Genomic DNA, 72,089 nt, shown 5'->3' with positions numbered 1-72,089 from the left:
TCTAAGAAGTAACCCATAGTTTCCCAATATATAGCTGAGACTGAGTATATTGTAGTGAATGTAGCAACATGTCAAGTGGTTTGGCTGAAAAGAATCTTAGCTGATTTTAAGGAAGAATAAGTGGAAGAAACCACCATATTTTTTGATAATATTTCTTCAATTTTTTTAACAAAAATTCTAGTGTTTCTTGGTAGAAGTAAATATATAGAAATTAAATGTCATTTTATTTGTGAATAGGTTGAAAACGATAAAATACATATGGATTTTTGTACCTCAAAGTAGCAACTACCAGACATCTTCACCAAGCCTTTAAGGATTGGAAATTTTCAGCAATTAAGAAAGGCTTTAGGCATTGTTTTTTTGGATCAGCATGATCTAGTTTAATTTTATGGCTCAAGACAAAGATGGAGGGTTAGAATTATTGATTCTACAAATCAGATTTTCCCCAGATCTATCTTATCTTTTTGAAGCAGCTCATTGACTATTCAAGAGCTTCCGAAAGATTGAGCAACTTAAGAAGTTGAAGCTTATCAGTAGGCCAATATGTATTCTTGCTTAGAAATATAATCTCTTTATCCTTTTAATGATTTAGTGGTGAAGTTTCCAAGCAAGACACTAGTTACTTAGCAGTTAAGTTTACTGATTCATAAAGGATTTTTTAAAGTTTTCAAGTGACGTGTATGTAATCTAAGTCAGAGCTTAGAGAAAATATTTTTATAGGGCATATGAAAAAATTAGGTTTGTAGAAATAAATAGCCCTTATTTTCTATACTTTTTTTTATAAAAGATTTTGGTATTGAGCTTAGTTGAATGTATTTCACTGAAGAGTACTAATTTCTACATGATGTAAGGACAAGTATTTCTCTCCAACCCTACTTTCTCCTAGGGTCTTTTCTATGCCTCTTCTCTAGCCTATTATTGTTCTTCCACTAACCCTTACCCCTAAGGGATTCTATTTCCACTCATTATCTTCAAATTTCCCACACCAATGATGCAATCAACTCAACTGCTAGCATGCTTCATGGATTCCTTCTTGGCTTATTGACACCAAATGATCAAAGATGATAAAAAATTAGTAAAAATGGAGAGATAGGTTTTTCCCTAGGCCATTGGGTCTAGTCCAATGATAATCCACAAAAAATTCATAGAAATCTCTATCAATTTCATGAAATTACTCCAAACTAGGCTTAATAGGGCTATAAGGAAATAAGCCTCCAAACTCACCTTTTGGCCCACAACTTGGAAACATGATTAACAAGGTTGCAAATAAACTTCATATCCTAGTACCCTTTTTGAAGACCTTTGAGATTCACTTGGTCTAACTTCTCCAACCCATCTATACAATGAAATTCTATTTTAAAGCCTAAAATTAAGGGTTTTACCAATATGCTAACAACACTCACAAGGGTTTTATCAAAACCCTAAGAAAAAAATATTATTAGGACCTATCCTTGGGCAAAGGACTTCTTCACCTTCATGTCCTTCTCTCCATCTACTTGTATTGAAGCAATCAATGCATTCAACCCCATCAACTATTATTTCAAGTGTTGTGATCCCTAACCATGCTCACTTGGCTTTCTTACAACATCACTATAAAAGGCCAAACAATCTTTCTAGGTCCCAAGATCTTGAATGCCTTTAGTACAAGTAGTCACCCTCACACATTCCAAGGTACTATACAGATTCCATGGTTGAAAGGTGAGTTATTACTCTATCTTCCAAAACTATTCGGTTCAGACTAACAACAAGGCAAAAACCAAAATATTTACAAAAGTGAAATGAATTTGAATCAAAAACCTATCTAATCACACATAGAATTAAGTGACTACATATACTAACTTAAAAACAAGCTACAACATGGAGTTCAATCCATTATGTGTCCTAATGAAGAAAACAACTATGACTATGGTAAAACAATATAGAAATATGCTTGTTCATTAACCAAACTTTCATCAAAATACTAATTAACTTATGTTATAGGTCAAGGGAGGCCTTAAATAGGACCAAAACACATTTTCCAACCACTTTGATGTGGTTATTCCACATAATTCTCAAAGCTTCACTTTTTGCAACAAAAGTTGTCATGACAATTTTTGCAATTTTCGCAAAGTTGTCATGACAACTTTTGCAATTTTCAAAAAGTTGTCATGACAAGTTTTGCATAACTATTGTCAACTTGGTAAAAGCCTCATGAAACTATAACAAATACCTAAATATGATCCTTAAGACATGAAATCATCATTCCACCGCTCCTTTGTCCAATTTAGCCCTCTAGATGCACAAATCTCACCTTTAACAATGATGACAACAATTACACAAGACCTAGAAACATTGGACAAAGCCATAATATTGAATACTTCTAAGGACCTACTTAGACCTCCTAATGACTAAATCATCCTTTATGAATCACTAGCCCCTTTTGTTACACTAGTGTCTTGGCTAAGGCAACAACAAGCAAAAATTTGACTAGGAACACTAGGTCACCATGTAGCCTTATATAGGTGCTCTTGCACCATGATCCCAAAAAAATTAAATCATGCAACTCCTATAGGAAAGATGTCATCAGAAATTCTCAAATTTATGAAGTTTATAGCAGCAACCCATGTTGCCTCTTCCTCTGGCTTAGCTTCCCATTTGATGAGGTGTTTGATGTACACCTTGTGTCTAGTAGTCTTCTTGACCCTTGAATCCAATACTTTCTCTACTTCTAGTTCTATCTTGGGAGATAAGACATTAGATTCAACATCTTTTCCAACCTCCTATTTCTTCACATCTATTTCAATTAAAGGCCCCATAAACTTTACCAAATTTGCCACATTTAAGATGAGTGAAATGTTCTAGTCACTAGGTAGATTTACGTAGTGCAAGGCATGAAAATCCCAAAAGGAGATGTCCTAGCCCCCAAAAATAGCCACATAATAGAAAATGCAATAATAATGCAACAAAAATGCAAGATTTGATACCAAATCACAACTCTTTATTTATAAAATAACTATTTACAGGCAATATGCCCGGCTGTAAGGCCTTCTTGGTTGGGGCCAAATACAACAAAAAATACAATAATAGTTCAGTGAGACCCCACAAGATCTAATTCAAAATACTAATCCTAGCTAGTCTAGATTTGCACTCTGGTAGAAACATCCAAGGAATATTTCAACTTGTGCTCACAATCCCACCAAGCAATCTCCTTGTTTTTCAGGCCACAACTTCTAGCTCTTCAAAGTTCACTCCTCCACTTCATCTCCTTTTCCAAATGGATGAATCTATCACAAAATACTCCACAAGACCCCTTACTTATACCCAACTAAGCCACAATTTGGTTGAGAAATTATAAATTAAATAAAACCCCTTGCATTAAATGCATATTTAAGCCACAAATTGGCTCACAAAAAACATTAAACACAAAAATGTTAACCCTCACATTAACCCAAAGTTAACACATGATAACTACACAAAAATACATTGAACAGGCCCCAAGTTTATAACCAAGATTAAATACGCATAGAAGAGATGACCAAGACCACACATAGGTCCATAGAAACTCCTAGATCAATCCATGTTATGATCACATGCTAAATACACATAGAACTCTAGTAAGCACCAACACACTATTGAGTGATAGCAAACTCCAAAGCATTGTCGAGTAACCAGTACATGCCAAGCACCAATAAATTTTTAGCACCCAATACATGATGAGTAACCAACACATGTCAAGCACAATAGTGAGTGCTAATCAATAGTATCTATTGAGCTCTTCAACAATCAATTGCCTTTATTGACTGAGCACCTTCGCTAACACTACTTTCAAAAATGACTGAGCACCACTCCTTTGGTGAACAAGTCCACAAATCCAAATCCAAATACCCCAACATGCAAGATTGCAAGAAAGCCTAGGATGCTCTTACATTAGAAACCCCAAGTTCAAAAAGATGTTCTAGAAGCTAGAAGAACATCTCTTGGGATTCAACACATAAATCCCAAATGGGTTCCTCACATACATATCCTCCAATTCTTCAACTTGCACACTCTTTCCCTTGTTCTTCTTCTTCACATTCATCATAGGTGTTCTATAAGTCTTCTTTCCATGATAATCTCCAACCTTCTTAGAATCTATCAACTCAACTTGGCTGTCAATACTCAGGTTATTCCTACCAAGCTCTTTATTCTACAAAGAAATCAGGAAAAACTTCCTGCCACCTTTCTCAACAATAAACACATTCCTGACACAATCATGCACAACCCTACAATCATACTGCCAATGTCTACCAAGAAACACATGACAACTATTCATGTCCATAATATCAAAAAATACTTGATCCTTATAGTACCCAATTTAGAAATCAATTAGGTATTGCTCCCTCACTTCCAAAGAATGCTCACCTTGCAACTAGCCAATCCTATAAGGACAAGGATGTATCACTCTCTTCAAACTAAGTTTCTGAACCATCTCCTGAACAAAAAGGTCATCAGTGCTACCACCATCCACAATCACATTGTACATTTTACCACAAGACTTACAAAAAGTCCTAAACAAACTAGTTCCCTAACAAGAATACGATGTTCTCTGACTCACCACTACTCACTGAGCCAACAAATTCTCTCCTTGCTCAGGCTAACTATCCTAGACTTCAACCTCATTCATAGTAGTAGCTATCCTACCAATCATACATTCAAAATATCTATGCCTTTTTTGCCACATTTGAAGCAATTACCTCTAAAAACACCTCTACTTGTCCTCCTTTTTGAATCAACAGTTTTTGGTTCACCTTCTGTACTCAGTTTAGCTTGTACCGAGCCATCCTATTTCTTCTTTCCTTGAGGATTACCTTGATGTTTCATCTTTAGCTTCTCTTCTACCCTAAAAGTATATTGATAAGCATCCTCCATTGAAGAAATATTCAACATACCAATCTCATCCTAAATATTGGATCTTAGACAAGTAATGTACCAAGCTACCTTCTCCTTTGACAATTCTCTATGCCCGTGCTGAATAGTCAACTTGTAGATTTCCTTGATATAATCCTTCATAGTCATATCCTTCTATTCAACTTCTACAACCTCTTAAACAACTCAAGTTCATAATCAACATGAATGACCTTAGCCTTCAGTTTAGTCACCATCAATCTCCATCTAGAGATCTTCATTTCCCCTTCCTCCTCTCTATCTCTTTGTAGTTGCTTCCGCCAAAGGGAAACATGTTCCTTAAACTTAGTTTGTGCCAACCTCACTCTTAGTGAATCCTTAATATCCTAAAGCTTAAATTAGTCTTCTAATTCACCAATTCAATCAATCAGGTCTAGGATTCAAAGTACCTAAGAAATTAGAAACCTCGATCTTATGCTTCAACTTCAATTGAGATCTAGGTTGAGAAAACCAACCAGCCCTAATTCCAATAGGTCTCTCCAAAAAATTAATTCTATCCTCGCCACTCAATCCTACAACTACAATGTCTTTGACAACTTCCTCATAACTACTTTTAGTACCCATATGCCTAGGTACACCACCTAAAGCACTCATGATTTCAACAATCATGTTACTCTTCATCAATGCAATCTCAAATTTGAAGTCTGATCTCATCTTATTTGAGTTCCATTCTTCCAAAATATCACTAAGGTCATCAATCTACTTGGGGTCCTGTTGGGACTCAAAATTGAAGCCCCGATTTTGAGTACCACTTAAAACAATCAAGCCCTATAAGCTCTTTTTGATGCATGCATACCCGACTCTCCATTTGAGGCCTAAGCGATGTTGAGTATTTCTAACACCTTGAATTCAATACATTTATGCATCCAATGAAGAAAAATTTCCATTTCGAGTCATTCTTTGAAGTTCTATTTTTAGCAATGTCCAAATCTGCATTTTTGCCTAAGTGTCAAACAACGATAGGAGGCGTAGTTTGCAATTAAATATCTCGCATCTAGTAATGCTTCATAACTCTTTGTTTTGGGAGTATTTAGTATCCCTACCAAAGAACCTATGTTTTAGAGTTTAAGTTTTATTGATATGTTTTGACTAGGTTTTGAGTCCCTCAAATTTGGTCATTAATTGTTGTCATGCTGATGCTAATTGTTCATAATTCTAGGAGGCCCTATTTGACTTGTTATAAATTTGACCTAGTTGACCAAAATGAGAGAATTACTTTTTCATTGCATTCTAGAGGTCAAAGACATGTTATGTTTCAATTTTGAGCTTATGAAGAATCTATTTGATAAGTTTTCGAATGTGATTCCAAAAGCAATTTGCAAAGTTTTACTAGTGTCAATAATTACAGATTTATCGGTACCCTTGTTCGGGATGTCATAACTCTGAATCCATGATAGGTGAGATCAAATGGATTGTACCATTTTTTTCTACTCTAAAAATTCTTTAAGTTTTCTAGTTTGCAAGTTTTGAAGAATCCATCTCCACACTTTCCTAGGTCCATTCTATTTGCAAAATACTCTTTTTTGTCATTGTTCCCAGTTCTGCAAATTTGAGTAGCCCATTTTGATCACTCGAAATTCTTGTCTTGTTATTCATCATGAGATTTAATCATAGATTTATCTTCCTCATGACAATGAACCAACACCTTATTTTTTGTCTCCCCAAGTGTCAATTTGCCTTATTTTCAAAGCTGAATTTGAATGTGTTTTATGGTTTTTTGACTTTTTTCTTCCAGGTAGTTCTAAGAAGGTAACTTCGACAGTCAATGTCTTTTGATTGAGATTTTTTCATGAGATGAGATTTGACATGGTGCAAGAATGTGGAATAGAGAATTAATATTTTTGATTTCAAAGCCTGGTCAGTTGTTTTTGTCAGTTTTTAATGCCGGTCAAAGGACGTCTTGGCATAAAGATGAAAATTTGTAAAAAGATGTAAAATGAGTTACAAATTTGTTTCAAATTAGTTTATGGTGACTAAAAAGTTAATTTGATAGTTCAAATGTTTGAATCCAAAAATACTTTTAGCTGGACCCACTTTGGGTGCCCAACTAAATTCATTAGATGAACAAGTCACCGGGGATCAAAAATTTCCAACATAGGTGATTAGGATAACCTAAAAAGTTATAATGCTCCCTAGTGGATATGTCACAATTGGAGGCCAAAAGGTGCCAAAACTGGTTTAATCAAGTCAAGCATTAAGAGCTTCACTAATAGACTGAAGGCATACTATGAAAGAAGAAGATCTCAAGAGGGAATTCTCAATCAGGTTATTTATTCTAAAATACACATGAAAAACACTTGCAAAATTAAAGTGAATGTTTGATTATGGTGACAGGTGTATAAGTGCAGGGCTTGGATTGTTATTATTTCTCACATCCTATATGACCCTCACTCCTACAAATAGTAAGCCACTCACAAATTGGGGAAATGGGTGGAGGAATTAAGATTCTCCCTTTTTATAATGAGTGAACCCATTGATGTTGGCTATAAACACATATCCATTCTAATTGCATCAATTTGAGGGCCTACATACTAAATAGGAAAGTGTATAATGTATTAAGGTCATTAAATGTCAAATTAGTAGAGGAGATGCTTGGTCAATTGTGAAGTAGTGTTGGGAAGGAAATTATCATAGAAGGGAGGCGATTGGTGAAGTAGGAGGCTCCACGATAAAGAGACATCTCTTATTTTTTGAAGAGACACATCAAATGCCTTGACAAGTGCATAGAGAACCTATAGATATTATTCTCCCAAACTAGCATGTGCTACTACTAATAGATGTTGCTCTCTGCCTTTACCTTATGAAGAAACCACAATATATATATATATATATAGAAGGCTAGATTGTTAATCATTATTTTGTAGAGTTAAGTGTGCAAGTAATTACTTTGTTATACTTGCTTACTAGAGGGGGACATGAATGAGCATTTTATTTCTCATATGAAGATGGTGCGTAAGAGGAAGAATGAAGCTAACTATAGAACACAACACAATGGGAGCAAAGACACCATGCAAAGGAGACTCTTACTCCATTCATGGTGGCATCTCTAACAAAAATTATAAATCTTGTTGCTTTTTATTTCTGGAGGCATTTTTCTTGTGTTGAGCTTCTGTCCAAGAAAAATCTACATGAGTGATATTACTCAACTCGATCAATGTCAAATCAAGCTACTCGAGAGAAGATAAAAGATGAGAGGCCATTGAGGTGAAAAATCTACTCAAAAATGTGCTCAACAAGATTGTGAATACACTAATAATGTAGAATCTCAATGAGGTCACCCAAGATGAGCTTCAATATATTACAGAGGTTGGCACAGGTGGAGCATGGTGATGTTGAATCTCCATCTGTGTTGTGTTACTGCTATGTGTGATACAAGGCTTATGGGGGCTAGGATCATAGAGAGTGATTGAACCACAATATATATCAAGTGAAGGGGTGGGTCCTATTGGTAGAATAGGAATATCCAACATAAGTTTTAAAATAGGTATATGTTGTAAGAGAAGTTAAGTCCATGACTTGGAAGTAGCCATGCAAAGCATGTGTTAGACACCATCAGAGTGGGAAGAGCAGCTAGAATGTGGATGATCATGGGAAAATCAGCAAAGAGCTAGAGCATTTTATGTTGTTGCAAAGGCTTGGTGTAGAAGAACACAAAAAAGGAAAGAAATGGGAAGTATTTTAGTCCCACATCCACTAGGTGGGGAAGCATTTTACCTTTTATATACTACAACACTCACCAATTAAAATGTCTTTAAGTGCCCGCATGGGGCCCATGGTCAATTGCAAGTTAAAGAAGAGTCAATGTAATTTTGAATGAAAATACTAAGACATGGACACATACTAACTAAAAAACATTTGACAAGTGGAAATGACATGGCAAAGGAATGAAAAATCAACACATGACAAGTTGTAGAATGTCCCAGCTTGGTGCAGACTCCAGTGCACCAACATAACACAGGGGAAGTGTGTCATGAAGGCTCATCCCCGCATGCACAGTTAGTAGCCTACTAATTGTAATGTGGTAATGTACCTATCTTCCATGTGGAAGTGGGCCCCGATCAGAGGTGACATAGTGGTCTAGTCAGTGGATGACACAATGATGATAGAGTGATACAAACAATAAGTAAGAAGTTGACACGTGGTGGTGATGTATCAACTAGTTAGAGGGTGCCATATGACACCCAGGTGGATGATGATGTGGAAAATGCCAACCAATGGCATGTTTCCATGTGACAGAGAGAGTCAAACTTAGTTAACCTAAAATGCATCAAAGGAGGGAAATTTTTGAGTTTGGAAAAAATAATATTTTATTATTTTTCTAGTTCTGACATACAATTTTTTAAATCAAAATAGTTTATAATATAAATTTATAAATTTTAGTTAATTTTAAATACTTTGAATGAAATTTAGTTATAGAGCCACAACAAGGGCATATTTTTCAAAATGGGTCTCTGGGTGTTTCTGGTGATGAAATATAGCAATATTATATATTGCCAGAACCAGGAGAGAATGAACTTTCCATTTCTATAGTTTTTTTTTGCATAGGAAGCCATGTAATGCCCGCCTGGAGATCCCTAGAACAAGGATTCAATACAAGCCAAGATTTTTTTTTTCTTACAAGTATGAATGCACATGACAACATCATACAAGGATCATAAAGATTGCAATAGAAGACTTCACCACAATCTTGACAACGAATAGATCTCCAAATGCCACTACCAAACTGACACAAACGAACAAAAGCCAACAACCACCACATACAAGATGAGGGCTCAAGAAATGACCACTCATCAACAAAACACCAAGCTAGGGTAAAATGCAAAATCCTAAAATTTGGCTAAGCCTAAAATCCTGAAGCCTTGAAAATTGGCTAAGTCTAGATTTTTGAAGCCCTGAAATTTCCTACAATCTTTATCTTATCTCTGAGAGGTCTGAAACCTATCTCAAAAGATTTTTCGCATATATTAAAATATATCTTTAGTATAAGGAATTATACTTAAATGATATATTTTAAACCCCAAAGGACTACAACAGAAACACACAAAAAGGAATTGAAAGAAAACAACCTAAATTATTTTAAACCCCAAAGGACTACAACAGAAACACGTAAAAAGGAATTGAAAGAAAACAACCTGAATCCAAAAAGCCATAACATAGGGTCGAAGAACACCGAAAAGGGTATCCAAAACAACTCTCAAAATGTTCAAATCAAATCAAAAAGTGCCTGCTACTGGCCCACATAGGTTTTTAAAAAACCTGCATGATACTTTATTACAACACTAAAAAGTATCACGCGATATTTCTAAAAAAGGAGGCCGACTCTTTTAGAGTTTGAGCGATACTTTTCTCAAGGGTGTGTGATACTTTTAGGGTATCATACAACATTTCACCAAAGGAGGTCCAATACTTTCTAGTATCGCATGACATTTCTCCAAGAGCCATGCGATACTTTTCAAAATCGTACAACACAGTTTCTATGGGCATGCAATACATTTTTATGTCACACCATGTTAATAAAATGTCACCCATAGAAACACAAAAACACTTAAGGAAAACACAAAAGGGGAAAAATAGAGAAAAATTGAGTTCAGAACCTCTACACTAGGGAGTACCGAATCCACATAGATCGAGGAGTGAACACTCGAGTGCATAATCAACAAGATGCAAAGATCAAGAAGGAGATACATCTATCCATCTAAAACTACAGCAGGAAAGAACGTACTAAAAGCAACATCTTAGTGAACATAAGCAACATTGCAATGTACAGAGATAATATCACAATTACAAAACAACCAAATTTAGTATGCAGTTCCTCCCAAACATCAATAGCATCATAAGACCATCATGGATCCTAGCCATTTCCTATGTGTAACATCCCAAGTCACTGACCAAATTGTCAGTACTATCATAATAGGGACATCACTACTAAAACATGCAACAATATAAGCATAAGGAATCTAACATGCTAGTAGAAAAGCATAAGATAATCCTACAGTAGATAACATCACCTATCACATGCTAAACATCAATAAGCAATAGATATGCTACTACAAAAATTTGCATCATCTAATCATATGCTAAACATCATAATATGGGAATGCATCAAGTAAAAAAACATCATTTAAACATGATATCCAAGCATTCCAATGAAAGAATAAATCACAGGAAAGCATACTCTGAAACTTGAAGTACCAAGTGAAAGTATCCAACATCAGTTGCACTAGGACAAAAGACCATCTTTGTACATCGAACCCTAGCAGTGGTGAAGGTAGCTATGCCTCCCAACCATATGAAACCCGTAGGTCCACACCCGCTATGTTGATGGAGATAATGATCCAACCACAACCACACATAAAGCACAACATCCAAGGCTAACACTCATCCTAGATAGTATGATGGCTGCAACCAAGAACCTTAGACAATGCAAGGGGTACAAGTCCTGGTCAGACACTCAATAGGCTACTAAGTAGGGGCTAACATCATGGAGAGTCACTTGGCATGCAAAATCCCAAGCTAGTATAGGCAGCTACTCTTCTTAACAGAAGATGCATAACCTAGGGTAGCAAGTCTTCACGACAGAAGGCGCACAAGCCACACATTTTATTATGTTGTATTTATTACCACCCAATGTTTTAATTTAATTATCACTTATATAAAAATTCCTTTACCAACCAAGGAATAGTCACTAGGTTGCAGGATAGAAGCCCCTCCATATGCTACCCTACCCTACCCAGGCTCATCCTATGACAAGTGCCCATGGGCATGCATACTCCCAACCCAACCCCAATGATCATAACTCTCAAAAAATCCATAGAAATTTTGGTCTTGCAAGTCACCCAAAAAATGTATTCGCATGTACTCATGTGTGGCACACCACCATCACGAAGATCAAAACTCAAGGACATGATGAGAACACAATGCAAAAGATAACACCCAACTAAAAGAAACAGAGGAAGGATGGATTCTACATGAATCCCAAAGCCAATAAAACCATACATCATAAAATCACTCAACCAGCCTCAATCTAAGAGTATGGATTCTATACGAATCCCAATGATGCAACAAGACCAAACATCATGAACTCACTTAACCAGCCTCAATCCGAGAGTATGAATTCTACACAAATCCTAGCACTCATGAAACAAAAGAAAAGGTCTAAAAGAAATAATAACACTGGGTATAAAATCACTCAACCGAACACAACGTCAGGAGTACGAATGCAAAATGCATCCCAATGCAACATAAAAGTGCAATAGTGGTCTGACTGATATCCAAAGGGATTAGCAAGGTCCATGACCCACATTGTGCCAAGAAAACTTGAGAAAACAAGGTGGCACACAAAATGAGGTAAAAACCCCAAATTTTGAAAAAATTGTTAAATTAAAACCCATTTGGTCTTTGGGCATAAAAACTTCAAAAATCTAAAAAAATCACATTCGGACACCATATGCAAAAATGGCCAGCATAATGGCATAAAACCCTGAACCCTCATCCTGAAAAATAGGGAAATGTTCATACCCTCCCAATCGGGTAGAACTAACATATAGAAACAGAGGGGAACACTAGTTCTCAACCTCAAAACAAATGACTACCAAAAATAGAAGCAAAAACGAAGCTGAAAGAATAGAATGGGAAAGCCCTACCTCGCAGCCAAAAGGGAAAAATGGAAATCTGAACCAAAAAATAAAATTCCTGTAGAAGTGGCCAAACATTGTGGCAATCAAAAGTTTCCCCGAGCTAGATCCAACGAGATCAACCTTGCGACGATCCCATGCCTGTGGCTCCCACAACAAACAAAATAGTAAATCCTCATGAAGAGGATTTTGAGTTTTACTCTCCAAATTTCTAATTCAAAAGTGAGAAGTGAGGAATTAAATTCCTTTTTGGATACTTATTCACTTTTCGAGTGAATAATCGATTAGGGAAAATAATTAGTCAGCCTAGTTAAACCCCAAATCGACCCAAACGAAAATAGGCTATTACAATAAATAGGAATTCATCTATGGAAAAGCTGCCAGAAATTAAAATAAATCAATTAAAAAGCCAAAAAACCCAAAAATAGATAAATTTCTTAATAACTTTCATGACAATGCGAACCTCTAAATGCACAGACACGCTTACTGGTCTAATCAACTAATGCAAATGAGTTCGGATTTAATAATCACCAAAAGTTTTAATTTAAAATTTTAATTAAGGATACATCAACCATATAAGGATGACATTGGTAAAATATGAATGGTTGAATCACTAACTCCATGTGCCATTGTTAGGGACATAAATCATGCACACTAAACAACACGATCAAGTGCAATTGCATATAATAACATAGCTGAAACAATAAATGCATTAAATCACCTAAATATCATAATAAAACACATTGTCATCTCAAAATGGCATCATCATGCAATATGATTAACTGAACAACATAGAAATCTAATATCTATGATACTAAAATCAAGGTATAACATCTAACCCTTGAGTCGTCTCAAATGTAAATCATCACAAAGTAACACATAACTCTCAGACCAAAATATCACAAGGTAAATGTCCATAGCAGATAACCAAATAATCCAACATGAATAATCCATTTCTAATTACTTAAGCATTAAATAATTATTGTTTAAAGAATAAAAAACAAGCAATGAAAACACATAAGCAAACATAGTCATAAACATGACTAATCACTGCTACAAGAACCTAGTCTAGTGTAGCATGGTAAAAAGTACATAGTGCAATCTTTGCACACATCTCAAGGTAATCACAGAACAACCTCATGATACCAAATCAATCTTGGTAACCACTGGCAAAAACCTCAATGAACCAAAAATCACATCGTAATCTCATAGATCAATCAAAAACATAATCAAAGCAATTGATATACAAACATAAATCCAAACACCTTTATGGTGTAGACCACTCAGGGTCATTATCATGATCCCATCACAACAAAATATCACCAAGGTTGCATCCATAAGGATCACTCATAGAAGTCAAATGGGAGAGGCACTACATCATCCCCCCCAAAGACTAGGCTTACTCCTGGAAGCTTGCAATCCAAGAATAGAGACCAAACACACCAAGAAAAAAATTGAAAGTGAGCAATAGGAATGACTCAACAACTCTCTACAAGTCATACCCAAATCACTCCAACATTCTCAAACCATCACGTCAACCCCCAACTAGGTTAACCAAAAGAGGATAGGTGTCACACAGACATGAGGTCCTCCAACAAGGAACCTTCTATTCACTAGGAAAATAAAAATAAAAAATCCAACTAACCATAAAGTCAACAATACAAGGTAAGGAAAAACACACTCTACCTCATCAACAGGTTCCCAACTAGGACATGCACCAACTACATGACCACAAATCATTGTCAAAACAGAACACACTTCCAACAAGAGTTGGAATCATGAGGAAAATCCATCCCAATTTTCCAAGAATACTATCATGTCACACATGATCATTCTAGAATCCATGTAACCTCACCCTTAGAACAAAGTGGATGAAATTTTACCAACAACATTACACACTCCTAAAGACTACTCATCACCAAGTGTAGGAGTACAACGCCTCTCCAAGGTACAAAAGCTCAACTACCACTGGGAACTAGGGTAACATAACCCTACTAGACAAGATAACACCCTCTCACAAGGTTTGAAGACTTTCATCAGTGGACACAATCGTGTAATGTTTGCATACCAACTGATAAGATGGTAACATGTATCCAAAAATACCATGTCCCTCTAGCACCATGCTAAGAAAACTACACCCAATCTATTGCTAAACTCAATCTCTAGCCTCAAGTCAATGGTTAATGAGAAAACTTGACTGAGACAATCCACATGAAGATATAAGCCTAGGGAGAGGGATACTATAGAGTATTAGGACTGAAAGGGAGTAACTCTCAAACTCTAAACAAAATCAGCCCAACATGCATTAGGGAACTCACAATTCCACCAACCATCAACATACTCAATAGAAAACACTAACTAAGCTAGTGGAATAACCACACTAGCCTACTCTTTCAAGAGAGAAAGAATACGAAGATGCACCAAAGACAACATCCAAAAAGGAGAATCTAGACTCATCAAAGAACTAAGTCACTCCCAAATGACAAGGCAACATCATCCTTGAGCAAGGAATGCTCACAAACCACACTTCACCTCACAAGGGTGGGTTAAAGCAATTGGAAACACACAAATCCAAGCACGAACTCCAACAAGTACCTAGTAGATTATGAAGACAAGATAACTTTTCCATTATGAATAACATGAAGAGTTAAACTTTTCCAATGGCCATAAATATGATATGTCATGATCGAATTGGCCTCTACTCAAAAAGGTACTCAAAAAATCAATCAGCAACTCCAAAAGCCATAGCTTCACATCTAGACTCGAATTGGCTCCATTCAAAAAGTGTCAAAAAGATATCGACAAGGACAACAAGAAGAAGAAGCTAAGAGAGACCTAAGACCTATGATCTGAGTCACCACTCAAAACAAAGCCACAAGGGAAAAAATAATAGTCTTGGCCACCAAGACAAGTGACAAACAAAATGTCCAAATCCACACAAGATTACACATGCCCAAACAACATAAGACATGGAATGAAACGTAGTTCACACATTGAAACCATCATTACTTATCTCCCATAATTTCATTAATTAAACATAACATAAGCACTAATACATAATGAACTGAAAGATTTTCAAGCAATGGTCCAAGAGTCACCATAAAACAAGTACATACCTTTCAAGAATTAACATTAAGTTTAATCACCATTTAAACCATTTAATTACTTTAACTTTACATTTACTACATGCACACTAGCATGTTCTTTGTGATATTATCCCTTGTACATACTACCAGAGGTTTGAGATGAACATGATAGAGTCACAACACACAATTGGGCAGTAGTAAAACACATCCAGAATAGTCATCAAAAAATAGAACAAAAATCTCAAATGGGGGAATTATCAATTCCAATAGTAAGTACCAAAAGAGCTCATTTCAAAAATAAGTCAAATGTGACAACTGTCACAAAGAGAGAGATAGATACAATTTGATGACTACTCCAAGAGAGGAAAATACTAAAAACCAATGCTAGCCCAACAACATGAGGAAATTACCTCCAGCCAAATAAAATAAGGCATCAAACAAATCACATTATAGGTGATGACTGAGTACAATCACACAAGAGAGATAAATCATCACACAATGCTAAGGAATACATCATCCTAGCATCGTTAGAGAACAAACTCACACACATCAAGCAATATCCCATTAGTAATATCATGCATATGCAGACAACAATAATTTCCATGTAATGAAACATTTAGATATCCATAAAATTAATATAGTTTTACATAAGCTTAAGAAGCAATCAGATTGTGGACTTAAGTCATTAACCCAAGTATATAATGCAAACCTATTTCTTTGCAATGATTCACCATAACACTTATTTTTAGTGAAAAGAACCATTTCATTATTATAACAACAAAATAAAGAATCAAAATAAGGTTCCTATATTATTTACAATAAGGATAAAACAAGGAACAATGCACCTAACTCCATAAGGAGAAACAAGAAGAGGCACACAAGGCCAACACATTGACAGCAATAAGTGGTTCTATCCAAAAAGAGTCACACAAGCAACCAACCAAACAAGGCACATCAATTTTTCTTACCAAACTAGGAAGACTCACTTCCTTCTCCACATACTACTATAGTCACATCTACTGGTAAAGAAAATCCATCCCAAGTAGATACTAAAGCAACAAAGATCACAAGTTCTCACAAAGACACTTGCACTCAACCAAGATAACATCAACCATATGGGCAACATAAACACAAAGATCCCAATGTTTGAACATGGGCTCTGATACCATATGTAATGCCCTGCCTAGAGATCCTTGAAAAAATGATTCAATACAAGCCAAGATATTTTTTTTTACAAGTATGAATGCACATGACAACATCATACAGGGATCACAAAGATTGCAATGGAAGACTTCACCACAATCTCAACAACCAACAGATCTCCAAACACCACTACCAAACTAACACACATGAACAAAAGCCAACAACCACCACATACAAGATGAGGGCTCAACAAATGACCACTCAACAAAAAAACACCAAGCTAGGGTAAAATATAGAATCTTGAAATTTGGCTAAGCTTGAAATCTTGAAGTCCTAAAAATTGGCTAAGTCTAGAATTCTGAAGCCCTGAAATTTCCTAGAATCTTTATCTTATCTCTGAGAGGTCTAAAACCTATCTCAAAAGATTCGTTGCATATATTAAAATATATCTTAAGTATAAGTTGATGTATATTTAATTCCACAAGTTGACATAGGTCAACTTATGGAATTAAATATACGTCAACTTATACTTAAACGATATATTTTAAACCTCAAAGGACTACAACAGAAATACGCAAAAAGGAATTGAAAGAAAACAACCCGAATCCAAAAAGCCACAACATAGAGTCAAAGTACATCGAAAATGGTATCCAAAACAACTCTCAAAAAGTTTGGATCAAATGAAAAGGTGCCCTCTGCCAACCCGTGCAAGTTTTTAAAAAACCTGTGCGATACTTTATTACAACACTAAAAAGTATCACATGACATTTCTAAAGAAGGAGGGTGACACTTTTAGAGTTTGTGCGATACTTTCAGGGTATCGTATGACATTTCTCCAAAGGAGGTGTGATACTTTCCAGTATCACACAACATTTCTCCAAGAAGCATGCGATACTTTCTAGAATCGTACAACATAGTTTCTATGGGTGTGCGATACATTTTTATGTCACACCATGTTGATAAAATGTCACCCATAGAAACAAAAAAAAACTTAAGGAAAACATAAAAGGGAAAAAATAGAGAAAATTTGAATTCAGAACCTCCACACCGAGGAGTACCAGATCCACACAGATCGAGGAGTGAACACTCAAGTGCATAATCAAGAAGATGCCAAGATCAAGAAGGAGATACATCTATCCATATAAAACTACAATAGGAAAGAATGTACTAAAAGCAACATCATAGTGAACATAAGCAACATTGCAATGTACAGAGATAATATCACAATTACAAAAAAACCAAATTAAGTACGCATTTCCTCCCAATCATCAATAGCGTCATAAGACCATCATGGATCCTAGCCATCCCCTGTGCGTAACATCCTAAGTCACCAACCAAATCATCAGTATTTTCATAATAGGGACATCGCTACTAAAACATGCAACAATATAAGCATAAGGAATCTAACATGCTAGTAGAAAAGCATAAGATAATCCTACAGTACATAACATCACCTATCACATGCTAAACATCAATAAGAAATAGATATGCTACTACAACAATTCACATCATCCAATCATATGCTAAACATCATAATATGGGAATGCGTCAAGTAAACTAACATCATCTAAACATGATATTCAATTATTCCAATTAAATCATAAATCACAAGAAAGCATACTCTAGAACTCGAAGTATCAAGTGAAAATATCTAGCAACGGTCACACTAGGACAAAAGACTGTCTTTGTACACCGGTCCCTAATAGTGGTGAAGGTAGCTACACCTTCCAACCATGTGGAACCCATAGGTCCACACCCACTGTGTTGATGGAGATAATGATCCAACGACAACCACACATAAAGCACAACATCCAAGGTTAACACTCACGCTAGATAGTATGATGGCTGGAATCAAGAACCTAAGACAATGCAAGGAGTACAGGTATTGGTCAGACACTCAATAGGCTACTAAGTAGGGGCTGATATCATGGAGAGTCATTTGGCATCCAAAAGCCCAAGTTAGTATAGGAAGCTACTCTTCTCAATAGAAGGTGCACAACCTAGGGCAACAACCCTTCACGATAGAAGGCGCAAAACCCACACATTTTATTATCTTGTATTTATTACCACCCAATGTTTTAATTTAATTATCACTTATATAAAACTTATTCTACCAACCGAGGAATAGTCACCAGGTTACAAGATAGAAGCCCCTCCATATGCTACCCTACCCTACCCAAGCTCATCCTACGAGAAGTGCCTGTGGGCATGCATACTCCCAACCCAACCCCAATGATCTTAACTCTTGGAAAATCCATGGAAGATCAGGCCTTGCAAGTCACCCAAAAAATGTACCTACATGTACTTGTGTGTGGCGCACCAACATCACGAAGAGCAAAAGTCAAGGACAAGATGAGAACACAATGTAAAAGATAAAACCCAATTGAAAGCAATAGAGGAAGGATGGATTCTACGCAAATCCCAAAGCCAATAAAACCATACATCATAAAATCACTCAACTAGCCTCAATCTGAGAGTATGGATTCTACATGAATCCCAATGATGCAACAAGACCAAACATCATGAACTCACTCAATTGGCCTCAATTTGAGAGTATGGATTCTACCATAAGGTAAAGAAAAACAACTAAATTTAATGTTGCAGAGAACAATCACTACAAATATGAAAAAGATCTAATCTTGGTACACATCTAGACACTAAAAAATCATATATTTCACCAAAATAGCCTCAAGAAGATAGAAATGGTGGATATTAATTTTTGATCTATAAAAATGGATAACCAAACAATGTGGAGTGCCCCTTTTCATTCATTAGGAATGGGATGCATCTAGAACAACTAGTAAATGATCAAGAAGATCAAATTTACCATTAAAAACTATTTGTTTCTCGCCATTAGCATGCCAAGTCAAAAAATTAGTAGTCAACTTGAGTCAATCCTTAGGCTTTGCCACATGGACCAATCATATTATAACATTTTTCTACCTATCTATTTTATGTTTGACCTTGATTTCCTATGATTACAACTTCAAACCTCTTTACCTTCATTAACTATTTACTCCTATGAAATTGCAACCAAACCACTATTACTACTTCATAACTCACCTTCAACATTTTCCCTTAACTATTGTGACTAGACAACAACATGATCCAAACTACCTTTTCTCAGTCACCACCTTAACCTAGGATTTCTCTTAAGTCATTATGATCATGTGATGAAGGCATTCACAACCTCGCAATATAAAATATTGTAAGACCTTGACTCCTTGCGACCCTATGAAGACATCATATTAACCATTGTTGCCTAGTGACATCTTAACTTTTAACTTTGATGCCCAACCCCATGACTGTGTGATTGATGAGTTTTTGTAGCTTCACTACCTTGACCATAGATTAATTATTTAACCCTACAACCTAGCAAATAAAGGTATTCACTATATCATAGCCTTAATCACTGTCAACCCTTGATCCATTGTGACTGTGTGACCAAGGAAATCCTCAAACTTGGCCCACATGGACATATGTCTAACTAGCATAATCTCACATTAACTAAACTTCATGTAACTCAAGAAAGCAGGAATACAACAACTATTGATTTGCTAAAATCTAACTATCATGATGAAACTGAGATACCTCACATGATTTTGAACCTCGATCAATCAGAAACTACCACCCATTCACCTTTGATACATTCTTCTTCTTTTGTGGCCCATACAATGAAATTGGACCCATGTCTCTACATGGAAACTTGGTATTTTCCTATATTCATTAAAGTTCATACTATACATAGTGTGAACATCTATTCATGAAACTCTAGTGTAGAATGCAAATGGACTGATGACGAAGTATACTAGACCCAAGATATCATCATCAGAATGTAATCTCTACAAGTGTCTCATGTTTCCCTAACTACAACTACTAAAATAGCTCTTAGACTAGCATCTTAGTGATAGTTCTAGAATGGGATTATGGTAAAAAAGTAGATCTACAATGAAAACATGCAAGATCTATGACTAAAATGTAGATTATAGGTGAAATAAAACTCCTAGAAATGCTCTTGAAATGATCATCCCATGAACTAATATGCAATAAATTATGCTAAAATGCTATGAACTTGCTACAATGGAAATGCTAAAAAGATTCAAGTCTAAATATGCCTATGGTGTAGATGCATAAAATCTTGGGTCCCTTGCCTCTTAGATTTCCCTCTTATTTATAGGATTTCGAAAGGGGTTGGAGTAAGAATTAGGATTTTTACCTTTGACTATGGGTGAAAGGGAAATTGAAAATATCTCATAAGAGGCCAAGAGGAAGAGTCCAACAGACTTGATTTTGAGGATAATATGAGGATTTTTCAAATTCTTCTAAATGGTAAAAGGGAGATTTTCAATCTTGTGAGGATACATGATTTTATTGATTTAATAAATGATTTATTTTCAACACTTTGTCTTTTTCTTCCTCCCTTTTTGAATTTCATGTTATGAATTTGAATTATTTTCTTCCTCTTTTAAAGTTGATTTAGGTCTTGTCAATTTGATAGGTGATTAATGACCTAATGTGATTTTTGATATGAAAGTCTATTGTGTTTCTTCTGATTCTCTTTAATTTGGAATTGATTGATCAGAATTGTGTGATTTAGGTCTTTGCCAATTTTTGGGTGTCTACACATACATCTTGGAAAATCATGAATACGCCAGCCATATATTTTCATCTATTCAATGGTCAAGATCATATCTATGAAATGCCCCCTTTTCTATCTACTAAATTCATGTTGTGACCTTGAAACAATTGAAAACTTAACCTTTATCACCCAGTCATTGCCTTAACTCTGATTGACTACCTAAAGGTATTCACAACTTTGCTTATTCAACCATGGGTTAGCCTTCACTCGTAATGACTATGCGAACAAAGGGCCTTCACAACTTTTCATTTGATATACTAACCCATGAATTAACCTTGTGAACGAGTGAACAAGCACTTTGTAATATCACATCCAAGCTATGAGTTAAGCCTATAACCTTGCAACCTAGTGAACAAAGGCTTTTGCTGTGTGACATCCCTAATCATTAGTAAAAATTAACTTCCAATGACCAGGTGATGAGGGCATAGTTGCACGGTCATGACTTAGATCTTTTGAAGGATATAACATGAAAACATGAAGGGTATGGTTAGACTTAGAGATATAGGGAATGTGCCAAAGTTTAAATATATCATTTATAATATTTGAATTATTTGAATATTTGAATTCAAATATGACGATTGGCCATGTTGATAGGAAAAACTCAAAATTTTGGTGGGAGGGCAAAAATGACTAACAATTTTGGCAACTTAGAGGGGATTCTAGCCTGTTAAGCATATGACCAATGACCTTAAGCATCCATTAGGCTACAAAATCATAAAAAACATGAAACCTGCACACTGTAAAACCATAACTGTGCCTTTGTTCCTTTTGCAACTACAAAACTGCTATCTCAAGAGAAATAACCTATACTTATGCACTTCTTGGAAAATAGAAAAAGCTGAAAAAAAACCTACTCTAATATGCACATTATTTACAAAGAAAAATAATTTAAACATCATCCTTCTACCATTAAGTGGCTAATTTCAATACCATTGTCTACTTGAATTTGATACAACAGGTGGCTCACCCTTGCACTCATGTTCTTCACCTTGATAAATAAGATCATATTTTATGTTCTTGAAGACAAAAACATCATCATCAAACCCTTGAGAGAACCATGATTTCCCTATCACACTAGCACTCATGTGCTTCATCCTTATAAATAGGATCATTCTTATGTCCTTGAAGACAAAATTATCATCATCAAATCCTTGAGAGAACCATGATCTCCCCAATTGCTATATCTATTCTTGATGTTCAAAGGATTTAGCTGGTGTTGACTTAGGTAGGACCTCTTCATTTTCAACTTGGGTCAGATTTGGGATGACAACATCCTACTTATGTATAGCATAAACCCCTAGTTTAGTACTATTCATGTGCCTAGATGAATTAAAGTGGCCCCCTTCCTATCAAAGATAGTATAATTCATGTTTGAAGGGTCAATCTTGTAAGGCTCCACATGCTTGGCATTGAATGCCTCTGCCATGATGAAAGTCTTTATGCCATTCCTATCTTTGGAAAAGGTCTAGGACCATTAAGTATCAATACATCCACCATTAATCTTGGAAATGGAATCTATGGACAAGAAAATGATAGAGTGGGCACGGAGATCAATGATTGAGATGTCTTGCAACATGGTGTAGCCAGGACATGCATGTAGGGTCACTTCTAGATCTTTGAATATTCCTATTGTTCTACAAGAACTACCATCCAATTGTTGACAATTGGCTAATAGTGATATGTAATTATTGTCATTTATGAAAAAACATGATGTACATGCTAACAAGAAACCTCATAAATAAAGATACCTAGTGTTTGATAGTAAGAAAATTGTCTAAGTATAGAATTTGGTTTACAATAGTGTATTGTTTTGTTTATAAAATATTATTGACATCATATTATGACTAGTGAAGTAACATGGAGATAGTATACATGTTGGTGATGATGTTTATAACCTTGGAAGTCACTACAGACTGTATGAAAAAGAGATAATCATGTTTTGATGAAGCAGGACAACAAAATTGAAGGCAATAATTATTTTATTTACAAAACAATTACTTTTCCAATTAGGGCTAACATCCTAGATGTTTACTCTAACTTGGAAAAGTGGTTTGTGGTCTTAGATGAGCTAATGACAATTTGGGTAAAGGCATGGTTGTTGGAAGATTGGTTTAATGATGATATATTACATTCTTGATTGAGTCTGTCATTGATGTCAACATAGCATGTTTGATGTCTTTTGTGGTATTTGATAGAAGAATAATAGAAAGATCAAGCCAGTCAGATGGCTAGTTAAGCATGGTAACCACCCAAGGTTATGGGAGATACCTCTGAGTATTTAGCATATGCAGTTAACATCAAAAGCAAAAAGGATAAGTCTAGAACAAGTTATGTAAGTTTTGGTGATGTTTTTTCTAAGATAGAGTTTATAGAGGCATGTTCTGGTAAACTTGTTATAGATTTTAGTAGAGTTTATATCTTGGGGATCGAGGTTAAGGACATGGAGAAGACATGTTGAGGATGATGTGGCTAAGCTCACTCATCATAATATTATGTGTACATAAAAGTTATTCAAGTTTCAAGACAAAAGATTTGTGTTATCGCTAAGTGTAACGTGTTCTTAATGTGGTCCTATAATAATTAATTGAGAAGGACTAACAGCTGACTCAAGGAATTTTTTTATAGACTTGGTATAAAGGAAGGACAATTTCCTTTATCATGGTATGGATATATGCAAAATGTGAATGTTCGAAAGGTAGCAGAGAGTGTGGAATGCAAAGTTGAGTAGAGCAGTGCGAAAGTGAAGGAAACTTCATTGTCGACATTTTGCTAAGTGATCCAAGGTTTGATATTTGGATTTGAGGTTTGTGACCTAGTCTACAAGATCTGATAGTGACTAGTTTTGTTGAAAAGATAGAGGAAACAAAAAGCAAGGAAGAAAAATAATAGTAAATTACTTGTTTGAGTAGTAAGCTCTTCTTGCAGTTGAAATTGCATGCTTGGGAAGTGGGCTCTTCTTGCACACATTGTACCACAACTCCTAATAGGGTTGGAATCTCCTAATAAGGATTCAAAGTCTCCTAATAGGGACTCATTGTTCTATATATTGTAATAGACTCCTAATAGGTTCCATCCTCTAACAAGGAATATTTATATTAGTACATCATCTTGTCTGCATCACTCTGATCAAGGGTTTCCCTAGTCAACATATCTAGTGTAATTGTTTATGTACATCTTTGTATGGTCGCTATTTACTTTGATTGAATGGTTAAATCTATTTATAGAAGATAAGGGTTTTAATTGTTGGATAATTGATTCACTCCCCCCCCCACTCTTAGTTATCTTGGTGGACTATGTATCTAAAAATTGGTATTAGAGCCTCAAGTTCTTGAAGAAAAAATTTAATAGCTTTGGGAGATCCATGGTGAACATGTTTAGGAAAGATAGTCCAAAGTTTGCTGGAACAAACTATGACATCTGAAAAGAAAACATGAATATACATTTTTTGTGTATGGGCCCAAGATATTGGATCTTAACAAAAATACTGAAGATAATCATTGAAGAAAAGGATTTGGAAACTTGCATCAAGGTAGAGAGAGATCTTTTCATGTGTGACATGAGAGCTAGAGAAGCACTATTAATTGCACTTTTTGAAATTGAGTACAATCAGGTAAAAATACTTGCTACTTCATATTTGATTTGGAAAGCTTTGGAAAATAGTTTTTAAGGTGATGAACACTCTAAGAAGTTGAGGCTACAAAATTGGATTTGTGCATTTGAAGATGCTAAGATGGTGTAAAATGAATCTATAAGAACATATATAGGTAGGATATAAAAAATTACTATAGGTATTAAAGCACAAGGAGGAACCAAAGATGATGATTAAGTTATATGGAAGATATTGAAGACTCTAACACCACAATTCAAGTCAGTAATTCAAATGATACAGTTGTTGATATCATGCACCAAATATTTCATAAAGGAGATATTGCTTGGAAGAATTGAAGTAGTTGAGAATGAACTTAAACAGTCTAGAGAATTGACTAGAATAGAGACAACTTTCAATGTCTTAAGTATTCAACCTAACTTATTAAAGAGCACAAGTGGTAGAGGAGATTTTGCTAGTAGTAGTAGATCTGAAGAAGAAAAAAAAGATTGATGAAGTAGTAGCCCTTTTAGTAAGAAGAGAAAAAGGAAGTAAGAAAATCTTTACATGTTGGACTTGTGATGAATATGGTCATTATGCATCTAAGTGTCCTAAAAGGGAGAAAAAGTATAAGGGAAATCATAAGCCTAGAAAAGATAAATATTCTTTGTATGTAAATAAAGATTATGATTTTGATGAACAAGCACTAAGTGCTAGTGATGATTAAATTGGATTTGTGGCAATTAAAGAAGAAATTCTAGAGAAAGTAGCTTTGGTATCATAGGTTGAGAAGAAATATAATTAGATAGTTGATAGTGATTGTTCACATCATATGATTGGTGACATGGACAAGTTTTTTGACTTCAAAAGTCAGGATGGAGGAATCATCAGAGTTGGAAACAATGCAACATGTCAAGTAAAAAGTATTAGGTCTATAACTCTTGATGGTAAAACTAATACTAAGGATGTATATTTTGTTGATGGTTTAAAGAAAAATCTTTTGAGTGTTGGAAAATTAGAAAACAAAGGTTATCAGTTGCAATTCCTAAAAAAGACATGCATGATCAAAGCTAGAGATGGAAAGGTAATTGGAACAAGAACCAGATCTAGAGGTAATGTATTTCAATTGAATCCTAGAAAAATGACATGTTTGATTGCAAAGGTAGATAACGGTTGGTTATGGCATAAGAGATTCTATCATATGAACTTTGATAGTATTGTGAGGAAAAGTAGAATGTTTTTTGTTTGAGATTTTCTGAACATTGTAAAGCCTATGTCTACTACATTTGCAAGGAGTGTGTTTTGGCAAAACATAATAGAACTTCTTTTCCTAGAAAGAAGTTTACCACTACAAAAAGGTTGGAGATTGTACACACAGATCTCAATGGTCCTAAAAAGACTATGATGGTGCTGAAAATTTGAAAATTGTCTTCCTATTTTGAGTGCCTTTTTCAAATTTTTAGCCCCTATGAAGGGTTTTCATGCATATGTACCCAGCTATTGAATTAATGCCAAAGTGGTGTTTTATGTTTCTAAAACCCTTCCTTCAGCCTATCCATGTGTTTCATATTGATAAATTGACATTCCAAGCCAGTTTGTGAAGTCCCATTTTGAGTTAGTGCCAGTCCTGCATTTTTTGCCTGTGTAAAATAGTGATCGGAGGGCATGTTTGCATTTGAATATCTTTTACCTGGTTAAGATTCATGACCCAACACTTTGAGGATGTTTAGTATGGATATCAAAGAACCTATGTTTCAAGTTTCAAGTAATTTTGGATCCATTTGATTAGGTTTCAAACCCCTCAAAGTTGGTCGGTTACTTTTGTTTCAAATTTGCATATTGTTCATAATTCCAGGTAGCCCTGTTTGATAGACTATAACTTTTGACCAGTTGACCCAAATAAGAAATTTCCTTTTTCATCATATTCAAGGGGTCAGATACTTTCTACACTCCAAATTTGAGCTCCAAATTTGAGCTTATGATGAATCTATTTGATTAGTTTTCAAACATGATTCCATTTGCAAATTTTAAAGTTTCACTGGTAATCAGAGGTGCAAATTGATCATGAGCCTTGTTTAGGATGTTATATCTTTGAGTCCATGCTTGGTGGGAACAAATGGTTTACTCCCCTATGTTCCATACTAAAAATACTACAAGCGTGCCAATTTTCAAGTCTTGAAAAATTTGTCTACACAGTTTTCCAAGGTCATTTCATTTGCAAAAAATACTATTTTACTAATGTTTCCAATCCTGCAAATCCAAGTAGCCAACTTCAGACATTTGCCAAATGCATCTTGTTATTCTTAATGAGCCAAAATTTAAGAACCATATTCTCCTCATGACAATGTATTGTTGCCCATGTTTTTAGAACCTCAAGTGCCCATCTACCTAGTGTTCAAAGCTAAAACCAAACGCATTTTCCAGCTTCTTGACATGTTCATTTATAGGTGATTTTAAGTAGGCATGTTCAGAGGTCGATATCTTTTGACCCTGATGTTGTCATGCAATAAGATTTGGCAAGCCTATTGAATGTGTTAGAGACAACAAAAGTGCAGAGTTTCAGGGCTTGATCAGATGTTTGAATCAATTTTTAAGGCCAACCGACAGGCCCTATCATCAGAAGATCACAATTTGCAAAGAGCAAAGGAGTTTTTTAATGATCAATTTGTGATCAAGTTTGTTTTCAGTCAATCTGGGAGGGTCAAGGGATCATTTTTCCATATCATTTGTTCAAAAATAATTTTTTTTTAGCCAAACCCACTTTGGTATCCGACTGATTCCATCAAATTGATTGACGATCAAGTGTATTGTGAGCAACAGTGAAGCTGACTATGTGCAAAGGAAACATTTTAATATCCAACACCAGGAAGCATGAAAGTACAAACCTTATGAATACATGTTTTAGAATCAAGTTTGGATGATAAAGCATAAATGTTCATTCTAGAATGTGGAGAATGATGATCTTGGGCTTTCTTCCAAGTCGAAGCATAATGAATTCCTTATTTTCTTTTTCCCTAAAGTTGCCCTCTTCACACAACTTTAAAATTCTTAAAGGTTTATAATAAAAAATATATGTGTGTGTGTGTGTGTGTGTGAGAAGGCAAGGCATGGTAACTTGCATAGTGAAGTCCATTTAATAAAAATTTGCCCATCTCGTTGCACACAAGTAAGGCCCACGCTCATGAAAGTTTGAGCTTGGCTGGATGCCAAAAAAAATGACAAAATTATAGCAATGGCAAGGGACTTCTACGTACGTGGAAGAGGAGAGTTTCAATGCTGAGTGAGGAAAGTAGTACAAGAGAAAGGCAGGGAACATAGGCATCACCGGGCAAGAGTCATCCACGTAGAGGGAGAAGAGCATTCGTGGCATCTAGGGTAGAGGTCACAAAAGGAGCTTCATGCTTTGAAATAAGGAAGCACATTAAGGAATGGAGGCTCTCACCAATGTGGGAGTAGAAAAAGATCCTCCACGTTCTTTGCAGGGGGTTCATGCATTTGCAGGAGTCTCCACATTTTTGAGATGGAGAAAAATGGAGTTGGCAGGGCGGGGCACCCATGGGGAGGCATGTAAAATATGGCTTGATGTAGAGGAAGGGGTTTTCTTTTTATCCTTTATCCCACATTGAGTATGTGGAGGTAATTTTCTATTCTTATAAGCTTGGAAACTCAAATGCATAGTGTCTTCAAAGACACGTAAGGCTTGTGGAAGCCACTCGATGTGTGGAAATGCTTGCCCATAGCTTGTTGCAGGGTCAATATGGTTTGACCACCCACTTGCATGATCGAGAGGTGGGTTTTGTGGCGCCGCGACCTTATGACATTGTTGTGTAGTCAAGGGGTGTAGTTTGTGGTCATCTGATGTTACAATGGTGTCAGGTTGTTGTATGTGGAAATAAAAAGGTCCCCAATCCTATGACTTTATCGTATGATCGGGGCAAAATTTTTTATGTTTTTCGATATTGTGACCAGTGGTATGATTAGGAAAGAAATTCCAAGCCTCTTCAATGCTACAAGTCTTACCCTTATCATATGATCAAAGGGGTCAATTTGCGGTGTGGCAATGTCACAAAATGCTAAGATTAACAAGGTCAAATTTGAATAAAGAGATGCTACGACAAGGGGTTTAAAATGATTAAAATATTAAATCATATATTAAAATGAGGGATGATTTCAAACGTATTGATTTGCATATGATCGAGAATTCTAAGTGAGTGGTCTACAATGTTATGGTTTCATCGTAATATCGTAGACCTATAATATATCCAAAATATCATACATTTCAAATGAAATATAAAGGGGGCCCCTTTCAGCAAATCAAAGAGTGACATGTGGACATAGAGAGAAAAGGGGAAAAGTCAAAATGATTTTAAAATCAAAATCCAAAACTGATTTGAATGCTCAGATTATAAAATTGAAAGATTTGAATTATTTTAAAGTTTTATATAGTTTATACTATATGAACTTTTTAATTGTTTTTTTCATGGTATGGGAGCCTATTTTTCAATTTGGTCTCAGGGGCATAATTTTTATTAGAAATAAGCAGTGTAATATATTGTCGAAACTGGAAAAGAGAAATTTTTCCATTTTTGCAGTCAGATTTTGTGCAAGTCTCAGCTAGTAGTAGCTGCAAGAGGTTTTTTGATTTCAGGGGCTTCACAGTGAATTGTGCACATTTAATGTTGCAGATGAAATTGCAATCAGACATAGCTATAATTTCATCAAATTTGACTTCTCTAGCAAATTGAAGGATGATTTGATTGTTTTTAAATGCAGTTGGAGGTATTTATGTTTTATGCAACAGTACAATTGAATTGCCCGGCAAAGATAGAAGTGACATGCATGCATCAATTTTTAGCTTCAGCACTGTTTATGAGGAATTCCTGATATTTCTCTGTGAGATATTTTGCTAATTGCTTTAGAGAGATATATAAGATATTTTTGTGCTTCATTTATGATTTTGATTGCAAGTAGATGAGGAAGTTCAGTTTTAGCAACTTCAGATTGAAGATTATTTCAACGGGGACACATGTCAAATTTACCTTCTAGATCTTGAAAGATCTTCTCTCCTATATATCTTCCTTTTCTTCTTATTGTAAGTGTTCAAATTCTTTGGAGATATTAGGAGGATTGTGCGACTAGTTTGGTTCCAATTTCCTAAGTTTTCTTATAGTTGTGATACCAATTTTCTCAGTGTTCTCCTGTTATGAACAACATATTGTATTCCTTTTGAGGCATTTCATATTACATAGTCATTCGTTGTGTATTTGTTGAGTTTTGATATGCAAATAATGCATTGCTTTCAAGGAAATTAATATAAGAGTTTCACCTTTCTTAGTTTCATTATGATTCTCATCTCCTTCTTCTATTATCTGTAATGTTCTATGTTTGAGAATGAAGAGCTTGGACTCAAATGCAATTGATTAAGGTTGTATATCAGAATAGATTTGATGTTGGAACAAAGATCCAAGTAAATGCTTGTTTATGCTAATAGGATTGCAGGTTACACCAGAAGGATTTCATTATAAGCACGAGAGTTTTAGTGAAGACTGATGTTTATTTGCAAGTCAAATAGATAGATCATATGCCTGAATATATGAGTATAATTTAGGTATCCATCTGCATGCTAAGGTTTAGTTGATGCCCAAATGGATAAGGGACTAGTCAGCTTGAAGGATACATGTTCTCTATTGTTGCATACCTGGAAGATGTTCAGATATATATCTTAATGGAATATCTTTCCTTTTGTGTTTAAGAATTAAAAGAGTTTTCCCTCACTTGGTTTATCAGTTTCATGTGCTCTATTATCAGCTATTTCATCCTTGAATGCTTTCATGAACATAGAAGATTAAGGAATTTTATCTATTTTCCAGATTCAGTTGTATGCCTTTACACTGGTACCATATAAAGAGTTTGAGGTCCACCTACCTAGGTCTAACAGAGCCTCAAGAAGAAGAAGGATTTATCCTTATAGTTGGACCAAGACTGTAGTCAAGTGCATCCATCATAGGAATTAGCTAGCCTTAGATGTATTGGTTTGGTTTCTTGGTTATTACCAAAACTGTTAAATCAGGAGCCAACAGACTAGAGGATTCTATGGTGAAAGGTATTTTATGATTCTAGTCGATAATTTTTCTAGAATGATGTGGGTTGCATTCCTTAAAGAAAAATATGAGGCATTTGACAAGTTCAATATATTCAAGAATAGAGTTGAGAATTAATCTGAATGAAGATTAAATGTTCAAGATCAGATAGAGGAGGAGAATTTACTTCAAAGCAGTTTAACATGTTATGTGAAGAAAATGGAATTAAAAGACAACTATTAGTTTTGAGAACCCTTGAACAAAATGACATTGCAAAGAGAAGGAATAAGTTTGCTACAGAAGCTGCAAGAGCTATGCCAGTAGAGAATGATGTACCCAAGATATTTTGGAGAGAAGCTATGAATACAATAGTCTACACTATGAATAGATTACAAGTCAGGAAGGACACAAAAAAGACACCTTATGAACTATGGTTTGGTCACTCACCTATAGTTAAGTATTTTAGAATATTTGGAAGTAAGTGTTACATAAATAGAGATGATGATATTGGCAAGTTCAATGGTAGAAGTGATGAAGGTATGTTTCTTGGTTATTCATTGAAAAGCAAGGCTTATAGATGTTATAATTACAGAACTAAGACTATCATGAAAAGTACAAATGTAAGAATTGATGTGAAGTTTAGAATACAAGAGAAAATAGTTGATTACAATTTAGATGATGATTTTTTTACTAAGCCAAGGAATGATGAGACATTTCTTGAGACTAACAATGATTTGCAAAATGAACTAGAGCCAAGTTAGGGAAAAAGGTCAGAACCTTTAGTAGAACTAAGAGTTGAAATAGTAACTCCTACTTTAGGAAAGAACATGACAAAGAATCACCCATCTGAACAGATCATTGGAAGCAAAGACAAAGGTGTGATGACAAGAAGCAAAGTGAATGAAGAACTATGTTTGATATCTCAAGTTGAACTGAAATTGCAAATGAAGCATGTAAAAATGACTATTGGAAACAAGCTATGAAAGAGGGATTGGATCAAATAGAAAAGAATGGAACATGGTAATTGGTCCCTAGATCAACAAACAAGAATGTGATAGGAACTAAATGGGTATTCAAGAACAAGAGGAATGAACAAGGAGAAGTTGTAAGAAATAAAGAAAGATTGGCATGTAAAGGTTACTTATAGCAAGAAGGAATATACTATGAGGAAACTTATGCTCTAGTGGCTATAATAGAAGCGGTAAGACTATTTTTAGTCTATGCAACACATAAGAAATTCAAAGTATATTAGATGGATGTGAAGTCAACATTTTTGAATGGACAACTTCAAGAAGAGGTATATATTGAACAGCTTGAAGGATATCCTTTGATAGATGACAAGGACATAGTATGCAGATTGAGGAAATCATTGTATGGATTGAAGCAAACACCCATAACCTAGTATGCAAGGTTAGACAAACACTTGACAAAGCTTGGATATAGAAAAGGTATAGCAGATAGCAATCTATATTGGAAAGAAACTAATAATGGTTTGATGATTTTGGTAATATTTGTTATGACATTATATTTGGAGGTAATGATGAAGAAAGAAAGAAGTTTGTAGAAGAAATGAAGAAATAATTGAAATGAGTATGATAGGAGAAATGAAATATTTCCTAGGATTATAGATAGTGCATAATAAAGAAGGAATATTTATTTCTTAGACTAAGTACTTAAAAGCCTTATTGAAAAGATTTGGTTTGGAAAGATGTAAACCTATTTGAACACCTACGGTAACTAGACACAAGTTATCTACAAAGAATGAGACACCTACTGTTGAGTAGAAGTAAGGATCTATGATTGGAGGTTTCCAATATCTGACTCACATAAGGCTAGATATAGAAAATGTAACTGGAATTGTTGCAAGATTCCAAGATGATCATAGAGAAGCACACTATGCACCAATAAAAAAGGATATTTAAATATCTGAAAGGAACTTTAGAATTTGGATTATGGTATGATAGATCTAATGATTTTACTCTAAGTGCTTATACTAATGTAGATTGGGCATTAGTATGAATGAAAAAAAGAGCATCATTAGAGGAGCCTTCTTTCTTGGAGGAAGATTAGTTTCTTGGTTAAGCAGGAAGCAAGATTTTACATCTCAAAGTATAGCAAAAGAAAAGTATGTTGCAACAACAAATAGTTGCAATCAAATTATTTGGATGAAGTAGATGCTGAAGGGTATAAGGATAGAAATTAGTGAACCTATTGTTATACATTGTGACAACACAAGCACAATAAATATGTCTAAGAATCTAGTGTTTCATTTGAAGACTAAGCACATTTCTGTTAAGTATCATATGTTGAAAGAAAAAGTTTTAGAAAAAGAAATTAGATTGAAGTATGTAAGAACAAAAGAGAAAATTGTAGATACATTCACTAAGCCTCTTCCCAAAGAGACTTTTGAGTATTTGTGAGGTATGCTTGGGGTTATGCCCCTTCCTACATTAGAATAAAATATTCAAGAATGCATTAGTCCAGGGTAACAAAGCACCATTGTTTGTCTGGATTGGATGTTGATGCTTCCTATATGGGGGAGGTTTTGTGATGGACAGAGTCATCTAGGGCTCTTAATTGATATTGTTGTAAATAGTTTCTTTTGACACTTGAGCTGAATTAATTTTGATGCAAAGATATTGGTTGAAAAAACCTTTGACATTGATGTTAATGGGGGAGAAGTATTGCATGAAAAACATTATGCTAAAGAGGAGAAGTTTGGTAGTATGCTGAGAAAGATGTTTGGCATAAGCATGGTATGAGGAATAATAAGTTAGCATAGAGAACATTAAAGTACATCAATGAGGGAGTATGACTGATGAAGAGGATTTAAAGACTAATAGTCTTTTGTTGGTATTCTTGGAACTAGATGTTTTCATCTATGTTGCCATCAATGCCAAAGGGGGAGATTGTTGGAAGATTGGTTTAATGATGATATGTTACATTCATGACTGAGTTTTTCATTGATGTCAACATAACATGTTTGATGTCTTCTATGGTATTTGATATGGATGGCTAATTGAGCATGATAACCACCCAAGGTTATGGGAGATACCTCCAAGTATTTGGCATATGCAGTTAATGTCAAAAGTAGAAAGGATAAGTCTAGAAGAAGGTTATGGGAGATACCTCTAAGTATTTGGCATATGCAATTAATGTCAAAAGTAGAAAGGATAAGTCTAGAAGAAGTTATGTAAGTTTTGGTGATGTCGATTCTGAGATAGAGTTTATAGAGGCATGTTCTGATAAACTTGTTATATCTCTTAGCAGAGTTGATATCTTGGGGATCAAGGTTAAGCACATGGAGAAGACATGTTGAGGGTGACATGGCTAAGATTTCTCATCATAATATTATGTGTACAGAAAAGTTATTCAAGTTTCAAGGTAGAAGATTTGTGTTATCACTAAGTGTAATGTGTTCTTAATGTGGTCCTATAATAATTAATCGAGAAGGACTAACAACCGAATCAAGGAATTTTTTAATGGACTTGGTATAAAGGAAGGAAAATTTCCTTTATCATGGTATGGATATATGCAAAATATGAATTTTTGGAAAGCAACATAGAGTGTGGAATGTAAAGTTAAGAAACGTAGTGCAGAAGTGAAGGAAACTTCATTGTCGAGGTTTTTCTGACTGATCCAAGGTTTGATATTTGGATCTAAAGTTTGTGACCTAGTCTACAAGGTCTAATAGTGATTAGTCCATTTGATAGAATAGAGGACAAAATAAGAAAGGAAGAAAAATAATAGTAAATTACTTGTTTGAGTAGTCAGCTCTTCTTGTAGTTGAAATTGCATGTTTGGGTAGTAGGCTCTTCTTGCATACATTGTACGACAACTCCTAATAGGGTTGAAATCTTGTAACAGGGATTCAAAGTCTCATAACAGGGACTCATTATACTAAATGTTGTAATAGAATCCTAATAGGGCCCATCCTCTAACAAGGAATATTTATATTAGTACATCATTTTGTGGGCATCATTCCCACCATGGTTTTCTCTCTGATCAAGGGTTTCCCTAGTCAACATATCTAGTGTAATTATTTATGTGCATCTTTGTATGGTCACTATTTACTTTGGTTGAATGGTTAAGTTTGATTAAAGAAGATAAGGGTTTTAATTGTTGGATAACTGATTCACCCATTAACACCCCCCGTAGTTATCTTGATGAACTATTGTTTCTAACAATGGTATTTATGCAAAGGACATTTTCTGACAAGAAAAAGTGCAATCTTGTAAGATTGTGTAATTGTGAATTGTGAATTGTAATGTGCAAATTTTTGTGAAAGTGATATATGCGAAGTTCTATATGAGCTATTTATTGATCTGTGATTGAGCTAAAGATAAGAGATCAGTCAAGGAAGAAAGATAATAGTAAATTACTTGTTTGAGTAGTGAACTCTTCTTATAGTTGAAATTGTATGTTTGGAAAATAGACTCTTCTTGCATACATTATACCACAACTCTTAATAAGGTTGGAATATCCTAACAGGGATTCAAAGTCTCCTAATGAGGACTCCTTATACTAAATTTTCTCGTTGACTCCTAATAGGGTCCATCTTCTAACAAAGAACTTATATATCAATATATTATCTAGTGGGTATCATCCCCATCAAGGTTTTCCCTTGGCTAGAGTTTCCCTAGTTAACAAAATATGGTCTTATGAGTTATCTTTGTGCATTGTTATTGTTACTATAAAAATTAATTTATTGCTTTGTTATGCATGGTTTAAAGTAAGTTTTTAATTTCCAGTTGGAGACTAAAGTTTATAGATTACTGAGTCACCCCCCCTCTTAGTAATCCCTATTTCTAACAATTGTTATTAGAGCACAATTACATTGAAGAGGCTTAACAACTTAAGTAAGATCCCTATGGATATGGAACAATTGATGAAGAACCTTGAAGAAGCTCTTGAACAAATTGATCCCCTTATTGAAGAAAAAGATAAGCTGAAGGACAAATATGAAGACTCCAAAGTATACATTGGTCAATTGAAGGAAAAGATTAAACATCTCAAATCCAAGCTTGAGTCTAGTAAATATGGAACTAGTGATGATGACTATTCAAAATTGAAGATAGAGTACAAGATCTTGAAGCATGAGTTGAAGATTAAAAATCTAAAGTTGACTTTGAGAAATGATCCTAGCAAAGTTGAATTTGATTTGAAGACTAAAAATGCAGATTTGAGAGCAAGTTTGGCAAAGAAAACATTTGAGTTAGAAACATTGAAAGAAGATCACGAAGAACTCCATAAGTACAATACTATTGTGAAAGGTGAATTGACATAATGCAAACAACAACTTGAGAAGCTTTATTCTAGTAGAGAAAAGCTTGATGATTCAATGTCAATATAGAGACCCACTAATTATAAGACTAGTCTTGGTTATCTAATTAACATGTTTGTGAACAAACCCAAAATTATATCAGATCTAAAATAAAAACACAAATCTAATGATAAGATTGAATCAAGTCAATCTTTTGAGAAACCTAAAGAAGTTGAGAAAAACAAGGAAGTTAAAGTCTTGGATGAACCAAAGCAAGTGGAGACTCCTAAGATAACCATGTTTGAATTTAGATGTAAGTGCTTTTTATGTAATAAAATAGGTCATATGAAAAGAGATTGTAAAAATAAGTCATTTAATAATGTTAAGGAATTTTATTATCATAATTGTCATGGTATGGGTCATAATTCAATTAATTGAAGGAAACCTAAGTATGATAATAATAGAATAAATAGTAGAATATCTAGAAATACTAACCCTGTATATAAAATAATATCTAATGAAAGAACATCAAGAGAAGAAAGATCTTATGAGGATAAAAGACAAATCATGTGTTATAAGTGTAATAACTTAGGATACATTGCTCAGAATTGTCATGCACCTGATGATCAACAGAATCCTAGAAGTAGAGCACAATTATGTCAATTATGCAACAACTTCATGCACACAAAAACATACTGTAGAATGGATAGAAACTTTAGAGTTATAAGAAACAATGGAAGAAACTTTGGGAATAGAAGGAATGATAGAAAGAACATCATAAATGATAGAAGGAACCATGAAAGGAACTCTAGAACTAAATGAGACAATGAGGAACACAAAAACATAGTTAGTGAACTTCAAGAAGAACTTAATAAAGCATTTGTGAAAGGAGTAGACATCTCAAAAGAAAAGTTAGATGATGATGAGATATGAAGATCAAAGTCACTTGTTGAGTTTGATTCAATTAAGTTGAATTAAGCTTGTCCACAACATCAAAATTTGAGAACTTCATTTAGAGAGAAAACTAAAGGTAGCAAAGCTTGGAAAAGGTGTATCCAATTATGTTTAGATGGTATCTAAGCTCAATTATAATTTGGAGCTCTTCTAAATAAGTTATGAAGGAATTCAGAGTTACTAGTATTACAATAAAGGTTGATTCTATAATAGAATATAAAAAGTATGTTGTTGCAGAGAATTTTGCAATGCAAGGTCTTGAGGATGTTTTTCATGATGAAAGGAGACTATAGTAAACCTTGGGTGATATCTAAATATCAGATAGATGATTCTAAATGGTTATTTGAGTATAGAACATAATTGCCAACTTTTTCATATTTGTAAAGTATGCAATTAATTTAAGTTCAAGTTGATGGGTCAAATGGAGGAAAAATTTGACTTTCACTTCATTAAAAACACATCCAAAGTGAAGAGCAGTCAAAAGCAACTTGTCACAGTGATTTTGAAGAAAACCCTATTTTTGGAAAATGGTATTTTATCATTTTCTAGAAATTTGTTTGATAAAAGATCATAATTAATAAGAATCATGGATATGTCAATAGTACATAGTGTTGAGAATGAAGATAGACCTAAGATAAAAATTGTTACCATAAAACCTAATGAAGGAAACCCTAACTCATCATTGTCTATCACTCTGAATAATGTAGTTTATCTTGAAGATGTAGGAAGTTATTTAAATAACAAGTTTGAGTCGATTGGTAGTGAATTTATGAACAAAGATATAGAATTGGTTTTCAACCATGACATGACTATGAAGCCTAGATTTGAACATCTAAGGGAATTAGACTTGTTTAAGTATTAATTCTATTGTGAATTAGACACAGATGAATGAATATAGATTATATTGAGTAGGATACATGATGAAAAACTTTGGATGCAAGATAATGTAGTTGACATTTCTGTCGACCTTATTCATGAGGTAATTGATCTTAGCAAACAAGGTAGTGTACCTATAGGTGAGAAGATGGTAAAGAAGAAAGTTGAAACTTATACTAAAGTAGTGTACAATGGTAAGGCTATGCTAATCAACACCATCAAGTAAGATGATGTGAGATTTATAGGTAGAATTATTGCTTATTCAATTTGTGTAAGTTCAAATATTGATGAAATTTCAACAAGATTCATATATGCATCATATAAGATATGGGTAGAGAAAGAGCTAATGAATCTTAGTGAGATAATAAGAATGAAACTCCTAGAGAACCTATAAAAGATTAAGAGAATAAATAATGGTGTGTTTAGATACCATTCATTGATAAATCACATATTCTTTCATGCACTTAAGAGATTTCCTTACTTATCAGTCACAGATATAATGAGTAGTGACAGACACACTATAAAGAATATTATAGAGGTATGTAGAAGGCATCCTACAAACAAGATATTGGATAGTGGCAACCTAATAATGAGAAAATTTTAGAATGAAATGAAAAAAAGATTTAGAATTACATCAACAATTGTGGATAGATTTAAGGAAGACATTTGTATTCTAGTTGATACAAATCATACATATATTCAAGAAGGGGAACCTCAGGAGACATTTCTTGATCTGTTGAGCTATGAATTGAATGATGATGTTATAGTTGGTTATATTGATTTGTTTTTGAATTTAGATAGAGACAAAGCTGAATATATATTTAGCACATATGATGAGTGTAGACACCTAAAAATCCTTTAAAAAATAAAGTATTTTTTTTTTCTGAAAAATTCCCTGATGACATCATCATTTATTAATTAATTATTTAATTAATTAATTAATTAATTTTTATGCCATTAAATCACTTTATCTTAATTAAAAATATTTAATTAAGGAATCCCTCCCAAAAATGTTTAAATCTTATTTAAACATTATTTCCTTATTTATTAATTATTTAATTAATAAATTGACCAAAAAACCCAAAATAAATATAAAATTTATTTTTTGCCCAAAACTTGGCCAATTTCCTTAAGACCACTAACCTCTTCCAAAATCTTCTAATCCTTCTTTAATTTTAATTAAAGGCTAATCCCATCATTTCCTACCCCTAATCCCAACACAAAATATTTAATTAAGATTAAATATTAATCCTCATGTTTATTAAAAAAAGTTTTAATAAATATCTCCTCAACCCAAACACTTGAAATAAATAAAACTTTATTTATTTCCTAAAAATCTAATTTATTCTCATCCTAAGAAGTTCTAGACTCTTCTAGAAAGTCTTCATCCTCATCCTAGGAAATTCTAGACTATTCTAGAAAGTCTTTATCCGCATCCAAAGTCTAGACTCTTCTAGAAGATGTCTTTAAACCTAATCCTAATCCCCTCCTAACCTTGTCACATTCCCTAAACATGGGTTAAAACTTACTAACCCAAGCCAAAGTTAACAAATATCTCCTCCTTCACCCACCCTCATTAATTGCAATCCACTTGCCATCCACTTTCCTAGTCATAAGCCATCTCTAACCCTTCCTCTAATCATTTTTACAACCCTAAGCAAGCTTAAAACCCCCCTAAACCCTCAAATTCGAATTTCATGGTATCTCTCACAAATATCTTCAACCACAAAACTTTATGAAGTCCACTAGGTCATAAATGACTCTTACAAGCCCTTTTATTGCTCTTACAAGTCATTATGAGGGTCTTTATGAAGATTTTATCCCTTGAGCCTCCTTTGTTGACTCATCCTTCCCCTTTCCTCCATCCTCTCACCATGTGACATGTGTCACTCCTTGATTGGCTATAAGGAAGCACAATCCATGTGCTCTCTTCTCATGCAATCTGAGCCCTCCATGAGCTTTTTCCCATCCTTGCATCTGAGCCCTCAATCCCTCAAGCCTCTTGCCTATAAATTGGATCCTTCCCCTTTGCAAAATAACACAATCAATGAAGTAAAGTCATAATGCCATTTTGAGAAGCCATTTTACATCAAAACCATACACTCACACCCAAATTCTAACTCCATTTGAATCCCTTTTTGAAGCATAAGCTTGAGCATACATCCTATCTATTTAGACAAAGCTACTCAACAAGAGAGCTTCTCATTGAGAGAGCCCATTAATGGCTCATATTCTCAATTGAGAGCTCATCTTAGTCTATCTTGAAGTTTATGAATTTTGTTTAGTTTGTAGAAGCTTTATTTAAATTTGGTTTCTATTAGCATACTAACATTGCTCATATACAATGAGATCACACATCAAGCTCATCAAGCAACCTTAGAGGAGGCATCACACAAGAAGGTTGAATCTATAATGAAGAAGGCACTATTAGAGGTCAAAATGAAAAAGAGTGAATTTGACACTGTAAGACAAAAAATGAAGTAAGGAATACTAAGAATACAACCTTTGTCAGTATTAGTTGCCAAAACATCTTCAAAATTGAGCATTCCATATGCAGCAGTGTCCAATGTTTAGCCCAGTGAACCAAAGAGAAAGTTTGAAATATTAGTGGAAGCAATGCATACAAAGACAAAGAGAGTCAAACTACTAGCCATAGGACTAGGAAAGAGATAGAAAAGATTGTTGACAATTGACTGTAGTGATGAAGAAATGAGGAACACGAAAGTAAACAAGAAGAAATGGTGACTCCACCTAAGCAAGCAATAAGCAAAGCTCGAAAACCTTCAAAGCCAAAGATAGAAAATATCAACACAACCATTACAAATGAAGGTAATTTTGTTTAGATGAACAAGTTCTATGATTTGTACAACAATTTTGAGAAAGATTAGATAGATATATTGATTATAAGATATATTGTGGCTAACAATTTAAAACTAAAAGATATTGGGAGCATTATAAACTAGAAAGTCTATGAGAGACTCATTCAAAAGAAGGCTCCTATAAGGGAAGAAGACCTTGAACTTTAGAAGTCTATGCTCATAACTATTTGCAAGACTAATGATGAAGAAGGAGTTAAAAGATTGTTGAATAACCTCACTCCATATTTGATGAATAAATTGAGACCATTTCTATTTATGATTAGAGAAAAGGATAAGTTAAGAAGCAAGACTACAATAGAAATTAATCAAATTTTGATAGAGACAACATCTTCTCTAGCTCCTAGAACCTTAGAAGTGTTGGTAAGTGGTGACACCATGCAGATTGATCAAACCAATGTTACCATTAACATTGATGATACCAATCCATTTGGCAGTTTTGTACCAAATGAACTAGACACCAAGGATATTGAGGGTAAGTTAAGAAAAATTAAGGAAGAGAAAAGGCTACTAGAAGAAGAAAATAGAGGAGCCAAGAAAAAAATACTTGAGGAAGATAAGAAAAGAAAGGAAGAGGAAGAAAAGAGCAAAAATGTACAAGAAGAGAAGTAAAACAAAATCGAGGAAGAAGAGAAAAAGAGATTGGAAGAGAAGAGAGAAAGAGAGGGAAGAGAAAAGAAAGAAGAAGAAAAAAGAACAAAAGAATCAGCAAAGAAATAGAGGGAGGTTGAGACTAAACCATCTAATTCATCCACTCTACTCTCTCTTGCTAGTTTGGATACTAATGATGATGATCAAGAAGATCTGATCTCATCCCCATCCAAACTTATATAGAAGAACAAGACAATGAAAAGTTTGCAAAAAACATTAGTGAAAGTTACAGATAAACTGTATCATACATTGGCAATTTAGCACACTGAAATAGATCCCAAACAAAGAGCACAAGCAGTGCTAAAATCTTTTGATGAAGAGTTTACAAATTTGTTTAACATTGTAGAGGTGAAGGCACAAATTTCCCATGATGCTAACTTGTTTAGAACCATCTATCAAAATATAAAGAATGACTTAATTAATCTTGATATTTGTATATAAGAACTTCAAAAATTCTAGCAAGAAGGGAAATTTTTTTAAATTAAATGTACCCTATCATACAAGATGACTAAAGACATTGATAGTTAGATAGTGTTAAAGCTGAGTGAGCTAGAGGTTTTATGTAGCTAGATCCAACATCTATCTTGCAATGTAGATGATTTTGAAGGTCAAGTTGCTAGTATTCATAGTGAAATTAGGAAACTAGAACTTTAGAAAGAACATATTTTGAAGAGGACATATAATTTCAGAGAATCTATTGCTCAGAAATTATCTTTTGTTGAGAAATAGTTAGAAGAATGTGTTGAGGCCAAGGACACATATTCAAAATTTTTGTATTCAGATATTAATGTAGTTGAGATTGCATCATATGCCTTATGTGCAATTCTCACCTTAGCTATGTCCACAAAGGAAACATGGACCAAAGGTATGGATAGTTTGAAGGCTATTTTTTATGATTGTATGAAGATCATATCAGCATAAGGAAGGACAATAGTTTTGACATTTTTTGGACAATTTTTTTTGGATAGAATCTTGACATTTTGACCTTTGTTATTGATGTCAAAGGGGGAGAGATATATGTCAAAATTGTATACATGTCAAAAAGGGGAGAGATATAGTGTGAATAAAAGTAGTAAAGTATATTGTAAGGGGGAGAATATGTAAAGTTGAACAATTAGTAATAGATGTAATGTTTATATGTTGTTTATGTTAAGTATTTGTCACTTAGCCAATTTTCTCTATTTTGTTGCCATCAATGCTAAGATATGTAATTTTTATCATTTATGGCAACACATGATGTACATGCTAACAGGAAACCTCAGAAATAAAGATACTTATTGTTTTGTAATAAAAAAATTGTCTAAGTATAGAGTTTGGTTTACAGAAGTGTATTGTTTTGTTTATAACATGTTGTTGACATCATAATATGACTAGAAAATTTACATAGAGATAGTATACATGTTGATGATGATGTGTATAACCTTGAAAGTTAGTACAAACTATACAAAATAGAGATAATCATGTTTTGATGAAGTAGGACAATGGAATTGAAGGAAAGAATTGTTTTGTTTACAAAATAATTACTTGTCCAATTAGGGCTGACATCCTAGATGTTTACTTTAGCTTAGAAAAGTGGTTTGTTGTCTTAGCCAATGCAACAAAAATTTTTGTAAAGGCATGGTATTTATGGAAAGGACATTTTGCAACAAGTAGTAGTGCTATCTTGTAAGATTGTGTAACTGTGAATTGTGAATTGTGATGTGCAAAGTTTTGTGAAAGTGATAGATGCAAAGTTTTATATGAGTTATTTGGTGATCTCGAATCGAGTTGAAGATTAGAGATTAGTCAAGGAAGAAAGATAATAGTAAATTACTTATTTGAGCATTGATCTCTTCTTGTAGTTGAAATTATGTGTTTTAATAGTGGGCTCTTCTTGCATACATTATACAACAACTACTAATAGGGTTTGAATCTCCTAATAGGGATTCAAGGTCTCCTAATAGGGACTCCTTATACTAAATTTTCTCATTGACTCCTAATAGGGTCCACCCTCTAACAAGGAACTTATATATCAATATATTATCTAGTGAGTATCATCTCCATCGAGATTTTCCCTTGGCCAAGGTTTCCCTAGTTAACAAAATATGGTGTTATGAGTTATCTTTGTGCATTCTTACTATTACTATTCAACATTAATTTATTGATTTATTATGCATGGTTTAAAGTAAGTAATAATATCCAGTTGGTGGCTAAAGTTTGTAGATTACCAATTCACCCCTCCCCCTCCTCAGTAATCCCTATTTCTAACACCAACTAGATAATCCCATTAGTCAAAGGCTCATATTTGATCCTTAGTTGATCAAAAATCCTCTTAGGCATGACTGATGTGTAAGCACCAGAGTCAACCATGTAATTATGAACTATTTTTTATCTCCTATGACTAAAGAAATATAGAAAGGGGGAGTCTTCATTTTCTTGCTTTGATTATCCTCATTATAGGATTGTGTATGGTTGGTTGAACTTGATGACTCACCTTATGTTGATATAGAAGTAGCCTTAGGCTCTTCTTTCTTCTTCCAGATCCATCCTTTACTCTAACCTTAAATTGGTGTAGCTACTCTATTTGCTATCCCTAGGTCTATGGCATGCATGGTTGTAGTACTATTGTTCTTCTGACCTTTACCACCAAAATATTCTTTACCAAAGATGGCATAAGAAGCATTCTCCAATAGTTGAGCTTGATATCCAAAATTGGACTAATTTGCATTACATTGTTGTCTTGAATTTGTTGGAATATCTTGTACAATTAAGGGTTGAGATAATGTATCTTGATCATTGGATGAACAAACATATGTATATCCTTGCTATTCTTAAGCTAAGTTGTTCTAATGAATGATTACACTTGACTGACCTAGAGGTACATAAGGCATGCCATTAAAAGATTTATTTTAGGCCGATGGAGCCTATACTTAATATGTTGGCCTATATAACTACAAGAACTAAGGAGACCTAACAAATATGAGATTGTTGTCCCTTGAGGGCTATCACCTCACCTCCAAGGTTTTGAATTAATGCTTGCTACTAACTTTAATAACCTACTTAATAGATTATCTTTCTAAGATTTTATCTTGGAGTCTCTTACCCATGTTAGAACTATGGTCCTAAAGTCTTTTATCTATATTTTGCATCAACATCTACATCATGACCTCAATATTATCTATCTCATTGGAGGATGTAGATGCTATTGGGGCTATCGCCTGAGGTTGGCATGTAGATGTAGTGGAGATAGGGGTTATTGTTGATTGTTGATTGGGTACATTTAGGAAGAAAGTTATTGAAGGCCTTGGAGCTAACTTGCCTCCTTGTATCAAGATATTCTCTACCCTAATGACAATTTTATAGGAAACATGTAGAGTGTCTCCTCCCATGGTTTGCATTGCGGTAGCAATATAACTATTTAGGCTTTGAGGTAATGCAAGAAAGCATTACCAAGGGTACGTTTTACTAAAATAGGTATTCTATCCCATATTTTTTGGAATCTATAATTAAAGTTAGTCATATATTCATTGGGTGCCCTCCTAATGGTAGTTAGATACTCTAAAAGTGATAGGTGATCACTTTTTTCCTCAAAATGCTTGCATAATATTTCTCCTATCCCATCCCCATCAGTGATAGAATTATGTGGCAAACCTCCATACCATTATAGAGCCTTTCCCTTGAGTGATGTTGCCGAGTGTCTAACAACAACATCATCCTTTGTAATACCATGAATATTATACATATTTGAAATTTCTTGAATATGCTCCATAGGGGAGATAAAAGTCTCACTAGTAAAGTCTGGTATGCTTTTAAGGGATAATAATAGGATATCATGTATTTGAGCCATTAAGATAGGAATTCTACTATTAAATGTGGCAAAAGCATGTGCTCTAGGCATATAAACAAGTGATCAATTGATATGAGCATATGGTATTCTAGGCTATGATCTATTAGCCAAAGGGGTAGAGATGGATCTTGTCTGTGTATGTACTCATTTAGTACTCTAGACTAGTGATAGAGAGATTCTAGTCTTTTTTTTTCTTCTAGGGTTTGAAAATGAAAGCTCAATGTATTGAAAGTTACCTCTAGAAGATGCCCTTGTGTGAGATTTGGGCATGAATCACAACAACCTTAGTTTGAAAACCAGATGTAGAATGTATTAGAGTTACCAAGTGCCTTGAAAATGAGTCTCTTGAAGGCCTGAAATACTAAGAGAAAAACTATCTTCTCAGAAATGATTTGAAGTTCTCATTTGACACCAGCAAACCTTAAAATGCTTCAATGTGCTAGTCCCACCGGGCATGCCAAAAAATGTTGTCATAAAAGCTTTCTGTCTTGCCTAAATTTTTTACCAAAAGGTAACCTTGTTAAACATGGAAAAAATCTCCAAGCTATGGGACTTGACCTACGAAATTGATTCTCCAGAGAGGGCCAACTTCCTTACTATCAAGGTGCACCTAACTACTCTTTGAGAGGAAAGGGAGAAAAAATGTATGAAAGAAAGCTACCTAATCTAATCTAAAGGGGATGATACACCAATATATTTTTTCAACTTTACTTTTGCCTAATAATGAACTATTCATTAACATATTCTCAAGATACACTAATTCAACCTTGCTTCAATTCAATAGCCACAATCAAATAAGAAACCAAATGAAATTCTACAAGGATGAAACTTCACTCTATAACATCCAAAGGCAAGAGTAGATACTATTATGTAAATTGAAGAATAGAAGACAAAACATCAAAAAAGGCAAGGAAGTTATACACTTATATTAATAGGAGAATGAGGTAAGACATATAATACATTCACATATAGAAAAAAGGAAATTATAGTAGTAGAGCATAAAATTCAATACTAATGAATCAAAAAAAGACTGACCCTAAGAAGGGTTACAAAATCTCCTTTTATAGTGTAAGCATAACTTAGATAGATTCTACCCTAAAGTAAAGCACAACAACTACATTTAAGGTTGCAGAGAACAATCATTGCAAATTTGAGAAAGATTTGATCTTTGGAGACATCCAGATGTAGGAAAATCATATATTTCACCAAAAATAGCCTCAAGAAGATAGAAATGATGGTCATTAATGCTTGAACTAGAAGAATGGATAACTAGACAATGATGGAGTGCCCCTTTTAATTTATCAGGCATGGGATGTATCAAGAACAACCAGCAAATGATCAAGAATATCATATTTACCATTAAAAACCATTTATTTCTTGCCATTGGTATGCCAAGTAACAAAATCAATAGTCAACTAGAGTCAATCGTTAGGCTTCACCATGTGGACCAATCATATTATAACATTTCACCACGTATCTGTAATCACCTAAAAATGGTCATCTAGACTATTAGCCCCCTTTTCAACATTTTGGCTAAATTAATTCAATCATTTACCTAGACTAAATTGCTAATAATGAATTTGTTTGATTATAACCTATAGTTTGACTATGCTATCCTAAGTTCATTATTTGATTAAAAGAACATGTCCCCTTTTAGTTAAATAAAAGACCCCATTCTTCTTAACCACTTAAAGTGCACACATAAAGTCCTTTTTCTATTTTGCAATTAAAAGAAAAGGCTTTTTGACTTTTGTCTTATATGACAAGTCAACTTATATTCTATTGGTTGACTTGTGTGTGCACATGGATCACTCCTCTTTTCAAATTTCACCATTGATCATCCACCATCTTCATCTTGATCTCTACCATCTGTACAACTTTAAAAGGGAGAGAGATTTCCCCCTCAATCCATCCATCATTTGAATATTGTTATGTTGCAAGTTTTCTAACAGGTTTCTTTGGAGTTATGTGGAGAACTTCTCTTTCTTGTCTACATTCTTTCATCCATGGCATTCTAGATTAGCTTAGCTTTCATTTTTAAATGTAGCTTAAATCGTATAGTGTAATAGTTGGATTTCAAAACTCTCATACATGCTTAGCATAGCTACACTTTACATTTCATCCTAGCTTAATCTTCATTTGCATTGCATCCTTGAGGAACTCCTTGGGACATTTGCATTCTTGCATCTTGTCTTTGGAACCTCCCATTGCATGGTTTACTAGCAAGAAGAGTATTTCTAAGGCTCATCTGAGAGCCTTCTTATTCTTGAAATATACTCTCTTGCACTCCATGGATATGGAGCTCTAAGCCAGCATCCAAGCATTTCAAACTCATAAAATTGTTTGGATAGAAGGGTCTAGAGTGTGACACATTTCTAGTGTACATTTTTGGTGCCCACCGTGGGGCTTGAATCAAGTTTTTAGCTCCATTTTCTTTTATTTTTTATCTTTGATTTTTTCCACCAGCATATTGGATCTAATCAAGTTCTTTTGTAGAATTATCACTTGGGCTTTAAGGCCAACCCATTAGTAGATTGGTTTGAAGGCCAAAAATTTAGTTGGTTTCAAGATTTGATCATATCTTTTAAACAACTTATATTTTAGTTCTAAATTTTTTTTTGCAAGTGGGATATGTGTCCAACATGTCTCACTCCAATTTTTAGAGCATTTGGACGTGATTTGCATGAGTTATAATATTTTTTTTTTGTTTTTCATAAAAAGCTATTTCTGATCACAATTCAGCGAATTTTTTTTTTTAAATTACATTTTCAGAAATTTTTTTGAATTCTAATAGGGGTACTCTCTTTGTGTCTTGACTTTTGAGGTCATATTAGGGATCAAAAACCTGATTTGATAAATTTTGCTTGTTTTGACAAAATCAGTCTCTAGAGAGAAAATGAAGAGATTTTTTTAAATTTCTTGCATTTTTGGAAAGCTCTCTAATTTTTAATAGGGATCTCTTCTTTTTATTTCTATTTTTGGATCTGAAATAATAGCAAAAAATTCTAATCTTGTTGACTAGATCAAAAGAAAAGAGTAAAAATGAGAGCATTTGTGATTAGTTTGCCCTTCTTTGCATACACTTGATTGGAAGATAACTTGGATATTTGAGGCAACTAACCACTTTTTATTTTAATTTTTTATGTTATTTCACACTAACTTGTGGTGCTAAAAAGTTGTGATTATAGGTTGCTATTCTTGTGAAAAAAAATTGAAACATTGCATAAAAAGAACGCATGTCAAAGCTTCAAATGCACAAGGGCTACTAACAATTGTTTGTAGAGCTGCCATATGCATAAAAACTCAATTTTGCTTGTTCTTTACTTTTACATGTGTGTCATATACTAGTTGTTTATTTTTAGGCACATTAAAACTTAAAATTGGGATCTTTTGGTGATAGGAGAGTATGCTCTTCACCCTTGTGGTGAATCAAAAATCTTGACTTACCATTTGGTTTCAAAAGTAATTGGCAACTAAATCTTCTTGGCATGTTTGGGAGAAAATGATTGGAATAGGAGAGTATGCTCTTCACTCTTAAGGTGAATCAAAAATCTTGACTTCCAAAAGTTGATCTACTCTTTGTATGGTTTAGAATCCTTTAGAGGGCCTACTCTCAGACAACCTGAGAGGAACGACCCAAGTGGGGACAAGCAGATTACCCAGCTCTTCCAACTCACTATAAACTCAAGGCTATCAAGGATACAAAACCTTGGTAGACATAGTGTTTGTCTTTGCCTAGTGTGATCACTTATGGGATTTTGACCATAGGGAGATCACTAGGAAAGAATTCTTAAGGTACTCTTGTGGTCGCGAGATCGGTTACTCATCGCAAGGTGAGGTGTCCTGTAATTGGGAGCAAGAAGAACACTATGAACGAAAGCCCTATCTAAACACCCTAAGTTAGTAACTACCATTTTTATCTGCTCAACTTCTTGGTGCAAGGATCGATCCTAGTGGACTACCCAGATCACCCCAAAATTTTACACTCACCATATGTGTTCCCTTAGTTGTGCTTATGGAACTTCTATGACAAAGCCAATATCTCTTGTGGGAAACCACTTGGTGTGAGGCAAAGGAGCATCAAGCATGGGCCAAGTTGTTGAGTAATGAACCATGTCCTTTAGGTAGATATTTCTTGATGTGTTCTCAAATGTGGTATACTTGTGAAAATCTTTTGAACATACACATGATGATAATTCTAGGGATTTCTTTTAAGACCTCACATATGCTTGTATCATGCAAGGTTGCTTTGTCCCTTGCTTGATTTTTTGAAGACTACTCCATGTGTCACTATCTTTCTTGGAAAGAAATTGCTTTTGAACATCAAATTTTCTATCCTATCAATTATTGCCAAAATTTGTCAACCAAGTCAAAATGTCAAGTGCAAACATTTTCTTGTGTTTCTTGCTAACGGGAGTCTCATCATTTGACTTTGATTTTCTATGTCTCTAGTTTTTGAACATGCTTAAAGTGGCTCTTTGGTCTTAGCGCTCTTGGTCTTTCTATCTTCATGGTCTATGTCCACTTGCTAGTTATCTTTTTGTTGAAATGGTTGCCTTGATTTCTTGACTACACTATTGGGTTGGAGAGTTGTTCACTTGTCAACCCACTTGCTCTATCTATTTGACTATTTTGGTATCTTGCCTAGCTATTGACTTGAGTCATTCATGGCGTAAGTTTCTTGGACATATTGTTTGACAAGTTGCTTTAATCTCTCTCTACTATCTTGGTAAGTGAACACTCTACCTCCTATAGTTTCAACATCAAGTTATCTTGTAGGCTCTTTTATGCTTGGCTTTGCATCTAAAACTATGGGATATAAACCTTGTACTAAAAAACTTCAACCGAATCTAGATGATCATGATATCCTCCATGTCACTAAAGAGTTTCAAGATATATATGCACAATACAAAGAAATAGAAGAGACAAATGATCTTTCTTACCTTCATCTCTGTAAGCGCATGATAGAAATGAAGTCTAAACTTGAGAAAAGGTTGGAGGAGAAGATTGCATCATTACATGAATCTTCCTTAAGGTCTTTACATGCATGTGAGTCACCTTCTTTAAGGTTATCCTCTTCTTCTACGTCTACATGCTCTACTTCAAGACACCAAATGTCTTCATCTTCTAGATCTAAAGACCTCTTTAGAGAACAAGCAAGTGATACTTCCTTTGAGCCTATGCCAAAATTTTATGTTGGACCTATCTTTGACCAAGATAATAATGAAGACATGGATGCATTCTATTCACTTGAGAAACAACTAAAGGATTGTAGACATAATTTTGAGAGATATTTTACTCCCTTGGGGAATTCTTATGATGACATTTTGAGAACACTTCTTGGCACCAAGCTCATCATGTTGCCTAAGTCTAGCTCCTATGTAAATCCATTCTTGGATGCTTATTGTGCCTATCATTGATCTAATGACCATGCTACTTCTAATTGTATAGAGCTTAAACATAAAATCCAAGATCTCATTGATAATGAGATTGTTGATCTTGGAACCTCTAGTGACTCATGTGATGAGGATAGTTTTCTTGAGAAAGATCATATTAATGAACCTATGTCTAGTGATGGTTTCCTTGATACCTCCACTTCTTCCAACACTCATGCATCTCCCAACACTTCAAAGCTTTCCAGCATGCCTCCATCAAATAAAGAACCTAATGCTTTCCACATTGACTATGTGTATCCTCAAGGGCTACCTCTAAAAGAAACTCAAGCTAACCTTCACTTGGCTGCAAACCTTTTCTATCCTCCTAATCCTAAAAATCCTCAACCTTCATGCACTACTATGCCTAATCCAAGAACTACTCCATTCACTCTTCATTCTCCCTTGTCCTTAGAAGTGGCTCCATGTCAAGAGGACTCTCAAAAAGAAAAAGCTATAAATGTCAAGAAAGATCAAGATCAAGCACCTATTCATCTCTTTTAAGATTTTTCCCCTCCATATCATATATCTTGTCCACCTCCTAAGTATGGTGAAGATTCCACTTCCATTATCTCCCTTGAGCTTACTAAAAATTATGAGAAAAGTTCTCTTCATATGCTATCCAAAGCTACTTGTCAAGATCAAAGCATCCCCTCATGTTCTACTTCTCCACATCCACTTCACAATTGTGCTCAAGCTTTAAGTGCTTCTATTAAAAATGTTGTTCCTATGAAAGGTACTCATGAGTCTATTGATGGCTTTGACCATGTTGCTCACTCTAAAGATGTTGATATCCCTTCCCACTATCCCTTTGCATCTTCTAAATCTATCTTTGGTCCTTATCCATCTAAGCTAAAGCATTCAAACCTTCCATCCATATTGGGGCCTTATGTTCCTTCATCTCCTACACTTTCCACTCCTAGCTCTCCCATCATACCTCAAGATAAACAAAGAAACTAATCCTTCATGACTTTTTACCCATCTATACATCTAAACCAGTCATATCATCCTTATTCATCCACAAATCCCAAGTCCTTTGGAAGTGAGAATAAACATAAGAATCCATTGAAAAAGAAAGATCACTATGTCCCATCGAATAAACATGTGAATGCTAAGAAGGAGAATTCACAAAAGAGACCGCAAAGGTCAACTATTAAGAGCGCTAAATCAAAGAAAATGTCGGTTCCTAAATCCATTATTGAAGAAATGTGTTTTGAAGTATCGAAAGAAAAATCTAAAGCTATATGGATTCCCAAATATCTTTTGAAAGACTTTAATATTGAAAATATTTCAAAGTTGACTTTCAAGCTTCCAAATGCTTCCATTCCATCTTCTTCCAAAAATATTCCTAAAAATATTCCAAAGCTTTCCACTCCACTTTTTTCCAAATTTCTTCTACCACCTCATGCATCTAAACCTGAAGCTATTTCATCCATGATTCCTCCATCATTCCAATATGCTTCAAGGTGTGTGTCAATGTTGATCTTGTCCAATATTTCAACTACCCTCATGAAATCCTCTAAAGCTTACACTTACTTTCTATAAATGAACTATTATCCTCCATATGCTCTTCCTACTACCATTTCTCTTTCATCACCCTATCAACATCTTTGAGCATACCTTTCTATGGTCTTGGCTTATCATGGCTTATCTTTTCTATAGGAGCACTATCTACATTCAAACAGCTTGAGCTCTTTCTAAAAATTCTATAAAAAAAAAGGAAAAAAAGAAGAAAAAATGAATAAAAATGAAAATGTGCCTTGGTGAAAACTACTTCTTGTGGCACCTTGGTAGCAAAACTAAAGAGAAATAAATGCATCCTATGGTGAAAACTACATCTTTTGGTACCTTGGATAAGTACCATGATGAAAACTTGGCAAACAGGCATCATGCGTAATTCTTCCATCATCCATTTATCCCCTCTTCTATCTTTGATCTTGACAATGTTGAGCTATCTTTGCATATTTGCAATCTTATCCACGAGATTCTCTATTTATGCTTTCTTATTCATTCATAGCCTCCATCTTGTGCTTTATTCTCATTGCTCTATCCCATCCCTATCCTATCTAGTTGACCCCTTGGTCTTGATCACAATAAATGAAACATGGTTCTCATAGGTCTCTTGACATGGCTACTCTTTTGGACTACACGCTTCATGCTATATCACCTGGGTGCTTCACTGCTTATCCTACATGCTATATTTATCATTACTTCCATTGCTTATCCAAAACATGCTTCATATGACTATTTCACTTCTTTCCCTAGCTTGGGTACTCTTGAGGAGTCAGTTCTTGAGGATCACTTTCACTTGCTTCATACTCCTTTCTTATCCATCTTTTTCTATCCACCAACTTTCTACTCCATCATGTCCTACACCTTGCTACACATTGGGAGAAAATGATGTGATCTTGCTTGAGAACTAGTGATCTCTAAATTATTCTAAAAAATCCAAAAAATCATATATGATGCTGAAAAAAAAATCCTAAAAATCAGAAAAATGCCCTGAAAAAAATGATCATTTTAGTGAAAACCTAGCAATAGGCACTTTGATGTATCACCAAAACAATTCAAAAATTCAAAAATAATTTTTTTTTGAAAAAAGTCCTAAAAAATTTGTCAAGTGGTGAAAACCTGGAAATAGTTGCTACTTGAAACCCTTGCACCTATATCTATCAATCTTAATCATCCATTTCACTACACATTTCCTAGCTTGGATTTGTTTCTTGTCCTCATCTCGAGGGCATAGCTACTTCACCTATTGAGGTATTCTTGTGCATTAGGGTTTCTTTGACAACTCACAAACAAGTGTTTCTCAACACTCCCCCCACCTTGACATCTAGTGTTTTTCAACACTTTTCAGATATTGTACCTATGGTCTTCGATGTCGCGATATTTCTCACTATTAGAATCAATTATTGAAGAAATGGCCAAGTGACTTACACACATGCACTTTAACACTTAAAAAACTAAGTTATGCTGACCTTTATCTACTTTATGTGCTGTCTATAATGATTTCTTTGCCATGTGTTCCCTCCCTAATAGTCTTTCAAGGATGTCATTGACTAGAAGACTGGGGGCATGGGACATAGTTTCTTGATTTCATCTTGTGGGTATAATTTGTTTGTCTATAGTGTTGTAAGCATTTATTCTTGTCCTATTCAACATTTTGACTTACAAATATATCATCCTTGACTATTTTGCAAGACCGCACTCAGGGTTTATCCTGGTGCTTATGCCTTGATACAGGTGTAATCTTGCTAAATTAAACTTAGGTAATCTAATCGTATAGTTATCTTGACTTACATGTCTCTGATGCTTAGATTGGATTTCCACATACCTATCTGATATCAATCATATTCATATCCTCATAGTTATACTAGTGATGGTTGTATGATCTCATGATGTCCCTAATAAATGCTCAATGATGAAATTAAGAGTCTAAATGTTATACACTTCTTGTTGTTAAACCACCTTTCATATTAGCCTGAATTTTAGGTTCATTTTCTAGCTTACTCTTGCATTGTTGCATATGGGGAGAGCTCTCTCTTCATCTTTTTGTGCACATATCAGCTAACTCCTTTCATATATTTCTTTACTTTCTTCTTGTTCATGTCTTTTCACCTTCTTAATCATTCACTTCATTTTTTTTCTATCTTATCATCACATTATATAAAGTTTTGACCTCTTAAATAATTTCAACATCCTAGATTCATTTTTGAGATCAAAATCCAAATTTGAGTTCATCTTGATGGTCAAAATTGTCTTTTAAAATTCTACTTTCTTCTAAGCAGTTAGTTGACCTTTTGAGGTCTAATCTCTGAATCATCACTAGGGCATCCTCATTTCTTCATGTCTTCATCATTTCCATACTTCATATCTACTTCAATTCACTGTTTCATGTCTAAAATCACCTTTCTACTCATTTCAACCTAATTTTTATGCTATATCCTTCAAGGTCAACTCTAGTCAAAATGGGGCATTTTAACAATTTTTTTAATAGTCATTCTTGGGTTCTAATCATCTATCTATCATCTTGGAAATTGCTCTATTCTAATTTAATTTTCACATCCCCTTATCTCATTTCAATTTTGATCCCGAGGGGGCGGAAATACTCTATTGCTGATTGTTACAACTATCTATTTCTTAGGAGCATTTGTTTGACCTTATCACTTGCTCTCAATCTATTCGCTTTGCTAGGTGTTAAAATTCTTTTTGGATCCTAACATCATCTTCCTAATGTTTAGTACTACTACTATTAGGCTGTGCTTTTAGGACTTGCTATCTATTTCTGCATTTCATTCTTTAGAATTAGATGTCTATATCTATCACTGCCTACTTGGCTTTCTATTTTCTTTGACATAATGTGTTCCCAGATTGATCACACATTAATCAAAGAGGGGCAAATGTAATCACCTAAAAATGGTATCTAGACTATTAGCCCCCATACTTAGACACTATGTGTCCTAATAATTTTCCTTCTGTGACCCCGAATGTGCATTTCTTTGGGTTTAAAGATACTCCATATTCTAGGGCTTTTGTAAAGATTTTTTCCAAATTTTTGCAGTGATCTTCAGCCTTATTAGAATACGTTGTAAGATCATCCTAGTACACAACCATAAATTTGTCAATATACTCATGAAATGCTACATCCATGGCTCTTTGGAAGGTAGCTCCTGCATTAATCAAGCCAAAAGGCATCCTCACATACACATATGTTCCCCATGGGGTTGTGAAGGCTGTCTTAAATTGTTCACTTTCTTTTACTAGAACTTGATTATATCCAAAGAAACCATCCATCATTGACATCAATTCAGAGCCAGTCACTTGCTGTAACATGGCTTCCATATTAGGTAAGCCATAATTGTCTTTTAGAGATGCAATGTTTAAATTTCTAAAATCAACACAAATCCTAATATCTCCATTCTTCTTCCTAACAGGAACTAGGTTTGAAACCCAAGTGGAATGCCTAATCGATTTAATTATCCCACCATCTCTTAGTTTTGTCAGTTCTTCTTGCATTTTTGGGGCAAGGGTAGGATTGATTGGTCTCTGTTTTTGCCTAAAAGGTCTTACATTTTCCTTCAATGGTATGACATGCTGGAAAAGATCCTCCCTGTAAGCCTTAAGGTCATCATATGACCAAGCAAAAACATGTCTATATTTTCTATGTAGGTTAATCAATGTTTTCCTGATTTCAACAGGCAAATTTTGGCCAATATAAACCCTTTTAGGAACTTCATCAATACCCAAGTTTATTTCTTCTAACTCTTGGGGTTTGAGGTTGTTAACTCCTGATTTTACTCTGTCTTGGCTATCAAAAATATTTTGCAAGACTACCAACCCCTTCAGCATCTTATTTGTTTTCAATTGCATTATTTCTTGACCAAAAATGGTTTCCTTCCCATTTATGGTTTCAATCAGTCCACTGCAATCCATCTCCTGACCATGGTACTTGTCTTCATTTAACAAAAAATTTGTAATATCTTTGTCATCTTCAAAAACCTGCCAATTTTCAATGTTGTCAAGTATGGAAGGTCTGTTTTGCACCTCAATCTAGGAGATTCTTGCAAATGATATTTCTTTTGGCTTGATTGCTACATTTTCCAACATATCAGCCATCTTGTTTTGGGTCCTATCTCTCCATGAGATCCCAAATGCATCAAAGAATTCTATCTGATCCCAGACTGCATTTCTATATTGTTTCAATCTCCTATTCTTGGATGAGTAGGTTCCTTTGATCTAAGAGATAATTAGTTTAGAATCCCCTATGACACATAATTTCTTAATTTTATGATGTATGGAAACTTTGAGTCCTAGCAGCAATGCTTCATATTCTGCAATATTATTAGTGCAGGAAAACTTCAAGGTGAATGAATACCTAAAAGTGTTATTTTCAGGGGACACAAAGACTACACCTGCCCCTGCACCCTCTTTAGAACTAGCCCCATCAAAGAACATTGTCCATAATTTTGGTGAATTCATGCAACATTCAACTTCATTTTTTATGATAGCAGTAAATTTTCAAATTTCCAAATAATTAATTCAGCCCTGAAAGAATTAATCCCAGTATCTAGGAAACAGGTGGTATCTTTGTCAATTTCTTCACCTAAGATGTGGTTAACCCTTGGTTCCCTATTTACCCTGATAGCTTTGTCCCCTATATGAAAAGTGGCATAAGTAAGATCACATTGTAGGCTTCCCCCTATGACAACACTCCATTTTTTGGAGAGTAACATTCCGTAGTGTGGAGGTATATCTACTACAAGGATAGACATGTTTAATTCTACTTCAGGATATGCAACCAGTTTGAATGGTAAGGCATTTATAGTACCTATGACTGGGACTTCCCTAGCATCCATCCCTCTGGATCTACCCTATTTGGTATCCACCTTCAATCCTAAGGCTTCCATTACTTTAAAAGGCATTATAGTGTTGGAAGCTCTTGAGTTTATCATGCAATTTTTTAAGGTCTTCCCCTTTATGATTAGACTGAGGAAAAAAGGATCAATATCTTCTATGAATGCCACTGAGGAATCATCTAGAAACATTTGAGGAATCTAGGATATGATACCACTGTCCTCTATTACTAATGAGGTCTGTTGGGACATAGTTTGATCTACAATAATATTATTGTTTGCTATTCCACCCAACCATGACAAAGCCTTATTCTTATGCTCTTCAATTCTAAAAAGTTCAAACAAGGGCACTTTTATAGTAATTTGAGATAACATGGATATCATATCAACAGGTTCAACCACAGTAAGTTTTACAATAGTACCTAGAATCAGAGTCTTTTGAGTAGTAGGCACCACATTTTGCTTGATAACATCTAGTTTTGACTTCTTTGGTTGCACAACTAGTTTTGTTGCTTCACTTATCTGAAATTGAACCTTCTTCTTTGGTTCCCATTTCTTACCCTTGTTCTCCTTGATCTTAGGCACATCTGCATTGACTTTCTTGTTTTGATCATTCATCTAATGAGTGATGTCTTTGATGAACACACTAGATTTCCTTCTTGCATCATTATTTATTACTCTATTTCTCAAATTATAATTACTATGGACTTGTGAAATCATTTTGGCTGTAATTCTGTCAATTTCCTCCTTGGAGGGCATTCTTAAACTTGTAAGACCTACATCAAAAAATGTACTGCATACCTTATCTGTATCATACCCTTCATCATCTGAAAACACTTGTTGAGGATGTAGCTGGTAAGAAATTCTTTGGCTAGTAATATCATTTTCAGACTCTTCTGAATCAGAATCTATCAAATCATCACACATACTCACCATATTGTAGCTTATATCATCATGGCTTTTCTCTTCAGTTTCTTCTTCAGCTTGCACTCCTTGGGCTTGGGAAAATTACTGAGCAACAACACAATAATCGGCAGAATGAGGTGATTGGCATATAATGCACCATGGTACATTGTCATTCACATTTACAGTGTTCCTTTGCAGGGGGTTTGGAGTACCCTTATCCTTCACATTTTGGATCTGGTTGGGAACTGGTTTACCATCTTTCCACTGAGTGGTATAAGGGTAATTTTGCATCCTAGGCTGCCTGTTGAAATTGTTGTTATTCATAGGGGGTCTTTCAGCAACATTTGGCTTATTGAAACTAGAGGGATTCATCTTCTTGAGCATTTCTAAAACCTGGCCTATAGTAGGTTCTTTGGGCTTCTTTCCTATAGGATTTTTCTCACCCTCCCTTTTATTGTTGTTCTTAGGATTAAAAAGCTTAGGATCATCCCTCCTACCTAGTCTTCCAGATGCCTTCCTATTATTCTCTATATTTATTGCAACTTTATAGGCATCTCTTAAAGTTTTAGGATCCTTATTCCTTAATTGATAAGCCATGTTGCTATCAAAAGCATTGAAATAGGTTGTGAGACAGATGTCTTCATTTAACCTTATAGCTTGAAAAAGTTTGTACATACCTTTTTGGAATCTCACATTGAAATCAAATGTGGACTCATTTGGATTCTTCTTGATATTGTTGAACTCGTTCAACATGAATCTTGCATTAGTGTTGTCCCCATATTGCTCCTTGAACAATTTCTCCAAATCACTCCATGAGGTAATGCTGTCATCAGGCAACCTCCTAAACCAATCCCTTGCATCCTCTATTAGTGAATGCACAAACAACATTATTTCTAGAAAACTTAACCACTTTATCTCTTAAATCAAATGAGATGGGATGTGGGGCACCAAGAATACCATAAAATGATATTTGTCTATATTTTTCCAGGTATATAGGTTTCTTTTGGAATCTAGGAACATTTGAAGTACTAGCTATATTAGCTTTATTCAACAGAGTAGCTTGGGACTATTGTGGTGGGACAAATGGGACTTGGGTGCCAATAGTAGAAGATGAGGTAGGAGAAGATTGGGGTACTCCTTGAGTTGAAATTGTGGGACCACTAACTGGTGCAGGATTTGTAGGTGGGATAGACAAATTGTGCCATAAAGCCAATGCAGAATTAGACTTTATGAATTGGATTTTCCTTTTAGTTTCTGCAGCTTGAGCTTCATTCTCAACCTTCTCAAGTTTTTTTGCAAGATCTTCCCTCTCTTTTCAAGCCTTCTCAAGATCTAGATCTAATTTAGACATGGAGGGTTGTATAGGTTTTCTTGGTATAGCTTGAGGCTCAATTATTTGGATTCCTATAGCCTTGCCTTTCCCTTTATCTGGAACTTTTGCAGTGGGCTCTACAGGATCAACTTGAATAGGTTTATAGGCTTGAACTTGAGCAATAACTGGTTCTTGCCTTTGATTTAGGTGTTTCTCCTATTCTTGAACTTTAGCTCTTAGATTATCAACATCTCCAAAAACATCCTTATGGAGAGTTGTGGTATTCTCTTCTAATTTTTTATTTTTCTCTTTCAAAGCAGCCATCCTTCTTAGTAGAGCATCTCTTTCTATTATGGAATCCAAGGTGGCTCACTCCTTCTCTTTTTGAAGATGAATGCATTTACCTTCTTCCTCAGCAATCCATTTCTTCAAAAATTCTATTTCAGAGTGCACTTCTTTAGGGTTTGCAGAAGTTGCCTCGGAATTAGCAGGGTCATCTAGATCTATAAGGTTTGGTTCTACATATGGGGCCACTCTGGGATTAAAAGGATTATCAGATGAACTCCTAAATCCTAGCCTATAATTTATATCTACTATAGGATCTAGTCTTAATGAAGCAATTCCTATAGTACACACATCCTTGTCTTGAAAAACTCTCTTATCTAGTAATGGGGTACTGAAAATGCCTCCTAAGAGTCTTGTAGTTTTGGATTTAGAGCTAAGCAAAGAAGACTCTCTTCCTATTACTGGTTGATAATGGGAATTGATAGATGCATTACCTCTAGGTTTCCAAGTAGGATTTTGATCTGTCTTTCTCTCATTTTGGTTCTTCCTACCACCTTTGGGTAGATCAGTATACATTGATACATCGAGATTGGCTCTCATGTAAGCTCTTGTGTTTTTTCTCTTGTTAGCCATATTTGCCTTTTTGTTACAATAAGCACTAGCTTCAAAACCTTGACTAAGTCACCACCCTATTTTGGGAAAATATATAATAACACTTTTACTGACTGAAGGAAAAAAATACATAAGTAGGAACATAAATATATGGGACAGACAGACCAATCACTGATGTTGTAAGACTGCAACTCTTGCTTGTTAGATAAGACACTTGGATAGGCTGGGTACATTAGTGTGTAGAAATGGTACTTGGGCTCTATCTTCTTTAAATTCTCAAGGTTTGACACTAAAAGATTCCCTTATAACCATGGGCAAAACATAGATCACATGACACACACGTACTCAACAGGACCAAAGAAACTATAGTACTTTTCACAGATGTGTTGGACAACTCCCCAGTAGAGTCACCATTTTGTTGGTGTTTTAAAAAGTATTAAAACTACTAAGTGACAAAATGCTTAATACTAGAATGATAGTACATACACAATCTAAAGACTAGCCTATTCTTTTAACAATTGCATATGTAAGGTATTTGGACCCAACTTCAACAAAACCATAGATGGTTTTCTACTCTTTTGGCTCTGCAAAACAAGGGTGGGTGTACCTAGGGATGGTTCAGAACTGGAACAACTATATGAGGATTATTCTTAGTTTCATTTTGATTCTCATTTCAAGATCCTGAAACATATACATAATTCTTACTAACTTGGTAAACACATCCCATAAACAGATATGACCAAGAAATCTTCTATAGATCTACAGATTTTTTTAACAACAATGGCTAACTGAAGCTAAAACATTCCATGCAGACAAGTGCTGGCCAATTTTGAAGATCTACAGGAAATAAAAGTAAAATTTGATTTGATGATGCATTTGAATAACCATTTATAATATATTTCTCCTTCAGCTGAAATAACTTGATCAGTGCCTAATCCATTGGGGTTCAGAGTCTATAGCAAATTCTTAGATCTATTTTGTTGCCTTACAACAAATTCTATTAGCAATTCTTATCAGAACTTATCATTCAAAATTCTTTTCAATACTTAAGGAATCTTATCACATTCATCAAAGCCTTTATTTAATCCATTGAATTAACAACAATGATAAATGGATATACAACCTAACTAGATTGCATTCAATTGCACAAGCTTTTACTCATACAACATCAAGGTAGCTAAGTATTTAAAAGGAGACAAAATTCAGAAAGAACTGATATGGGTACAGTTCATAATTTGCATTCATTTCCTTTGAAAATCGTATATCCTTTACAATAGACTCAGAATGGCCTTCAGAAAGAAACACAACTCATTCTATATTCATGTATTCTCAGAGAATTGATAGAAAAATACATTACAAACTTGCTTTCAAAATTTGGAACAAACACCAGACTAAGCACAATACTTAGAAGAAATAGAATTCGGACCTTTCTTTAGCCTTGGGATCTCACTTAAATAGTGTGAGATGCAACAAGCTTTAGGCTAAAGACAAATGATAGGTGTCCTTTTAAAAAAGGAACTCACCTAAAATTCTGTCAAAAAGACAAGAACAAAATAACAGAAAGGTTTATTACAACAAACATTCCTTGGTGGGTCCCTTTCTGTTATGCTTCTCAGTTGTTGAGACAAGAAAATATAATTTGATCTTACAATCATTCTTCATCCTCAGAGTACATAGCCATGAGGTCTGAAAGTGATGTATCATCTTTAGTTACCTGCAAACTCACTTTAACCTAGGGATCTTCCATGTCTTCATTAGTAACTACGAGAGTAACTGTTACTTTTGCATCCTCCTCATCATCATCTCCTGACATCTGTTCTATAAACTGATTTTTTCATTTATTAAAAGCATCATCATCTAGCCAATTAAAACTTAGAGCTTCTCTTTGTATCTTTATTAAAGAATTTGCACTTTCTTCTAAATCATCAAATTCTTTTCTCATAGCAGTATAAAATAATTGTATTTTTACTAGCTCTTCATTTGTCTTTGCCCAGAACCAGTGGCTAGTCTCACTCATGATATTTATTATTCTTTCATTAAATAACTCGTCCAACTCCCTTTTCCACTTTTCCTTTTCTTTTATTGTATCAACAGATTCTAAATCACAAGGAAATAAAATGAATTTTTCAGCCATATATTGGGAAAAACAGAGTGTTAATCTTCTCTGTAAAGAATCTCTTTCATCATCAAAATTCTCTAGCTTATTTAATAAATCAAAAATCTTCTCAACTTGATGATAGGGCATTTGGACTACAGATATACATATGATTGTAATATCATTATTCCTCTCCCTGCATTTTTGTGCAAGAGGAGTCAGTTTATCCTTATCTCTGTTCAACTCATCCATGAGGGTTACAATTCTTGTCAACTGATCATAAAAAGTTGACCATTTTATTTTATCCCTCAAATATACCACACCTTGGTTTATTTTTTCTTCCTATTGATTTCCAAATTCTATCTGCAACTCATGTAATTTTGTTTTTTCTACTTCAAAGTCCTCTACAGTATAGAATTGGGGCCTTTCAGGGGTGTCAGGTATTTCAATGATAGGGGTTGATCCAAAAAATGACTATGAAGGGTATGCAATTCTAAGTGTACTGGATTCTCCCACCTTTCTTTTCCCAAGTATCTTCTCCAATTGAGATACCTTGTTTTCCAGCTCAATTCTCTTTTTTACTTCTTTATTGTAGGCATCCACCACTATTTCATACTTACTCTATAGATTAGTCATTTCCTTTTCTTCTTTTTCTGCAGTGGCCAAGGCAAATTTAAAATAGTCCACATTCATGTGGGCTGCCTGTACATGTGACGTATCAGCGACCCTCCTCACAATGATACTCCTTGTTAGTCTTGAATCATCATGCTGTAATGGAGTAGTCCTAGATCCTCTTCTTAATGACCACATAACAAGGGCAGCTTGATCATTACTAAATGCTATTCCCAAGAATTCCTCTTTATCTAGATCCTATAATCCTAAATTATTTGACACAGAATTAAAAATTAAGGCATCAGCAATATCCCAATTGGGCAATAATTAAATATTTGCATCTTTCACCATCTATCTACCCTCGTCAGGGGTTATATTCTGGAACTCTTGTATCATTTGTTCCTTTATTTGATTATGAATAGAGGCTTCATCTATTTTTGGATGCTCTATTTTCATATTCCTACATCTTTGTTCAAAAATGTGCATGTTTGCCCTCCATGCAAACTAATGGAAAGCCCTAGATTTTACAAAACTGTTATCAGACAAAAATTGTTGATTGGCTTGTTCCAAAATAGGGTCTAATTCCCTCCCTCTGAAATTTGCTACAGTTAATTCAAAACTCGGCACAAGAGGCTATTGGGGGTTCCCTTCATCAATTTATGCTTGAGTAACAAAAACTCCTCCTTGTGACCCCATTTGTTCAATTTGTTCATTGGTGAGCTGCTCTTCCTCAATTCTCATTGGAGTTTGGTAAGGTGAGTAACCTTCATCATGGGATTCCTCTTCCCTTATTATTTTTCTTCTTTTGGGAGAAGGTTCAGGGGGTCTTTCTTCGAGGACAATACTAGTAGATTCAATTATCTATTTTTCTTTGTTTATAATGGGCATCTGATTTCGAATAATAGTATATCCTATCCTCTTTTGCACAACCAGTGGACCTACCCCTATGTTAGGAGTGAAACCCAATTTCCTCATAACTTCTCTAGCTTTATCTGGAAAAGAATCAATAAAATGTTGTTTCTTCTCATTCATCACCTCCATTATTTCTAAGAATGTACTCATGACCTTATTTATTCTATCTGCATTAGTTGCAGCATTACTAAGAGGACTGTAATCCTTGTCAAAACAATTAATAAATTCCAAAAATTTTGAATAGACTCTCCATTTCTCTTTCTTTGTTTCTTGCTCCTAGAGAGAATATTCATTCCTTATTATATCTTCAGGGAAATAGAATTCATGCTGACTTGGACAAAGCTTGATCCTATGTCTAAGAGCAGAGTTAAAGAAACCTTCTGTGTCACAAAAATGTGCATGAGATATTGCCATCTTATACTGATCCAAAAATTTGTAGAGGAAGATCCACCCTTCTTTAGTTATTACAAACTAGTGAGCTACAGTGCAAGTAGGAAAAATTGATCCTGTTCCGCTTTTGTGCAAAAAGGTCTCCTTTACTCCTCCCAACTGCCATAAAAATTTAGCTAATCCTAACTTTAAAGGCACCTAATAGGGTAATACATGAGGTGTCCCTTTGAATCCATAAACCCTAATGATGGTTGAGACTGGATATGGGATGATGTCTCCCTAATTATGTGAAACTTTTAGATTATGGGGTCTATCCATAGGCCTAACAAGGTGCAGTGCCTTAGGAATTTTGGGATTGTCACTCAATATGAGGCATCTTAGTTTAGAAGCAAAGTGCCTATCAAATCTAATAAAACTAGCATTTTCTGCTTCCCCAGTCATATCTACACTCCATAATTGAACTGGTAGTGCTTCCCCCTCTTGTTCCCTATTTAAAATCATTTCTTTACTGAAATATGTAACCCCTTTAAAAAGAAACATATGCATCAATAGGGAATACTGACCCCAAACATTTTCCACCTTGCCCTTTGCAATCCCCACCAATCCATTGTGAATCTCATTAGCCAGGTAAGATGCAAAATCAAAAATTATTTCTACACTGAAAGAGGAGATTTGGGTGATCATATACATGAAGCTCATAGGAATAAAATCTTCTTCACCCTCTCTAAAGACTCTGCACAGGGTCTTGTATATCTCTACTGCCCTGGCATTAAAGCATGATTTCTTGAAAGGTTCTTTAGAAGATGATGTTATTGCTGGTAGGTTTCCAATTTTGCCTATGTGGACCTTCAGTGCACCTTGTCTAACTACATCTCTTTTGGACATATATTCTTTTTCTAACTCTATCAAATCAATGGGCACATGATACCTAGTGAGAGGTGCCAGACTGAAAACTTCCCAAATTTCTTCTGGATTGATGGTAATTGAAACCTCACCATCCATTCTCCTCACTACCTTAGTGGCTTGATCATAACTTTTTTCTATAGCTTCAAGAAGGTCATAATCCATAAACACACTAGGAACAACTAGCTTTCCAAGATCAAAATTCCATATATTAGCATGAGGGACATATAATTTCCTTTCTGCAAACCACTTTTTGAACAAACTCAAACTAGTTTGAGAAGTTTGAGCATCCTGGACCCAATTAACCTTATCATACAATCCATCAGCTATTCTTAGCCTAGGGTTCAAAGAGGTTAACCTTTTAACTTGCACTATCTCTACAGTAGACTCAGGAAGCAATTCAAGCAAGTCATCATGCACATTTCTATCCAAATAGTTTATTTGACCTGAAAATCCCTTCTTTGGAGGCATCTTGGACTATTTTTTTACAGAACTGAAAAGCCTACGAAGATTATGGTAGTACTACTTACTTGAATTCTATCTTTGTTTTCCTCTATATTTCTGCAAACTTTTTGTACAATTTTTGCCAAATTTCAGCACACTTTCCTTCAGTAATTGCTTCTGCACAAGAATGGCTCAAAATCTTTGCTCGTGTAAGATGAAACTGATGAAATTTCTCTATATTATACTCTATTTTTTCTCACGGATGATGCTTTCATGTCTAATTAATATAGATATTGGCACCACATTCTATGTTTAAAGCTTCACCGTCAATTTTCAAATATCCTACGATCATGTGATACGGAGAGAACAACTAGGCATTGCATTTGACATGTTAATCAATTCACCCAATGAGAACTTACCACGTACATAACTCTTTCCTTGATGGCACTTATATTCTGACCCACTAGAAACTGAGGACACATGTTAGCATGTAGCTACTTCGTTATGCATAAAGAATGAGCACCTTGCCATAGCGAAGCAACGACAACCATATATCTGATCTGGAATCGACAGATGATATGTTACTAGGCATGCTCAGAAAGAAGACGGTGAGCCCTATTCGCTATGTCTCTATACATATCTCCCTCACAACTCTTCATAGAGAGAAGATGATAGCCGTTGATCATAGGTTTAATCAATGGTGAGGAAACTACACGTAGTTTTTTGATTCATACTCACTACGTCGCATAGCTTAAAGAGCATGCAACTTTTCAAAGCGAGGTAGTGAGGACTATTGATTCTATTTCAATCTGACGCTCAAGATCTCTTTTTACATTTGATCAGAAGGGCATTGATGAAATGCAAAATTCCACACAGTTGGCACCTTTCAAGATTTTACTTCAGTCCAAATTATCATCCCACGTCACTAGAGGTCCCACCAACTTTTCAATTTCACAGGGCCTTGCTACTTTGCTACTGGCGAGATGTCCAAGTTTTTCGATAGCGAGCTAGCGAGCTCAGGCACTTTAATGAATTTTGGCACCGTGAAATGCAAGGGGGCATCAGATATTTTTTTTTTTATTAAACTGCTTCTAACAATGACATTTATTACTTGTCACACCACCTGGTGTATTCATGGTACTGGAAAAATGCAATCTCACCGGCTCTTGATTTCACAAGGCCTCGCTACTTCGCTAACGATGAAGTGTCAAAATTTTCCAATAGCGAGGTAGCAAAGCATTGAAAAATCATCATTTCGGCTCGAACTTTAGACTGCTTCTGCTGGGTCCCCTTTCTTGTTTTGACGATAATCTCAATGTGTACCTGCATAATAAATCAATCAAAAAATAGAGCTCTAACTGTCGTATCTTCATTTTGCAATCCTGTTTTATAAATTACTTAGCACTCGCTACCTCGCCATACATAAAAAGTGCCCTTGTTTGCATAGCGAGGTAACAACAATGGTAGATCTACTTAGATCAAATGGCTGGGGAAATATGAGAGGAAATGTATCTCGAGGGCACATAAGATAAAAGGTGACAAAATATTCGTCTTATTTGAAGATTCAAAAATTTTGTGCCCTACACTTTAAAAATAGAAAAAATGTAGGGTTTTCATAAGGTTTTTTCAAAGGCTATACAATGGATGGATTATCCAGAAACCCTATGTTTCACTTAGAAATAAAAGTCTGACTTTTCTACAATTTGGACAAAAGACTTCTATCACACAAAAAGTCAGACCAACACATTGCATGGTTTACTAGCAAGAAGAGTATCTCTAAGGCTCATCTGAGAGCCTTCTTATTCTTGAAATATACTCTCTTGTACTCCATGGATAGGGACCTCTAAACCAGCATCCAAGCATTTTGAACTCATGGAATTGTTTGGATAGAAGGGTTTAGAGTGTGACACATTTCTAGTGTACACTATCCATTTTATGTTTGACCTTGACTACCCATGATTATAGCTTCACACCTCTTTACCATCATAAACTATTTAATCTTGCAAAAAAATGACCGAACTACTATCATTGCTTCACAACTTGCCTTCAACATTTTCCCTTAACTGTGATGATTAGATGCCAACATGATCCAAACTGCCATTGCTCAGTCACCACCTTAACTTGGGATTACTCTTAACTTGTTGCGACCATATGATGAAGGCATTTGCGATCTCACAACTTGACCATGGTTATACCTTAACTCCTTCAAACTTGTGAAGAGATCAGATTAACCACCATCACCCAATCATGTCTTAACTTTTAACTTTGATGCTCAACTCCATGACTATGTGATTGATGAGTTTTCACAGCTTTGCAGCCTTGAGCAAATATTAACAATCTAACCTTATGACCCAATGAACAAAGGTTATCATTGTATCACAGCCTTAATCAAAGTCAATAGCCCTTGATCCATTGTGACTTTGTGACTAAGGAAGCCCTTGAACTTGCCCACATGGGCATGTGTCTAACTAGCATAATCCCACATTAGCTAAACTTCATGCAACTCAAGAAAGTAGGAATACAATAGTCATTGATCTTTTAAAATCTGATGATCATGATGAAACTAAGATACCTCACATGATTTTGAACCTTGATCAATCATAAACTACCACCCATCTTCCTTTGACACATCCTTCAACTTTTGTGGCCCATACTATGAAATTGGACCTATGACTCCACATGGCAGCTAGGCATTTTCCCACATTCATTAAATTTCATGCATATTGGAAAAGTACAAATATGCTAGCCATAGATTTCCATCTGATCAATAGTCAAGATCATATCTATGAAATGCTCCCTTTTCTTTTTGCTGAATTCAAGTCATGACCCTATGACAATTGAATAATTAACCTTTATTTCCTAGTCATAGCCCTAGCTTCAGTTGATTGATTTAACCAGATGACCATGCGTACAACTTTTCTCATTCAACCATCAATTAGCCTTAACTTTTTGCAACTATAAAAACAAAGGGCCTTTACAACTTCTCCATTCGATATACTAACCCAAGAATTAACCCTTTGAATAGGTGATCAAGGACTTCACAATGTTGCCACCCAAACAGTGAGTTAAGCCAATAACCTTGCAACCTAGAAAACAAAGGCTTTGGCTATGTCGTGACCCTGACCATGAGTGAACATTAACTTCTAGTGACCATGCAATGAAGGTGTAGTTGCACAGTTGTGACTTAGATCTTTCAAAGGATATAACATGAAAACATGAAGGGTATGGTTAGACTTAGAGATATAGGGAAAGTACCAATGTTTAAATATATCCTTTTACAAATTTTAATTATTTGAATATTTGAATTCAAATATGACCATTGGCCATGCTAATAGGAAAAAATTAAAATTTTGGTGGGAGGACAAAAATGGCTAACAAGTATACCTGATTTTACTAGTGAAACTTCCATCTCTCTTGTAGAACATATCTAAGAAATTTCAAATGTGTGCAATATACATGGGATTATAGAGGATGATTTTTCTATTAGGCTTCTAGCTTCATCCTTAAAGGGAAAAGCATTGCAATGGTATAGAGGTTTTCCCCACAATTCTATTACTGATTGTGATGGGTTAGGAGTAGGCCTTTGTAAAAATTTTGAGGATAAAAGTGATCACCTATCACTTTTAGAGTAACTAACAACTATCAAGAGAGAACCCCATGAGCATATGACAAATTTCAATTGCATATTTCAAAAGACATGGGATAATATACCTAATGTAGTAACACCTTTCCTTGTTAATGATTTATTTTATTACCTTAAAGCCTTCAATAGTGATGTAGCTACCATAGTGAAAACTACGGTAGGGGATACTTTACTAGGTGCTTATGAAATTGCCATAAAGGTAGAAAATATATTGATAAAAGGAGGGAAGTTATCTCCAATGCCTCGAATGCCTTTCTTTCTTGATATGCCTAATCACCAACCTATAATAGCCCCTATCTAAACCACATCTACAAGTTAGCCCCTTGCTACTATCCCTTTAGCCTCCACATCTTTAAATGGAATAGATGAAATCAAGGATATGATGCAGTTTATGATGAAAAATATAGACAAGAAGTTGAAGGGTCAGAAAAAGAAGCTAAAGGATAGTTTCTCAGTGATACAGAAGATGAGTAATAAGGTGGTGACCCTAGAAAGGCATCAAGCTCAGAGGAATAAGCTTCCCTAACTTCATTATCAAGCCCCTATGCATAGTAGACCCCCAAATCAAAATCAAAGTCATGTTTTATAAAATCATAATAGGCCTATTGGCAATACCCCTGCTGCAAATACAAACCCAAATAGGGCTTTAGTCCCTCAAAATAATCTTGCTCAAGATCAAGATTTCTACCCTTCCTGCAACTATTCTTATGGATATTGAATGTGCCAAAAGGCTGAGTCTTACTTAGAATTGACTACACAAGAGCAAGCAACATGACATCAATATAATGTTAGTAGACCTTTTGGTGGTTCTCACCTACAACAAAAAGGTGATTGTTCTTTCATGAACCATCAACTAGAGGAGCATTGTCATGATAGTCATGATGCTATAGATCATAATACCAAAAGTAAAAGGAGAGATATTGAGGAATGTATTGAGGAATGTACATTCCCCTCATCTGATAAAGTTTCAACTTTAGATGCTACTCCTCATGTACCAGTAATGAATGCTCAATCCATTATTGCCCCTCAACAAAAGTAGGACACAAGCAATAAGACTTTGATGAACCTCAAGTTACTCCATTTCAGTCACTAGCCCATGTAGCTCCTAAAGTGTCAACCAAAGTAGTGAGTTCCCCTTTCAATAATGTAGATTAAATAAAGAGGACTAATATCAATCTCTCCATATGGGCTACTACTACTACCATGCCATCATAGAGGAAGCTATTGCAGTAAGAGTTAGAGGGCATAGAAGCAAGGAAACAACCACCTAGAGAGGAGAATGCAACAATTTTGGTGCAACCAATAAAAGGAGGACGAAAAAGTAAGAAAATCATTTCTCCTATCTTTTATGTTTCCTTGATCTTAGGGGATAAACTAGTCCACAATTATATGATAGATTCAGAGGCTAGTAGTTGTATAATGCCTAGAAGTAAAGCTAATCTCCTTGGCTTCAAGTATGAGCCCATAGTTAGGGATGTTCGTTAGTTTGATTGTAGCTTTGTCAAGACTATAGGGATCTTGAGAAATGTGGAGATGACATTACATGCATGTCCTAGTTGTACTATAACCTAAGACATATCAGTACTAGAGGTAGAACCTTATTTTTCCATCTATCTTTCTAGAGACTTTACTACACAAATACGAGGTCATATTGTAGTAGATTGGTCCTACATGTTCTTTAGGAAAAGATATGGGGTGAGAAATTCCTTAAGAGAAAATCCTCTAGCCCTTAATCACATAGAGACTTATACTCCAACCCCTATAAATATGAATTGTATAATTAAGAAGGAGGATGAAGGGTACACATCTCATTAGCCTACTACTTCTTTGGTAGAAGTGCTTGATTATATTTTGGATGAGTGGGAAACTAATTATCAATTTGATCTAGTACCAGAGGCTCTAGGAAAAGGCCTTGGCACATATTTCATATTGGATAAGGATGCTCCTATTCCTAGTCTCATAAAGACACAAGAGGACACTGATGGATTATGGAGCATGTTCTTTGATGGCTCAAGAAATAAAAATGGTTGAGGGGTTGGGGTCATGCTCATCTCTCCTAAATTGGAGAAGTACTATTTACCTTATAGGCTCCAATTAAATTACACCAATAATGTGGTAGAGTAAGAGGCTATGATTCCAAGGTCTCCAACTTGCACAAAAAGAAGGGAATAAAAACTCTAAATGTATTTGGGGATAGTGAGTTGGTTGTTCATCAAGTAAGGAGCTAGAATATAGCTAAGTATAACCTCCTCAAATCACACAAACATAGAGAGTGGGATTTTATTGAAGGTTTCCAAACAATCAACATCTAAAGTGTTCCTATAAGGGAAAATAAATATGCTAACAGACTTGCAGCCACTGGTGCTCATTATTATGTTGCAAAGAATTTTGAAAATAATAGAGAGTAGCAAATCAATACAGTTACAAGGCCTACTATCTCAAAAAATTGCACAAATTGGAAAGTCTTTCATTCTGATGTACAAATTATCAACTTTCTAGAATGTGAGGAAGAATTCTCTAAGAATAATCAATCTAGGCTACAAGGTCAGTATGGTGATCAAATCATGAATCTCAGTTCAAACAAGTTACCCAAAGATCTAATCACTTTGGAGAGTATCTTCAACATTGGTGAACAATCAAGGAACAAAGG

Source organism: Cupressus sempervirens, chromosome 3 (genome assembly GCF_028749045.1).
Source record: "Cupressus sempervirens isolate cs-2001-9-10 chromosome 3, ASM2874904v1, whole genome shotgun sequence".
In the NCBI taxonomy this organism is placed as follows: domain Eukaryota; kingdom Viridiplantae; phylum Streptophyta; class Pinopsida; order Cupressales; family Cupressaceae; genus Cupressus; species Cupressus sempervirens.
Note: the sequence above shows the minus strand (reverse complement) of the source record.